The 72,089-nt window shown below is 49.6% G+C and overlaps 1 protein-coding gene and 1 long non-coding RNA gene across 2 annotated transcripts; one reads left to right on the forward strand and one right to left on the reverse strand.

Moving 5' to 3' along the window:
* Positions 1–702: 702 nt before the first annotated feature.
* Positions 703–5,063, forward strand: LOC137309124 (uncharacterized). Its single transcript, XR_010959757.1, has 2 exons — positions 703–1,127; positions 4,413–5,063. It is a non-coding gene; the product is annotated as an uncharacterized lncRNA (long non-coding RNA).
* LOC137309122 (E3 ubiquitin/ISG15 ligase TRIM25-like) lies at positions 2,273–30,215 on the reverse strand. Its single transcript, XM_067977414.1, has 6 exons — positions 29,582–30,215; positions 26,605–26,700; positions 25,360–25,590; positions 18,288–18,310; positions 17,126–17,334; positions 2,273–5,531 (listed from the first exon to the last, which is right to left on the reverse strand). The coding sequence occupies exons 1-6, from the start codon at positions 30,140–30,142 to the stop codon at positions 5,008–5,010; spliced, it is 1,644 nt and encodes a 547-aa protein (XP_067833515.1). The 5' UTR covers positions 30,143–30,215; the 3' UTR covers positions 2,273–5,007.
* Between the last annotated feature and the right edge of the window lie 41,874 nt (positions 30,216–72,089).

A 72,089-nucleotide genomic window follows, 5' to 3' on the forward strand; every position in this document is an offset into this window, starting at 1 on the left:
CCCCCCCCATTCCCACACGGACTCTGTCCCCCCCCCCATTCCCACACGGACTCTGTCCCCCCCCCCATTCCCACACGGACTCTGTCCCCCCCCCCCCATTCCCACACGGACTCTGTCCCCCCCCCCCCATTCCCACACGGACTCTGTCCCCCCCCCCCATTCCCACACGGACTCTGTCCCCCCCCCATTCCCACACGGACTCTGTCCCCCCCCCCCATTCCCACACGGACTCTGTCCCCCCCCCCCCCCATTCCCACACGGACTCTGTCCCCCCCCCCCCCCCATTCCCACACGGACTCTGTCCCCCCCCCCCCCATTCCCACACGGACTCTGTCCCCCCCCCCCCCCCATTCCCACACGGACTCTGTCCCCCCCCCCCCCCCATTCCCACACGGACTCTGTCCCCCCCCCCCCCCCATTCCCACACGGACTCTGTCCCCCCCCATTCCCACACGGACTCTGTCCCCCCCCCATTCCCACACGGACTCTGCCCCCCCCCATTCCCACACGGACTCTGTCCCCCCCCCCCATTCCCACACGGACTCTGTCCCCCCCCCATTCCCACACGGACTCTGTCCCCCCCCCCCCCATTCCCACACGGACTCTGTCCCCCCCCCCCCCCATTCCCACACGGACTCTGTCCCCCCCCCATTCCCACACGGACTCTGTCCCCCCCCCCCCACACGGACTCGGGCCCGGCGCCTGCGCACTGTGCGTGTGTTGAGCGCGAGGGGCGGATTGAGCGGGAAATGAGAGTCGGAGAATCTGAAGGAGGGAAAATGGCGGAGTCACCGAGTGAATTCCCCGGGACCCGGGGTTTCTGCATCAGCCGATTAATCGCAGTCTGAGAGCTGCTGGATGTCCAGGTCAGACATTGAAATCCTCGCCGCCCGGCTCCCAGTGACTCAACACCTGATCGCAGCCTTTGGGAAGGAAGGTTTGGGGAGCAGTGAGCACTCGGTCTGGGCCCTCTCTCTCTCTCAATCAAATAGACCCAAATACAATTTAACTCAAAGAGGAACAAGAGCAGCCTGCGATCTCACTGAGTAACGGCTCCATTGGAGAGACACTGAGGAACTGACTCTTCACCGCCTCAGGACGGCCCAAAGCGCTTTACACACAATGAGGTGGGTTTGAAGTGTAGTCACTGTTGGAATGGAGGGAATGAGGCAGCTCATTGATGCACAGCAAGATCCCACAAACAGCAATGTGATAAATGACCAGATAATCTGTTTTTTCGTGATGTTAGTTGAGGGATAAATATTGGCCCCAGGACACTGGGGAGAACTCCCCTCCTCCTCTTCCAATATTGGCGGTTGGGTCGCGGAGGGTGAGGGTCCCGGGGAGGCAGCAGCCCAGATTATTTCTGTGGGTCCCTCCTGCTCCTCCATGACACACAAACATAATTGGCCACTTCCCTTTTCCGGGCCTCTGGTCCCATCGCCCGTGGAGCTGGTCGGAGTGAGAACAGCGCAGGCTCCGGCCTAAAGTGGCCATCGGGGGCCTATTTACCCCAATTTCCATATTAACAGGGGCTGATCGTCTGAAACAGGCGGTGATTTGGACACCCGGCGGGAGGCCCCTTTCAAAATGGCACCGGCTCCATCGCCGGGGTTACCGGGGCGGGAGAGGCGACTGACCCCCATTCTCAGACCGGGAGGGGAGTGAGAATCGACCCCCAGGTCTAACTTCACAATCCCCTCTTTTGAATTTGGACTTGGGTGTACAGGGCACAATTTCAAAATTTGCAGATGGCACAAAACTTGGAAGGACAATAAACAGTGCCCCACGGGCAGTGTGGGAACCAGGCCACACGTTCCCCTCCCCGCATCCCCTCCCCCTCTCCCACTCTCTTCTCCCTCCCCTGCCCCTCCGCCACTTCCCCCCTCACTTGCTGGCAAAAACACGCTTACTTTTCCCTCTCTCTCTTTCCCATGGTTTGAACAAGTCGATATTACAGCATCTGATGTTTACAACAGCTTCTCACAGACTTTCAAGGCCTTGCATCTGTCTTACCTTTAACCTTCGAGACAATCTGCTGAATGAGACTTTTCCAATGTGGCCAACCTTCCCAGCATGCTGCCTTGAACAGTCAGTTTAACCGTTCCTTTCTTGAATTAATACTTTTAACCAAACTCAGCTCCTTTAGCAGGTAATTAATAACTGGTGTTGAAAGTCCAAAATCCTTCAGTCGCCCCTCAAGTGAGTGTGAGGTCGAACAACTCACTTTAACCCATTCATTGAATCTGAATTGCACTCACCACAGATCAGGTTAAACATTGTTACAAGAAGTTTAATCACCGTGACATTTACACAAAAGTTCTTTCAAATACGACAAATGAGAAAGAAAAGTGTTAAATCATAACAAGCTGTATAATAATAAAAAGCAGAGACATGATTTTCACCCAAGGATGCTGTCCCACATTATGGACGACCTCCCTCCATTCATGATCCCCAGGGGTCGAGGTCCCCTTTTCAATGTCAGCATTATGTTGTTTTGAATGCACTGTCAGTCTATCAATATTAGGGGTTTTAAACTGCAGAAGTCATCTAAGAAAGTGGTTTCCCTCATTACTTCTCAGTCTTAATCTTCAACAATGTCCCTCCCCCCCCTCCTTTGTGGGATCCTGGGGCCTTATCTAAGGTCCTCATCCTGTGAGCATCACAGACCGATCTCCAGCCATTTGCTCTTCTAATCTAAGTTTCATTTGGTTAATATCACACATCATGATACAGTCAAAGAAAATCATAATACATTGTACAGAAAACTACAGAAACTAGGCTCCCCCCAAATACTACCATATTATCAAGAAATCGTGGACTTAAAAGATCCTCCAGCTCTCCTTTTTACCATTATCCATCTTGTGTATAATTCTGGCTCAGTATTATTTCTCCCTGGCCCTCAGTTTCCCAATTTCATCGTTAACTCAAAGGAACCCAACCCTGAATTTTGGAAATCCAAATTCTATGTCCGTCTTTACTTTAATTTCAATCCCTCTGATAGGTACCAGTGTGTTTAACACTATCCTGATTGTTTCATTAACTAGTCGGTTTCTCTATGGAGCGTGTGTCAGTGCCTTGATTACCAAGTGTAAATCAGTGGTGATCCAGTATCTGTCCTCACTCTCCTGAGCACATTAACCATTTCATGTAGTGGTGTTGTCAACGTGACTGAGCATGTCTGAGACCCGTCCTTCAGGGCATCTCCATCATGCATTCCACAGACTAGTTGCCTCACGTGCAAAATATCACATTTACACACACAGCAGTTTCCCAAAATCACACCGAACGTGACATCAAATACAAGCCATTCCTGTGCTTTCAGGCTATCTGATCAACAGACTGGGGGGTGTCTGGAGGTCTTTGCTTATCTCCCCCTGCATGGTCCCGATCTCTCGGGTAGAGCCCAGGTTATAAAATATTCTTCTCACTGTTCAGTATAAGCAAGGACACAACCATCTCCAAGTGAAAGCTATCAATTAACGATTGTTAACTCCCCTTTCCTGACTTTCACTGGATTGTGTATTGATTCCTGATTGATGCCCTTTGGGGGTTGTTCCCAGGTGATCTTTGTTTCTCACCGGTCACTCACACATCGTTTTCCTGACCCTTTGATTTTGGTTATCACAAAATGTCCCATTATCACCCATGACCACCTGGGACGCTGATTGTAGACCCCAATTGGTGGGGCAATTTTCCTGTTTATATCTCACACACTCAGTCACCTCCTCGTGTCGAATTAAGTTAAACATCCCATAATATTCCCATTGGTTGTGAACCCTGGAGGAACCTGACTGTCCAATAAACTAAAAATCACCACCCCATAAAACACAGATTAAAAGTTCCCAGTCTGGTCCAATGAATCAATACATTTACTTAGTTTCAGACAGATGTGTTACCCCCCTGGGCAGTCCCAGAAGCTCTCAGCGATGTCCAGGAGACCCCGGGGGTGAAATTAGTCTCTGGTGTTAGTGCAACACGGGCGATAGTGAATGGACAGCCCATTTTACACCCGCACCATTTTCTTTCCCACTGAAGTCAGTGTAACTCGGGCTGTCGATTCACCATCGCTGTTTGGAGCGACCGTCAAAGAACAATTTCAAACCCCAGACTCAGATTTTCACAGCAGCACTTTAAAGGGACCGTGCCCTGTCACTACCATTCACTACTGAGATTCATACAGTCGTGCCCTGTCACTACCATTCACCACTGAGATTCATGCAGTCGTGCCCTGTCACTACCATTCACTGCTGAGATTAATACAGTCGTGCCCTGTCACTATTCTGATTCACGACTGTGATTAATACCACTACAATTCTGCAACTAAAGTGGTAAAATTCTACAACTGAAGGAGACAATTAATTGGAACGCTACGAATTACAAGCAAACTCACCAAAAGCAGCTATTTTTAGCTTTAGTGACCGACCCTCACAAAGAAAATCACAAAGACCCCGGATCCTTAAAAGCAGCAAAGCACTGAGCTCCTGACATCATCAGAGGGGCGGAGCCGGGAGTGACATCATCAGAGGGGCGGAGCCGGGAGTGACATCATCAGAGGGGCAGACCCGAGAGTGACATCATCAGAGGGGGCAGAGCCGGAAGTGACATCATCAGAGGGGCGGAGCCAGGAATGACTTCATCAGAGTGGCAGACCTGGAACTGACATCGTCAGAAGGGCGGACCCGGAAATGGCATCACCAGAGAGGCGCTCGCGGAAGTGACAACATCAGAGGGGCAGACCTGGAATTGACATCATCGTAGGGGCAGACCTGGAAGTGACATCATCACAGGGGCAGACCTGGAATTGACATCATCGTAGGGGCAGTCCCGGAAGTGACATCATCATAGGGGCAGTCCTGGAAGTGAGATCAACAGAGGGGTGGTCTGGGACCTGACATCATCAGAAGGGCAGACCTGGAAGTGACATCATTGGCAGGGAGCACCCGGAAATGACATCATCAGAGGGGCAGACCTGGAAGTGACATCACCGAATCGCCAGTATCAGGATTAATTTAACAGTTTTAGGGATGTTTTTTCCCAACAATAAAATGCCGGAAACACGGGTTCAGTGAATGTGGTTTGAAATGTGTGTAAATGTGTCAGTGAGTCAGTGACCCGGTGAAATGACACAGTCCTGGCCTCGGAGTCCAACTGAACTCGGATCCGGCTCTTAGACGGGATCGGTGGGAGGCGAGTGAAGTGGGAATTGTGACCGGCTCTCAGAGAATCAATATAGTAACATAAACTCCAGGATTTACTGCTGACCCCGAGAAGAGACTTTCTCCCCTCTCTCTCTGCGCTCCCACACACAATCCCTATTCTCCACTCTTTCCCATCAGTCTCCACATCCCAGGAATGGGATCCTGAGGAGAAACTCTGGGAGCAGAGGACTTGGGGCCAGTCTTTAAACCTCTCTGGGTGAGGTGGGTAGGGCTGTTTCTGTTTAGTCTGTGTTACTGATCTCAGATCATCCGACAGAACCAAGTTCCAGTTTGCTGTCTTTGGATCCAGGCTCATCGCTGACCTTTGCCCTAGGGAGGAGAGAAGAGATTGGTCAGACAGGGTTATTCCACTCCCATCAATGATTGACAGCTGCAGGGTGGGAGTGTCAGTATTTCCCAGACACTGTCAGCCCCATATTACCTCTTAGACTGTGTTCATCCCCTGTTAAATAAATGGCCTTTGATCAGAATCCCTGTTAAATAGCAGTGTGTGGGTCCCAGTGCTGGACACTCAGTGCAAACACTGCAGTGGAGACACACAGTAGCAGTCAGTTTAATCACACAAGCCCCTGGCACTGTGCACACGTTCTCCCAGACACAATGGAGGGGATTCACCGGCACACAACACATCCCACAGACTCACAGTTACAGCCCCACAATCTCAGCACTGGCTGTACTGGGAACACACAGCTCACAGGAGTGTGCCCTGGGCTCTCTCCCTCCTGTTACTGTTCCATCCTGAATACAGGAGTGTACCCTGGGCCCTCTCCCTCCTGTTACTGTTCCATCCTGAATACAGGAGTGTGCCCTGGGCCCTCTCCCTCCTGTTACTGTCCCATCCTGAATACAGGAGTGTGTCCCGGGCTCTCTCCCTCCTGTTACTAGTGTCGATGAAAACATAAAATTACAAAGCGATATTGATAGATTAGGTGAATGGGCAAAACTGTGGCAAATGGAATTCAATGCAGACAAATGTGAGGTCATCCACTTTGGATCAAAAAAGGATAGAACAGGGTACTTTCTAAATGGTAAAAAGTTCAAAACAGTGGATGTCCAAAGGGACTTCAGGTTTCATGTGCATCGATCATTGAAGTGTCATGAACAGGTGCAGAAAATAATCAGTAAGGCTAATGGAATGCTGGCCTTTATATCGAGAGGACGAGAGTACAAGGGGGCAGAAGTTATGTTGCAGCTATACAAAACCCTGGTTAGACCGCACCTGGAGTACTGTGAGCAGTTCTGGGCACCGCACCTTCAGAAGGACATATTGGCCTTGGAGGGAGTGCAGCATAGGTTTACTAGAATGATACCCGGACTGCAAGGGTTAAGTTACGAGGAGGGATTACACAAATTGGGGTTGTATTCTCCAGAGTTTCGAAGGTTAAGAGGTGATCTGATTGAAGTTTATAAGATATTAAGGGGAACAGATAGGGTGGATAGAGAGAAACTATTTCCGCTGGTTTGGGATTCTAGGAGTAGGGGGCACAGTCTAAAAATTAGAGCCAGACCTTTCAGGAGTGAGATTAGAAAACATCTCTACACACAAAGGGTGGTTGAAATTTGGAACTCTCTTCCACAAACGGCAATTGATACCAGCTCAATTGCTAAATTTAAATCTGAGATAGATAGCTTTTTGGCAACCAAAGGTATTAAGGGATATGGGCCAAAGGCAGGTATATGGAGTTAGATCACAGATCAGCCATGCTCTTATCAAACGGCGGAGCAGGCACGAGGGGCTGAATGGCCTACTCCTGTTCCTGTGTTCCTATGTTCCTATGTATTGTTCCATCCTGAATACAGGAGTGTGTCCTGGGATCTCTCCCTCCTGTTACTGTTCCATCCTGAATACAGGAGTGTGCCCTGGGATCTCTCCCTCCTGTTACTGTTCCATCCTGAATACAGGAGTGTGCCCTGGGCCCTCTCCCTCCTGTTACTGTTCCATCCTGAATACAGGAGTGTGCCCTGGGCTCTCTCCCTCCTGTTACTGTTCCATCCTGCTCACAGCTCTGATTAAAGCCTCCATTAGTTTCCACACAGCAGTGAGGATTCAGTTGTGAATTGAGATGAATCTGATGTCCCTTCTGTACATTAAACTGTTGCTCCCTGTTCACTCTGAATTCACCAACACTCCCTCTGGCCCTGGGTCTCAGACTTGGACAAATTCCGAGCTGTGAGGAGGGAACACGTGCACGAACTCGACCCTCGAATCCCTCACACTGAACCCCGACTGAAGAAACATCACTGAGAAAGAAAGGGTTAAATAGAACCATAAAGGGTTAAATAGAAATTATGAACAGTGTGATCCCCTGTGATATTCCCGCTCTCCCCCTGATCCCTGTCGACTGCTCGATGACAATCCCTGGGACAGGGGCTGCCCCTGTGGACCTGATTCTGCCCCCTCCCCAGAGCACAGAGACTGACAGCCCTGTGAGGGACAGTGTCCCTTTAAGAGACACTCTGATTGACAGTGTGTAACCCCGCCCCTACCTGACCCATGGGGGGTGAAGCTTTGGCCCATTCCAGTGAGGAATGTTTAAAGCAGGTGTCACTGGCGACTGAGGATTAATCTCAGGCTCCTGATCCACACACACTGGGACCTGATATTAAAGTTCGGGGATATTCTAAGCTGTCTGAACACAACTAACCCGACCTGCTAACTGGCCATAACTTTCCAAACATCTGTAGATACAGGGGTGGTGCCAGAGGACTGGAGAATCACAAATGTTACACCCTTGTTCAAAAGAGGGTGTAAGGATAAACCCAGCAACTATAGGCCAATCAGTTTAACCTCAGTGGTGGGGAAACTTTTAGAACCGATAATCCGGGACAGAATTAACAGTCACTTGGTCAAGTGTGAATTGAATAGGGAAAGCCAGCACGGATTTGTCAAAGGCAAATCATGTTTAACTAACCTGATAGAGTTTTTTGATGAGGTAACAGAGAGGGTAGATGAGGGTAATGCAGTTGATGTGATGTACATGGACTTCCAAAAGGCGTTTGATAAAGTGCCGCATGGTAGGCTTATCATCAAGATTGCGGCCCATGGAATAAAGGGGGCAGTGGCAACATGGATACAGAATTGGCTCAGTGACAGGAAACAGAGAGTAGTGGTGAACGGTTGTTTTTCGGACTGGAGGGTGGTGTGCAGTGGTGTTCCCCAGGGGTTGGTGCTGGGACCACTACTTTTCTTGATATATCTTCTTCTTTGGCAGTCCCTCAGGGTCGAGGATGACTTGCTTCCACTCCGGGAGGGTGGGTTCTGCGGTGGCTGAATAGTCCAATCCTGGAGCCGCAGACTCTGCCACAGGTGGGGCAGGTAGTGTTTGATAAGGTGGCTGGGTGAGACGCTCTGGATTCTGTGCGCTCTTTTTGCTGCTTACGCTTGGCCTCCGCGTGCTCCACTCGGTGACGCTCGAGGTAATTGGCGCCTTCGTGGATGCTTCTTCTCAAGTTTGGGCGATTTAGGGAAAGCGATTCCCACGTGTCGGTGGGGATGTTGCATTTTTTTAGGGAGGCTTTGAGAGTGTCCGTCTCGCGTTTCCTCTGCCCTCCTAGTGATCGCCTGCCATTGCGGAGCTCGGAGTAGAGCACTTGTTTAGGGAATCTTGTGTCGGGCATGCGGACAATGTGGCCCGCCCATCGCAGCTGGTTGAGCGTGACCAGTGCCTCGATACTGGGGATATTAGCCTGGGAGAGAACGCTCACGTTGGTGCGCCTATCCCGCCAGTGGATTTGCAGGATTTTGCGGAGACAACGTTGGTGATATCTCTCCAGCGATTTGAGGTGTCTGCTGTACATTGTCCATGTTTCTGATGTGTACAGGAGGGCGGAGACCATGGCTGCTCTGTAGACCATGAGCTTGGTGCTGGATTTGAGGTCTCGGTCTTCGAACACTCTGTTCCTCAGGCGTCCGAAAGCTACACTGGCGCATTGGAGTCAATGTTGAATTTTATCGTCGATGTCTGCTCGCACCGAGAGGAGGCTCCCGAGGTATGGGAAATGATCCATGCTGTCCAGAGGCTCACCGTGGATCTTGATGGTCGGGGGGCAGTGTTGTGTGGCAGGAGCGGGCTGGGAGAGGACCTTTGTTTTTGGGATGATTAGCCCGAGTCCCATTCTCTCATACACCTCGGTGAATGTGTCGACGATGGTTTGTAGCTCGGCCTCTGAGTGTGCGCACACGCTGGCATCGTCTGCGTACTGCAGCTCGATGACAGAAGTTAGGGTGGTCTTGGTTCTGGCCTGGAGGCGTCGAAGGTTGAACAGTTTCCCACTTGTCCTGTAGGTTAGCTCCACTCCGGCGGGGAGCTTCATGGTGATGGGGTGGAGTGTTGCAGCGAGGAAGATGGAGAAGAGCGTTGGTGCGATGACGCAGCCCTGCTTGACCCCAGTTTGCACTCGTATTGGGTCTGTGGTGGATCCGTTGGTGAGGATCACGGCTCGCATGTCATCGTGGAGCAGGTGGAGAATGGTGATGAATTTCTGGGGGCAGCCGAATTTGAGGAGGATGCTCCACAATTCCTCACGGTTGACAGAGTCGAAGGCCTTTGCGAGATCGAAGAAGGCCATGTACAGAGGTTGATGCTGCTCCCTGCACTTTTCCTGGATTTGTCGCGCGCTAAAGATCATGTCCATTGTGCCTCTTGACGGGCGGAAGCCGCATTGAGACTCAGGGAGGAGCTCTTCGGCCACTGGAAGGAGGCGGTTGAGGAGGATTCTCGCGATGACCTTTCCCATGGTGGACATTAGGGAAATCCCTCTGTAATTACCGCAGTCGGACCTATCTCCTTTCTTGAAGATGGTCACAATTACAGTGTCTCTGAGATCTCCCAGCATGCTCTCTTCCTTCCAGACAAGGGTGATAAGGTCGTGTATTCGTGTCAAGAGTGCCTCTCCGCCGTGTTTTCGTACTTCAGCGGGGATTCCATCAGCACCGGGGGCCTTGTTGTTTTTCAGCTGTCGAATGGCTTTTTTGACCTCACGGCGGGCTGGGGTTGTGCTGAGATGGTGGCGGGCTGGGGTTGTGCTGAGATGGTGGCGGGCTGGGGTTGTGCTGAGATGGTGGCGGGCTGGGGTTGTGCTGAGATGGTGGCGGGCTGGGGTTGTGCTGAGATGGTGGCGGGCTGGGGTTGTGCTGAGATGGTGGCGGGCTGGGGTTGTGCTGAGATGGTGGCGGGTCGCGTGTTGCGGGACGGTGTCGAGGGTACTTGCGTCGAGGACTGGGTCTTGGTTGAGGAGGTCCTCGAAGTGCTCTCTCCAGCGGGCGTTGACTGCCTCTCTGTCTTTGATGAGCGCCTCTCCATGTTTGGCTCTCAGTGGGGTAGGTCCCTGGGTACTCGGACCGTGGATGGCTTTAATTGCGCTGAAGAAGCCGCGCACGTCGTGGTTGTCGGCGAGTTGCTGAGTCTCCTGCGCTCTTTCCACCCACCATCTGTTCTTTAGGTCACAGGTTCTTTGTTGCACCTCGGCCTTCAGTTGCCTGGAGGCTTGTTTCCTCTCACTCGAATTTTTGTGGAGCTGCCAATTCAGGAACGCCTTGCATTTACGGTCTAGGAGATCCTGGATCTCCTGATCATTCTCGTCGAACCAGTCTTGGTGTTTCCTGGTCGAGAGACCGAGCGTCTCCTTGCAGGTGCCGACTATGGTGGCTTTTAGGGCGGACCAGACGCTGTGGGCACTCTGCGACTCTGGATCATTGGTCGTCGCCAGATTGGTTGTAAGGCGACGGCTGAGTCGGTCTTTCTTCTCAGGGTCTTTGAGTCCAGCGACATTAAGTCTCCTGCGGCAGAGGTTTTTCTGCCGCTGCCGGTTTGGGGCCAGGTTGATGGAGATGGTGGAGTGGATTAGTCGGTGGTCAGTCCAGCAGTCGTCAGCTCCAGGCATGGCGCGGGTGATGCGGACATCTTTGCGGTCCCTCGCTCGGACGATGATGTGGTCTATTAGGTGCCAGTGCTTAGAGCTACTTTCCTTGATATATATTCATGACTTGGGTGTCGAGGGGACAATTTCAAAATTTGCAGATGACACAAAACTTGGAAGGGTAGTAAACAGTGAGGAGGATAGTGACAGACTTCAAGAGGTGTTGACAGGCAGGTGGCCTGGGCGGACACGTGGCATGAAATTTAACGCAGAAAAATGCAAAGTGATACATTTTAGTAGGAAGAATGAGGAGAGGCAATATAAACTAGTGGGCACAACTCTAAAAGGGGTACAGGAACAGAGAGATCCTGGGCTTTATACATCGAGGCTGAGTGTACAAAAGCAAGGAAGTCATGATGAACCTTTATAATTCACTGGTTCAGCCACAACTGGAGTATTGTGTCCAGTTCTGGGAACCGCACTTTAGGAAAGGTGTAAAGGCCTTACAAAGGGTGCAGAAAAGATTTACTAAAATGATTCCAGGGATGAGGGACTTTAGTTCCGTGGATAGACTGGAGAAGCTGGGGTTGTTCTCCTTGGAACAGAGATGGTTGCGAGGAGATTTGATAGAGGTATTCAAAATCATGAAGGGTCCAGACAGAGTAGATAGAGAGAAACTGTTCCCATTGGCAGAAGGGTCAAGAATGAGAGAACATAGATTTAAGGTGATTGGCAAAGGAACCAAAGGTGATATGAGGAAAAACATTTTTACACAGCGAGTGGTTAGGATCTGGAATGCACTGCCCGAGGGGGTGGTGGAGGCAGATTCAATCATGGTCTTCAAAAGGGAACTGGATAACTACTTGAAAGGAAAAAATCTGCAGTGGTACAGGGAAAGGGCGGGGGAACGGGACTAGCTGGATTGCTTTTGCATAGAGCAGGCGTGGACTCGATGGGCCGAATGGCCTCCTTCTGTGCTGTAACCTTTCTATGATTCTATGCTGCAGTCCCCTATAGAATCATGGAATCTTACAGCACAGAAGGAGGCCATTCGGCCCATCGTGCCTGTGCCGGCTCTTTGACCCACTTCCCCGCTCTTTCCCCATAACCCTGCAAATTTTTCCTTTTCAAGTATTTATCCGATTCCCTTTTGAAAGTTATTATTGAATCTGCTTCCACCGCCCTTTCAGGCAGCGCATTCCAGATCAGAACAACTCACTGTAAAAAAAATTCTCCAAATCTCCCCTCTGGTTCTTTTGCTGTTTACCTTAAATCTGTGTCCTCTGGTTACCGACCCTCCTGCCATTGGAAACAGTTTCTCCCTCTCTCCTCTGTGAAAATCACTCAAAATTTTGAACTCCTCTGTTAAATCTGCAAAATTTTGAACTCCGCTATTAAATCTGCCCTTAACCTTCTCTGCACTCAGGATAAATGAGCAGATAATGGATCGCAAGTTGGCAACAAAACAGAACACAGAGAGTAGGGATTAAGGGTAGTTACTCAGACTGGCAAAAGGTGGGAAGTGGTGTTCCCCAGGGATCGGTGCTGGGACCACTGTTGTTCACAATTTACATTCATGATTTGTATTCGGGAATCGGAAGTACAATTTCAAAATTTGCGGACGACACCAAACTGGGGGGTGTGGTTAATACAAAGAAAGAATGTGTCAAAATACAAGAGGACATTAATAAACTTACAGAGTCCGCTGTAATTGGCAAATGAATTGTAATATAGATAAGTGTGAGGTGGTGCATTTTGGTAGGAAGAATAAAGAGGCCACAAACTGCTTGTTCAATAAGAGTCTAAATGGGGTCGAGGAGCAAAGGGATCTGGGGGTACAGACACACAAATCACTAAAAGTAGCGACACAGGTTAATCAGGCCATAAAAAGGCAAATCAAGCACTGGGGTTCATTTCTAGATGGGTAGAATTGAAAAGCAAAGAAGTTATGTTAAACTTATATAGAATCTTGGTTAGACCACACTTGGAGTATTGTGAACAGTTCTGGTCTCCATATTATAAATAGTGTATAGAGGCCTTGGAGAGGGTGCAAAAAAAGATTCACAAGGATGATATCAGAACTGAGAGGATAAACTTATCAGGAAAGGCTGAACAGGCTGGGATTCTTTCCTCAAGAAAAGAGAAGGCTGAGGGGTGACCTGATCGAGGTTTTTAAGATAATGAAAGGGTTTGATAGGGGAGACGTAGAGAAAATGTTTCCACTTGTGGGGGAGTCCAAAACTAGAGGTCATAAATACAAAATAGTCGCTAATAAATCCAATTGGGAATTCAGGAGAAACCTCTTTACCCAGAGAGTGGTGAGAATGTGGAATTCACCACCACAAGGAGCAGTTCAGGCAAATAGCACAGATGTATTGAAGGGAAAGCTCGATAAACACATGATGGAGAAAGGAATAGAAGGGTATCCTGATAGGGTGAGATGAAGTAGGGAGAGGGGAGGCCCGTGTGGAGCATAAACTCCGGCATGGACCAGTTGGGCCGAATGGCCTGTTTCTGTGCTGTAGACTTGATGTAACTCGATGTAAAGAGAACAATCCCAGTTTCTCTAATCTCTCCACATAACTGAGGTCCCTCATCCCTGTAACATTCCAGGACATCTCCTCTGCACCCTCTCCAAGGCCTCGACATCAATAGAATTACATAGAATGTACAGCACAGAAACAGGCCATTCGGCCCAACTGGTCCATGCTGGTGTTAATGCTCCACACGAGCCTCTTCCCTCCGACTTGATTTAACCCTTTCAGTGTATCCTTCTATTCCTTTCCCCCTCATGTCTTTATCTAACTTCCCCTTATATGTATTTGTGTGTTCGCCTCAACTACTCCTTGTGGTAGCGAGTTCCACATTCTCACCACTCTCTCAGTAAAGAAGATTCTCCTGAGTTCCCTATTGGATTTATTAGTGACTATCTTATATTTATGACCCTAGTTTTGGTCTCCCCACAAGTGGAAACATCTTCTCTACGTCTACCCTATCGAACCCTTTCATAATGTGAAAGACCTCTATCAGGTCACCCCTCAGCCTTATAGAATCATAGAATCATAGAAGATTACAACATGGAAACAGGCCCTTCGGCCCAACATGTCCATGTCGCCCAGTTTATACCACTAAGCTAGTCCCAATTGCCTGCACTTGGCCCATATCCCTCTATACCCATCTTACCCATGTAACTGTCCAAATGCTTTTTAAAAGACAAAATTGTACCCGCCTCTACTACTGCCTCTGGCAGCTCGTTCCAGACACTCACCACCCTTTGAGTGAAAAAATTGCCCCTCTGGACCTTTTTGATCTCTCCCCTCTCACCTTAAATCTATGCCCCGTCGTTATAGACTCCCCTACCTTTGGGAAAAGATTTTGACTATCCACCTTATCTATGCCCCTCATTATTTTATAGACTTCTATAAGATCACCCCTTAACCTCCTACTCTCCAGGGAAAAAAGTCTCAGTCTATCCAACCTCTCCCTATAAGTCAAACCATCAAGTCCCGGTAGCATCTTAGTAAATCTTTTCTGCACTCTTTCTAGTTTAATAATATCCTTTCTATAATAGGGTGACCAGAACTGTACACAGTATTCCAAGTGTGGCCTTACTAATGTCTTGTACAACTTCAACAAGACATCCCAACTCCTGTATTCAATGTTCTGACCAATGAAACCAAGCATGCTGAATGCCTTCTTCACCACCCTATACACCTGTGACTCCACTTTCAAGGAGCTATGAACCTGTACTCCTAGATCTCTTTGTTCTATAACTCTCCCCAACGCCCTACCATTAACGGAGTAGGTCCTGGCCCGATTCGATCTACCAAAATGCATCACCTCACATTTATCTAAATTAAACTCCATCTGCCATTCATCGGCCCACTGGCCCAATTTATCAAGATCCCGTTGCAATCCTAGATAACCTTCTTCACTGTCCACAATGCCACCAATCTTGGTGTCATCTGCAAACTTACTAACCATGCCTCCTAAATTCTCATCCAAATCATTAATATAAATAACAAATAACAGCAGACCCAGCACCGATCCCTGAGGCACACCGCTGGTCACAGGCCTCCAATTTGAAAAACAACCCTCTACAACCACCCTCTGTCTTCTGTCGTCAATCCAATTTTGTATCCAATTGACTACCTCACCTTGGATCCCGTGAGATCTAACCTTATGTAACAACCTACCATGCGGTACCTTGTCAAAGTCTTTGCTGAAGTCCATGTAGACCACGTCCACTGCACAGCCCTCATCTATCTTCTTGGTTACCCCTTCAAAAAACTCAATCAAATTTGTGAGACATGATTTTCCTCTCACAAAACCATGCTGACTGTTCCTAATCAGTCCCTGCCTCTCCAAATGCCTGTAGATCCTGTCCCTCAGAATACCCTCTAACAACTTACCCACTACAGATGTCAGGCTCACCGGTCTGTAGTTCCCAGGCTTTTCCCTGCCGCCCTTCTTAAACAAAGGCACAACATTTGCTACCCTCCAATCTTCAGGCACCTCACCTGTAGCTGTCGATGATTCAAATATCTCTGCTCGGGGACCCGCAATTTCCTCCCTAACCTCCCATAACGTCCTGGGATACATTTCGTCAGGTCCCGGAGATTTATCTACCTTGATGCGCGTTAAGACTTCCAGCACCTCCCTCTCTGTAATATGTACACTCCTCAAGACATAACTATTTATTTCCCCAAGTTCCCTAACATCCATGCCTTTCTCAACCGTAAATACCGATGCGAAATATTCATTCAGGATCTCACCCATCTCTTGTGGTTCCGCACATAGATGACCTTGTTGATCCTTAAGAGGCCTACTCTCTCCCTAGTTACTCTTTTGCCCTTTATGTATTTGTAGAAGCTCTTTGGATTCACCTTTGCCTTATCTGCCAAAGCAATCTCATGTCCCCTTTTTGCCCTCCTGATTGAGAGAAAAGAGCCCCAGCCGGTTCAACCTTTCCTGATATTTATAACCTCTCAGTTCTGTCATCATCCTTGTGAATCTTTTTTGCACATTATCCGGTGCCTCTACATCCTTTTTATAATATGGAGACCAGAACTGTGCACCGTACTCCAAGTGTGGTCTATCCAAGGTATATGGAGACCAGAACAGTGCACAGTATAGAATCATAGAAAAGTTATGGCACAGAAGGAGGCCATTCGGCCCATCGTGTCCGCGCCGACCGAAAATGAGCCACCCAGCCTAATCCCACTTTCCAGCACTTGGCCCATAGACTTGTCGTTACGACACTTCAGGTGCACATCCTGGTACTTTTTAAATGAGTTGAGGGTTTCTGCCTCTACCACCCTCTCAGGCAGTGAGTTCCAGACCCCCACCGCCCATTGGGTGAAATGTTTTTCCTCAGTTCCTGTCTAATCCTTCTACCAGTTTAATCTATGTCCCCTGGTTATTGACCTCTCTGCTAATGGAAACAGGTCCTTCCTATCCACTCTATCAAGCCTTCTCATAATTTTGTACACCTCAGCCTCCTCTGTTCCAAAGAGAACAACCCCAGCCTGTCCAATCTTTCCTCATAGCTAAAATTCTCCAGTCCTGGCAACATCCTCGTAAATCTCCTCTGTACCCTCTCCAGTGCAATTACATCCTCCCTGTGGTGTGGTGACCAGAATTGTGCACAGTACTCCAAGTGAGGTCTAACCAAGGTATATGGAGGCCAGAACTGTGCACAGTGCTCCAAGTGTGGTCTAACCAAGGTATATGGAGACCAGAACTGTGCACAGTGCTCCAAGTGTGGTCTAACCAAGGTATATGGAGACCAGAACTGTGTACAGTGCTCCAAATGAGGTCTAACCAAGGTTTGATACAAGTTTAACATAACTTCCCCACTTCTCCATTCAGATGTCCTCAGTACACACCGCCTTCCTCCTCTTTCAGTCCAATCAGTATATTGATCGTAATCGCCTTGGAAATCTTATTTTAATGATTCAATAACAGTTTCTTCATGTCTCAGACAAGCCCAGCCAACGGCAATCATCTCTAACCTGAGGGCTTTAATCTAAGTGCCTCCTCACCTCTTGAAATTCTTAACCTTGACATCTCTCCTAAAGTGTGGTGCCCAGAATTGGAGAAAAGCTGCACGTTTTTCCTTATCATTCCCAATATGTCTGAGTGGTACTTTTCCGATCCATTCAGTCTCTTCTGGATAAGTTGAGATATTTTGGACAGGTTCAGGGTGAGCGCTGGAACATCTGGGACTGTGACTCTCTGAGTCTCAGTCACTCTGTAATGAAAGAGGAGAGAACGTTTTTATCAGTGGGGACATTTCAGATCAGAAACCCAAAGGGGAACGAGTGATCAGTGCGACAACCTGCACCCCTTCTAATGCTCGTACTGACACCCCGCAGCAACCCATCCTGAGAATGGCAGAATCCCGGGATTTGCAGTCTCCCTGCATTCACACTGATCTCCACACAAGCAGTGGGATCCTGGTTTGCTGCCACTTCAGCTCAGTTTGTGATTTTCAAAGCCGTCTGTGTTCAGTCCAGTTTCTCTGTACTGGAGTCCTTATTTTTCCATTATTAATAATTATTATTATCCCGAGGGTCTCCAGTCTGTGCTCCCCCCTCTCTGCAGGAACACACTCACTGCGATCATGTGAAGTGAGGAGAGGAGAAGGAACAGCCTCCCAGGGACCTGGGATCGGTGGGATTCCCTCACAGAGTGTCCAGTCACATTGACATTACTGGGACATTTCAGCACACACTCATTTCTCTGTTAGTGGATAGAATGAGCCAATCACAAGACATTTTACTGTCACTCTGACACTGGGACCTGCCCCTCTCCTCATTTCTCCATGGGCTGGTTGATAGAACAAGCCAATCACACAGCACTTCCTGACCCAATGGAATAAAGCTGTCACTGACACACATGGAGCCTTTAGGAAGCCTCGGTTAGATACAGGTCACTGCAGGTTTCTCTCACTCTCAATTCCTGTCTAACAGGTTCCTGAGAAGCTCTACACACCGATGGAACAGCCCATCTCACTCCCATTTCCCACAGGCTGCCTGAGCCAAGAACCCCTCAAACCACAGTTAAACATCACTCAATATTCGCCCCATTTGAAAGCCCCTGATCTGGGGAGGTTTCCAAGCGGTGATTCTACTTTCACTCCTCCCAGATACAGGTGAAGGTTCCCTATCAGCAGCAGGTACTGTATGACTGAGAGGAACTTACCTGGAAAGGAGCTGCTTCGAGTTCTGTGAATAAAGAGAGGAGATCAAATCAGTCAATAGAATCATAGAATCACACAGAACAGGAGGAGGCCATTCGGCCCATCGTGCCTGTGCTGGCTCTTTGAAAGAGCTATCCAATTAGTCCCAATCCCCTGATCTTTCTCCCATAGTCCTGTAAATTTTTCCCCTTCAAGTATTTATCCAATTCCTTTTTGAAAGTTATTATTGAATCTGCTTCCACCGCCCTTTCAGGCAGCGCATTCCAGATCAGAACAACTCGTTCCGTAAAAACAATTCTCCTCATCTCCCCTCTGGTTCTTTTGCCAATTACCTTAAATCTGTGCCCTCTGGTTACCGACCCTCCTGCCAGTGGAAACAGTTTCTCCCTATCCACTCTATCAAAACCCCTCGTAATTTTGAACATCTCTATTAAATCTCCTCTTAACCTTCTCTACTCTGAGGAAAACAACCCCAGCTTCTCCAGTCTCTCCACGTCACTGAAGTCCCTCATCCCTGGTATCATTCTAGTAAATCTCTTCTGCACCCTCTAAGGCCTTGACATCATTCCTAAAGTGTGGTGCCCAGAATTGGCCACAATACTCCAACTGGGGCATAACCAGAGATTTATAAAGCTTCAGCATAACTTCCTCACTTTTGTACTCTATGCCTCTATTGATAAAGCCAAGGATCCTGTGTGCTTTTTTAACAGTCTTATTAACTTGTCCTGATCACATTCAAAGATTTGTGTACATACACCCCCAGGTCTCTCTGTTCCTGCACCCCCTTTAAAATTGTACCATTTAGTTTATGTTGCCTCTCCTCATTTTTCACACCAAAATGCATCACTTCACACTTCTCTGTGTTAAATTGCATCTGCCATGTTTCTGCCCATTTCACCAGTCTGTCCATGTCCTCCTGAAGTCTGCTACTATCCTCCTCACTGTTTACTACATTTCCAAGTTTTGTGTCATCTGCAGACTTTGAAATTATGCCCTGTATACCCAAGTCCAGGTCATTAATATATATCAAAAAGAGCAGTGGTCCTAACACTGACCCCTGGGGAACACCACTGTAAACTTCCCTCCAGTCTGAAAAACAACCGTTCACCACTACTCTCTGCTTTCTGTCTCTGAGCATATCTCGTGTCCACGCTGCCACTGTCCCTTTAATCCCATGGGCTTCAATTTTGCGAACAAGTTTTCATCGAAGAATTCAATCAAGTTAGTCAGACTCAATTTACCTTTAACAAAGCATAGAATTAAAGAATCATAGAAATTTACAGCACAGAAGGAGGCCATTCGGCCCATCGTATCTGTGACAGCCGAAAAAGAGTTATCCAGCTTAATCCCACTTCCCAGCACTTGGTCCGTAGCCCTGTAGGTTACAGCACATCAAGTGCACATCCAAGTACTTTCTAAATGAGTTGAGGGTTTCTGCCTCTACCACCCTCTCAGGCAGTGAGTTCCAGACCCCCACCACCCTCTGGGTGAAAAGATTTCTCCACAACTCACCTCTAATCCTTCTACCAATCACTTTAAATCTATGCCCCCTGGTTATTGACTGCCCTGCTAAGGGAAAAAGGTCGTCTCTATCCACTCTATCTAGGCTCCTCATCATTTTATACACCTCAATTAAATCTCCCCTCAGCCTCCTCCGTTCCAAAGAAAACAACCCCAGACTATCCAATCTTTCCTCATAGCTAAAATTCTTCAGTCCTGGCAACATCCTTGTAAATCTCCTCTGCACTCTCTCCAGTGCAATCACATCTTTCCTGTAATGTGGTGACCAGAACTGTACACAGTACTCTAGCTGTGGCCTAACTAGTGTTTTATACAGTTCTAGCATAACCTCCCTGCTCTTCTATTCTATGCCTCGGCTAACAAAGGAAAGTATCCCGTATGCCTTCTTAACCACCTTATCTACCTGTCCTCCAATCTTCAGGGATCTGTGGACATGCCTCTGTTCCTCTACACCTCTCAGAATCCTCCCATTTATTTTGTATTCACTTGCCTTGTTTGACCTTCCCAAATGCATTACCTCACACTTAGAATCGTAGAATCATAGAAGTTTACAACATGGAAACAGGCCCTTCGGCCCAACATGTCCATGTCGCCCAGTTTATACCACTAAGCTAGTCCCAATTGCTTGCACTTCGCCCATATCCCTCTATACCCATCTTACCCATGTAACTGTCCAAATGCTTTTTAAAAGACAAAATTGTACCCGCCTCTACTACTGCCTCTGGCAGCTCGTTCCAGACACTCACCACCCTTTGAGTGAAAATATTGCCCCTCTGGACCCTTTTGTATCTCTCCCCTTTCACTTTAAATCTATGCCCCCTCGTTATAGACTCCCCTACCCTTGGGAAAAGATTTTGACTATCTACCTTATCTATGCCCCTCATTATTTTATAGACTTCTATAAGATCACCTCTGAACCTCCTACTCTCCAGGGAAAAAAGTCTCAGTCTATCCAATCTCTCCCTATAAGTCAAACCATCAAGTCCCGGTAGCATCCTAGTAAATCTTTTCTGCACTCTTTCTAGTTTAATAATATCCTTTCTATAATAGGGTGACCAGAACTGTACACAGTATTCCAAGTGTGGCCTAACTAATGTCTTGTACAACTTCAACAAGACATCCCAACTCCTGTATTCAATGTTCTGACCAGTGAAACCAAGCATGCTGAATGCCTTCTTCACCACCCTATCCACCTGTGACTCCACTTTCAAGGAGCTATGAACCTGTACTCCTAGATCTCTTTGTTCTATAACTCTCCCCAATGCCCTACCATTAACGGAGTAGGTCCTTGCCCGATTCGATCTACCAAAATGCATCACCTCACATTTATCTAAATTAAATTCCATCTGCCATTCATCGGCCCACTGGCCCAATTTATCAAGATCCCGTTGCAATCCTAGATAACCTTCTTCACTTCCCCAGATTGAATTCCATTTGCCACTTTTCTGCCCACCTGACCAGTCCACTGATGTCTTCCTGCAGTCTGCAGCTTTCCTCCTCACTATCAACCACACGGCCAATTTTTGTATCATCTGTAAACTTCTTAATCATGCCCCCTACATTTAAGTCTAAATCATTGATATATACCACAAAAAGCAAGGGACCTAGTGCTGAGCCATGTGGAACCCCACTGGAAACAGCCTTCCAGTCATAAAAACACCCATCGACCATTACCCTTTGTTTCCTGCCACTGAGCCAATTTTGGATCCAACTTGCCACTCTCCCTTGGATCCCATGGGCTTTTACTTTTTTGACCAGTCTGCCATGTGGGACCTTGTCAAAAGCCTTGCTAAAATCCATGTAGACTACATCAAACGCGCTACCCTCATCGACCCTCCTTGTTACCGCCTCAAAAAATTCAATCAAGTTAGTTGGACACGAACGTCACTTAACAAATCCACGCTGACTGTCCTTTCTAAGTGACGATTAATACTGTCCCTCAGAATTTTTTCCAATAATTTGCCCACGACCAAGGTTAGGCCGACTGGCCTGTAATTACTCGGTCTATCCCTTTCTCCCTTCTTAAACAACAGTACAACATTAGCAGTCCTCCAGTCCTCTGGCACCACGCCTGTAGCCAGAGAGGATTGGAAAATGCTGGTCAGAGCCTCTGCTATTTCCTCCTGTACTTCTCTTAACAGCCTGGGATACATTTCATCCGGGCTTGGCGATTTATCTACTTTCAAAGATGCAAAACCCCTTAATATTTCCTCTCTCACTACATTGATCCCCTCCAATATTTCACACTCCTCCTCCTTAACTACAATGTCTGCATCAACCCTCTCTTTCGTGAAGGCAGACGCAAATATTCATTAAGAACCATACCCACGTCTTCCGCCTCTACACACAGGTTACCTTTTTGGTCTCTAATAGGCCCTACTCTTTCCTTAGTTATCCTCTTGCTCTTTATGTATTTATAAAACATCTTTGGGCTTTCCTTGATTTTACTCACCAGTATTTTTTCCTGCCCCCTTTTTGCTTTCCTAATTTCCTTTTTAATTTCACCCCTGCACTTTCTACAATCCTTCAGGCTTTCTGCAGTATTGAGCTCTCCGTATCTGACATAAGCTTCCCTTTTTTGCCTTATCCTATCCTGTATGCTCCATGATATCCAGGAGGCTCTAGATTTGGGAGTCCCACCCTTTTTCTTTGTGGGAACATATTTGCTCTGAACCCTCACTATCTCCTCCTTGAATGCCTCCCACTGCTCTGACACTGATTTACCTTCAAGTAGCTGTTTCCAGTCCACTTTTGTCAAATCACATCTCAACTTAGTAAAACTGGCCTTTCCCCAATTGAGAACTTTTACTCCTGGTCTATCTTTGTCCTTTTCCATAACCACACGAAATCTAATTGAATTATGATCACTACCACAAAAATGCTCTCCCACTGATACTCCTTCCACCTGCCCAGCTTCATTCCCTAAAACCAAATCCAGAACTGCCCCCTCTCTTCTTGGGCTTGCTATGTACTGGCTAAAAAAGTTCTCCTGCATGCAATTTAAAAATTCTACCCTCTATGCCTTTTACACTGTTTCTATCCCAGTTAATATTAGGGTAGTTGAAATCCCCGACTATTACTACCCTATTGTTTTTGCACTTCTCAGAAATTTGCCGATGTATTTGCTGTTCTATCTCCCTCTGTCTGTTTGGGGGTCTATTGTACACTCCCAGCAGTGTGATTGCCTTTCTTTTGTTTTTCAGTTCCACCATAAGGCCTCATTTGATGATCCTTCTAACATATCATCCCTCCTCACAGCTGTAATTGTTTCTTTAACCAATATTGCGACCCCCCCCTCCCTTTTTATCCCCCTCTCTATCTCATCTGAAAACTCTGTAACCAGGAATGTTGAGCTGCCATTCCTGCCCTTCTTTGAGCCATGTTTCAGTAATAGTTATGATATCATACTTCCACATGTCTATCTGTGCCCTCAGCTCATCTGCCTTATTCACTCGACTCCTTGCATTGAAGTATGCACCATTAAGCACTGCCAAACTCCTTTGTTGTCTGTTTTCTAGCCTTTGTTTCTTCTGCCTTCCAAACTTGCTCACTAATTTTCTGCTTTCCATTTCCAGCTTTGCTTCCCTCCCTTCTGAATCTACGCTCAGGTTCCCATCCCGCTGCCAAGCTAATGTTGGCTGTTGTTTATTATCCCATGTTCTTCCAAGTGACAATTAATTTTGTCTCAGATTATTGTCTCTAGAAATTTCCCCACCATCGACGTTAGGCTGATTGGCCTGTAGTTGCCGGGTTTATCCCTCTCCCCTTTTTGGAACAGAGGTGTAACATTTGCAATCCTCCAGTCCTCTGGCAAAATTCCCATATCCAAGGAGGATTGGAATATTGTGGCCAGAGCCTCCACGATTTCCATCCTTACTTCCCTCAGCAATCTAGGATGCATCCCACCCGGACTTCTCTACTTTGGGCACTGCCAGCCGTTTTAGTGGTTTTTTATCCTCTCCAGTTTCTCTACCCCTCCTCCTTTACTGTAAGATTGGCAGCATCCTCTTCTTTAGTGAAGACAGATGCAAAGTATTCATTTAGTACCTCAGCGATGCCCTCTGCCTCCACAAGAAGATTTCCACTGACTGTCCTTTTACTCTTTATAAGATTCTAAAAGACTTCATGTTACCCGCTAATCTTTTCTCATACATTAGGGGTGATTTTAACCCCCAAGAACGGGTGGGTTGGGGTTGCGTGGGAGGTGAAAATAGTTGTTTCTTGGGTCGCAACTGCAACCTGGCTTCACTTCTGGGTTTAATGTGGGCGGTAAAAGTCCAGGCTTCCCACTGCGAAGGCAAAGTCTGAAAATGTTGCGGTTGCGACCCAAAAGATAACTATTTTCAACTCCCACCCGCCCCCAACCCACCCATTCTTGGGGATTAAAATCACCCCCATTATCTTTGCCCCTTTCATTTCCTTTTCCAGTTCTCCTCTGCACTCTCTGTATTCTGTTTGATTCTCTACTGTGATTACTGTCTATTATGAACCTGACATTTATCATAAGCCTCCTTTTTCTGTTTCATTTTAATCTCTATTTCTTCAATCATCCAGGGAGCTCTAGCTTTGGATGTCCTTCCTTTCCCCCTCACAGGAATGTGTCCAGTCTGGACCTGAACTATCTCCTCTTTGAAGGCCTCCCATTGCTCATTTACTGCTTTACCTGACAATCTTTGATTCCAATCCACCTGGGCCAGATCCCTTTTCAACTCACAGAAATTAACCCTCCTCCAGTTGAGTATTTTTACATTTGATTGTTTCTTGTCCTTTTCCATTACTTTTCTAAACCTGATGATATTGTGATCACTGTTTCCCAAATGCTCCCCCACTGAAACATGCTCCACTTGCCCCACTTCATTTCCCAGAACTAGATCCAGCACTGCTTCCTTCCTCGTTGGACTGGAAACATATTGAAGAAAGTTCTCCTGAACACATTCGGGGAATTCCTCCCCCTCTTTGCTCTTCACACTGTTTTTTCCCAGTGTATATTCGGATAATTGAACTCCCCCATTATCACTATTCGATTGTTAAAACAACAAACAAATCAAAACCCAATGAAACCAAACCGTGAATTTGGGATTGAGAGTAAAGAGTTCAGTGTATAACAGTAGGTGGGGCCAGTCACAGGAATGGGGAATAATCCAACATTTCACTGCACTCCATCCTGGGGCAGCACCAACACTCCTGGGGCAGGGCTGAGGGGGCAGCACCAACACTCCTGGGGCAGGGCTGAGGGGGCAGCACCAACACTCCCGGGGCAGGGCTGAGGGGGCAGCTCCAACACTCCTGGGGCAGGGCTGAGGGGGCAGCACCAACACTCCTGGGGCAGGGCTGAGGGGGCAGCACCAACGCTCCCAGGGCAGGGCTGAGGGGGCAGCACCAACACTCCCGGGGCAGGGCTGAGGGGGCAGCACCAACACTCCTCGGGCAGGGCTGAGGGGGCAGCACCATTGCTGGGCCCCACCAACAATCTTCAAACAATTCAGTCCTCTCACCAGCCTCACAGAAACGCCCCATTCCCCAGACATGACCCTGTTTATATTGAAGATGTACCTGAATAAAGGAGAGAGGGTCCCTCTGTAGCAGACTCTGGTATTCTCCATCTATTAATGTCAACTGTTCCATCCTCTTGTTTAATGCTTCAGAACAGCTTCTAATCTGTGAGAGAGCTCGGAGCCCCTCCTCATCGATCAGTTTCAGTGCGTATTCTTCATCTTCTTCCAGCTGTCTCCTCCAGTCAGAGTAGCTCTTCGATAGCTTTCCTTTCAGCTCATTGATTCGTGTCTGAAACCCAAACCAACTCTCATTACAAACGGCCCTTCCACACAGCTCTTACCCTGAGCACACGGCACTTTCCAGGGACGGGACAGTTTGTTTCGATCACTACTCGATCACCCGTTAAAGATAGACGAGCAGTGGGGGGTGTCTACTGGGAGAGAAAACAGAGTTTAACGAGTGTTGCCTTGAGCCTTGAGTTTAAAAGAAAGAGCACTGTATTTAGACTGTGTATGGCATTGCCACCTGGTCCATCCACACCTGGAGTGATGGGTCCAGTTTTGGTGCCCACACCTGGTGAAGGAGATCAAGACTCTGGAGAGGACGGTGGCCAGAATGACACGTAGTCTGATGGATTTAATTCTGAGGATCGGCTCTGTTAGCGTGGATTTTGGACTGTTGAATTAAAGGCAACGATGAAGTGACTTAGGGGTACATGACAGTGGTATTTACCCTAAAACCACATTGAAATGCGCTTTGTGTAGATTAGACTAACCTTAATTAAAGGCTTAAATAAACGCTTGACTACTAATAAAATGGACACTTAATTAAACAAAATGGATTCTATTAACAAAGGGACACTATTAAATAAAATGGATTCTGTGACTGTGGGAAAGACAGTTGAAAGTGTTGAGTTTGTACATTCCAGAACTGGCTTGCAGTCTGAGAATACAATGGACATTTCATCCACGCTAACAGCTCCAAGAGGGAGGGTCATTTAGAGAAAGGCCGAGAGGGACAGGATTGAGGTTTTTAAAATGATGGAGGGATTATCGGACTCACTGGTTGGGTGAGGTATTGAGATGGATCGGGATGGTAGGACCAGAGGGTCTGTGTATAAAATCAATAGGCACAGAGTTAGGTTAGACACCAGAGTCCTCGATCTCTGGAACAGACTCCCTGAACATGTGGGGGGTTTGGAGTCACTCCCACCCTTTAAAAGGGAGCTGGGGAGGAATTTCCCAGAGTTTGTCCTGAATTGGCTGCAGATTCCAGAGTAAATCCAGTCCCACTTTTCCCTACCTTTATTTCAGCTTCTGATCTCTCCAAGTCTCGCTGTTTGCTGGAACAATTCTGCTGGACTCCCCGAAGCCTCTCGATTTCTCTCTCCAATTCTTCCTGTAAAGGCAATTGGAAAGTTTTCAAAAGGGATTCAAACTGGGATTTAAAGGGGAAATGATTCCGTTCCAGGAGTGACCCCACTGGGTGTGGATAGAAAGTGGTTTGGGGGATTCTCAGTGTCTGAGCCCTGAGCAGAAATATTCCCTTCTGTGGCTCTCAGTAAAGAGGCGCTCCCTGCCCTGTATAAACTGAGTGACCACACACACCGGCTTCTTTTCACACTGACACACCGTGTGCTGCATTTTCACACGGACTCAGCTCCTCCATTTCCAGGAATCAGCCGAGGGGAAAGGGAGACAGACTCAGTCACACCAGCATTTCTCAAAGGTCAAGGGTGGTTCCAAGAACTCCAGGGAACCTTGGATGTCAGGGGATATACGAGAATGGATTAGGAAAAAAAGGAGGGCTTTTGGCAGATACAAAAGGCTAAAGACGGAGGAAGCCCTCGAGGAGTACAAAAAGTGCAGGGGGATACTTAAAAAAGAAATTAGGAGATCAAGGAGGGGCCATGAAATGACACTGGCGAGCAAAATAAAGGAAAATCCTAAGATGTTTTATAAGTATATTAAGGGTAAGAGGATGACTAGGGAAAAAATAGGGCCCATTAGGGACAAAAATGGCAATCTGTGTGTGGAGCCGGCAGATGTAGGAGGGGTTCTAAATGAATTTTTTGCATCTGTTTTCACTATGGAGAAGGACGATGTAGACATAGAAATACGGCAGGGGGACTGTGATATACTCGAACATATTAACATCGAGCGGGAGGAGGTATTGGCGGTTTTAGCAGGCCTAAAAATGGATAAATCCCCAGGCCCGGACGAAATGTATCCCAGGCTACTGTGTGAGGCAAAGGAGGAGATTGCAGGGGCTCTGACACATATATTCAGAACCTCTCTGGCCACAGGGGATGTGCCAGAGGACTGGAGAACCGCTAATGTAATACCATTATTCAAGAAGGGGAGTAGGGAAAAACCGGGGAACTACAGGCCAGTGAGCCTAACATCAGTGGTAGGAAAATTATTGGAAAAAATTCTGAAGGACAAAATTAGTCTCCACTTGGAGAAGCAAGGATTAATCAGGGATAGTCAACATGGCTTTGTCAAGGGAAGATCATGTCTGACTAATTTGATTGAATTTTTTGAGGGGGTGACTAGGCGTGTGGATGAGGGTAACGCAGTGGATGTGGTATACATGGATTTCAGTAAGGCCTTCGATAAAGTCCCCCACAGGAGACTGGTCAAGAAGGTACGAGCCCATGGAATCCAGGGTGCCTTGGCACTTTGGATACAAAACTGGCTTAGTGGCAGAAGGCAGAGGGTGATGGTCGAAGGTTGTTTTTGTGACTGGAAGCCTGTGGCCAGTGGGGTACCACAGGGATCGGTGCTGGGTCCCTTGCTGTTTGTGGTCTACATTAATGACTTGGATATGAATGTAAAAGGTATGATCAGTAAGTTCGCTGATGATACAAAAATTGGTAGGGTGGTAAATAGCGAGGAGGATAGCCTCAGTCTGCAGGACGATATAGATGGGTTGGTCAGATGGGCGGAACAGTGGCAAATGGAATTTAACCCGGAAAAGTGCGAGGTGATGCACTTTGGAGGGACTAACAAGGCAAGGGAATACACAATGAATGGGAGGACCCTAGGCAAGACAGAGGGTCAGAGGGATCTTGGTGTGCAAGTTCACAGATCCCTGAAGGCGGCGGAACAGGTAGATAAGGTGGTAAAGAAGGCATATGGGATACTTGCCTTTATTAGCCGAGGCATAGAATATAAGAGCAAGGAGGTTATGATGGAGCTGTATAAAACACTGGTTAGGCCACAGCTGGAGTACTGTGTGCAGTTCTGGTCGCCGCACTACAGGAAGGATGTGATCGCTTTGGAGAGGGTGCAGAGGAGATTCACCAGGATGTTACCAGGGCTGGAGCGTTTCAGCTGTGAAGAGAGACTGGGAAGATTGGGTTTGTTTTCCTTGGAGCAGAGGAGGCTGAGGGGGGACATGATTGAGGTGTACAAAATTATGAGGGGCACAGATAGGATGGATACTGAGGAGCTTTTTCCCTTCGTTGAGGGTACTATAACAAGGGGACATAGATTCAAGGTAAAAGGCGGGAGGTTTAGAGGGGATTTGAGAAAGAACTTTTTCACCCAGAGGGTGGTTGGAGTCTGGAACTCACTGCCTGAAAGGGTTGTGGAGGCAGGAACCCTCACAACATTCAAGAAGCATTTGGATGAGCACTTGAAATGCCATAGCATACAAAGCTACGGACCAAATGCTGGAATATGGGATTAGAGTAGACAGGGCTGATGGCCGGCGCGGACACGATGGGCCGAAGGGCCTCTATCCGTGCTGTATAACTCTATGACTCTATGACTCTAATTCCCTCTTGTTGTGAGAAACAGTTTCTCCCCCCCAGCCCCTGAGTCACTCCCTGTGGGTGTCCCTCACTCCCCACACCGGTGATGGTCCTCTCCCTGATGGTCAGATGGAGAATACCCCAGTGTTACACAGGGCTCCAACATGCTCTGCTCTACAGCCCTATACCATGGAGTGCCAGTTCTCACAGGTGCCCAAACAGTGAATTACTGAGCTCCACAATGCCCTCACCAGGTGGGGCTGAGTGTGGGTGAGGGGCAGTCACCCTGGGTCACTCGCACACCCCTCCCACTGCCCACCCTGTTCTCTCAGACAGACTGTAAGAGAAAGGTGAGGGAGCAAATCTGACTGACAAAAAACAAATAGCCGTAAACCCAGACCCAGGGCAGCAAGAATACACTGGGCTAAATCAGCACTGTCTGCAATCAGTTCGAATTAATGTTCATCATTAACAGGAAAACTCTCCCTCACTGTATTTAATATCAGGAATTGTGTCACTCACCTTAATTGCAGCTTGTGCCTGATCGAGGCTCAGCAGTGTGTGGAATTTATGTTTCCCTGTTATTGTACAGGAAACACACACGCTCTCTGCATCATCTTTACAGTAGTATTCAAAGACCTTCTTATGGTCAAGGCACTGTCTCTCTGTAAGGTCAGCCGTAGGCTCGATTAGGGTGTGATCTTTCAAGGCCTCTTTCCGTAAATGTGGTTTTAAATGACGGGAGCAAAAGGAAGCTTCACATTTCAGACACGTCTTCACAGCCAGGGTTGGAATCTCATCACAGTACTCACACATGACACCGGCTGAATCAGCAGGAGGCTGTGAGCGATTGTATTTCTCCACGATATTACACAGCGTGAAGTTTCTCTCCAGACTGGGCCTGGGGTTGAATTTCCGGCGACACTGAGGGCACTCAAACCCTTCTGGGCCTGCTGTCTGGGCCCAAACTCCCTCAATACATTTCAAACAGAAACTGTGCACACAGGGTAATATCACCGGGTCCTGGTACACCTGGAGACACACAGCACAGGTTAATTCATCCTCGAAAGCTCCGGGCTCCATTCCTGCAGCACCTGAAAGAGTTTTCACACAGCACAGAGAGAGAGAGAGAGAGGAACCAGAGCAGGAAGTGAAATTCTCATAAACACTCGGTGCAAGGAGTGACAAAGTTAGTTTAAGTTTCATGACTCACTTTGGTTGAAGATTAACCCTTTCAGGCCTGCAGTAGCAGCTCAGAAACAAAAATCAGAAAAACAAGATTGCAATTTTACAATCTGAAGCCAGAATACAGCAAGCTGGGCTCAGTAAACACAAACCGAAAACTAATCAGCTCAGACCAGACCCTAAACGGTTTAACAAATGATTTAAAACTGATATAAAGAGGAACAATAACCTTCACAAATCCCCCAGAGAGGAAAGGGAAGGAGCTCTCTGGGAGGAATAGAAAAATATACAGAAAAAGTTAAAATGTTCATCGGTGGGAAAGTAAGCTGTGAGGAGGACACAGGAATTGTGCAAAGGGATATGAACAGGTTAAGTGAGTGGGCGAGAAGGTGGCAGATGGAGTATAATGTGGGGAAATGTGAGGTTATTCACTTTTGTGGGAAGAATAGAAAAACAGAATATTGCTTAAATGGTGAGAAACTATTAACTGTTGGTGTTCAGAGAGATCTGGGTGTCCTCGTACAAGAAACACAAAAGTTAGCACACAGGAACAGCAGGCAATTAGGAAGGCAAATGGAATGTTGGCCTTTATTGCAAGGGGGTGGAGTACAAGAGTAAGGAAGTCTTACTACAATTATACAGGGCTTTGGTGAGACCTCACCTGGAGTACTGTGTTCAGTTTTGGTCTCCTTATCTACGGAAGGATATACTTGCCTTAGAGGTTCACTAGATTAATTCCTGGAATGAGAGGGTTGTACTCTGAGGAGAGATTGAGTAGAATGGGCCGATACACTCTGGAGTTTAGAAGAGAGGTGATCTCATTGAAACATATTAGATTCTGAGGGGGCTTGAGAGGGTAGATGCTGAGAGGCTGTTTCCCCTGGCTGGAGAGTCTAGAACGAGGGGGCAAAGTCTCAGGATAAGGGGTCGGCCATTTAAGACTGTGATGAGGAGGAATTTCTTCACTCAGAGGGTTGTGAATCTTTGGAATTCTCTACCCCAGAGGGCTGTGGATGCTCAGTCGTTGAGTATATTCAAGGCTGAGATAGTCAGATTTTTGGGTTCCAGGAGAATCAACGGATCTGGGGATCGGGGGGGGAAAGTGGAGTTGAGGTCGAAGATTAGCCGTGATTTTATTGAATTGCGGAGCAGGCTCGAGGGGCCCTATGGCCTACTCCTGCTCCTATTTCTGATGTTCTTATCGGTGGGGCAAAGACTGATGAAGAAAAGCAAAGCAGCAGAGGCTACAAGTCTTAGTAAACTCAACACGAAACATGTTCGACCAACACAGAGCTGCAAACCAACAAAGACAAAAGAATGTTGGACAACAAATCCAAAACAGGAGAATACAGTCAGAGGAAGTCATGGTCAAACAGTACAGGGCTCTGGTCAGACCCACCCCGAGCACTGTGTCCAGTTCTGGTCAGACCCACTCCAGTACTGTGTCCAGTTCTGGTCAGACCCACCCCGAGCACTGTGTCCAGTTCTGGTCAGAACCACCCCGAGCACTGTGTCCAGTTCTGGTCAGACCCACCCCGAGCACTGTGTCCAGTTCTGGTCAGACCCACCCCGAGCACTGTGTCCAGTTCTGGTCAGACCCACCCCGAGCACTGTGTCCAGTTCTGGTCAGACCCACCCCGAGTACTGTGTCCAGTTCTGGTCAGACCAACCCCGAGCACTGTGTCCAGTTCTGGTCAGACCCACTCGAGTACTGTGTCCAGTTCTGGTCAGACCCACTCGAGTACTGTGTCCAGTTCTGGTCAGACCCACCCCGAGCACTGTGTCCAGTTCTGGTCAGACCCACCCCGAGCACTGTGTCCAGTTCTGGTCAGACCCACCCCGAGCACTGTGTCCAGTTCTGGTCAGACCCACTCGAGTACTGTGTCCAGTTCTGGTCAGACCCACCTCGAGTACTGTGTCCAGTTCTGGTCAGACCCACCCCGAGCACTGTGTCCAGTTCTGGTCAGACCCATTCCAGTACTGTGTCCAGTTCTGGTCAGACCCATTCCAGTACTGTGTCCAGTTCTGGTCAGACCCACCCCGAGCACTGTGTCCAGTTCTGGTCAGACCCACCCCGAGCACTGTGTCCAGTTCTGGTCAGACCCACCTCGAGCACTGTGTCCAGTTCTGGTCAGACCCACCCCGAGCACTGTGTCCAGTTCTGGTCAGACCCACCCCGGGCACTGTGTCCAGTTCTGGTCAGACCCACTCCAGTACTGTGTCCAGTTCTGGTCAGACCCACCCCGAGTACTGTGTCCAGTTCTGGTCAGACCCACCTCCAGTACTGTGTCCAATTCTGGTTATGGGAACATAGGAGCAGGAGGAGGCCATTCATCCCCTCCAGCCTGTTCCGCCATTCAATTAGATCATGGCTGATCTGTATCTTAACTCCATCTAACCCTTAATCCCCTCACCCAACAAAAATCTATCAATCTCAGTTTTCAAATTTTCAATTGACCCCCAGCCTCAACAGCTTTTTGGGGGAGAAAGTTCCAGATTTCCACTCCCCTTTGTGTGAAGAAACGCTTCCTGACATCACCCCTGAACGGCCGAGCTCTAATTTTTAGATTATTCCCCCTTGTTCTGGACTCCCCCCACCAGAGGAAATAATTTCTCTCTATCTACCCTATCAAATCCTTTAATCATTTTAAATACTTCAATTAGATCACCCCTTAATCTTCGAGACTCAGGGAATATAAGCCTAGTGTGTGCAGCCTGGCCTCATAATTTAACCTTTCCAGCCCCGATATAAGAACATAAGAACGAGGAGCAGGAGTCGGCCATACGGCCCCTCGAGCCTGCTCCGCCATTCAATCAGATCATGGCTGATCTTTTACCTCAACTCCACTTTCCCGCCCTAATAAGAACATTCTGGTGAATCTGTGCTGCACCCCCTCCAGGGCCAATATATCCTTCCTGAGGTGCGGTGCCCAGAACTGAACCCAGTCTCCAGATGTGGTCTGACCAGAGCTCTGTACAGCTGGAACATCACTTCCTCCCCTTTGTATTCCAGCCCCCGAGATAAAGGTGAACATCCCATTCGCCTTTTTAATTATTTTTTGTACCTGTCCACTGGCGTTTAGTGATTTCTGTACTTGGACCCCTAAATCTCTGCTCCTCCACAGTTCCCGGCTTCTCACCATTTAGAAAATACTCTGATCGATCTTTCTTCGGTCCAAAGTGAATGACCTCACACTTCCCCACATTGAACTCCATCTGCCCCAGTTTTGCCCACTCACTGAATCGACCAATGTCCCTTTGCAACTTTCTGCTCCCATCTACACTATTTACTGTGTCACCTAACTTAGTGTCGTCAGCAAACTGAGATACACGGCTCTCTATTCCTTCATCCAAGTCACTGATAAATATAAATTTAACCCTGACTGATTCTTTGTCCTGCCCCAGTTTAATGAGACCGAGACCATGTGGAGCCCACGGTCAACACATCAGACCAGTTCCACTTTACCCACTAAACCATGGGCAGGGGGGCTTCAATAACTGATTGCTCGGTCTCTGAAAGGAACCAGGAATGCTCACTAATATTTCACCTTCAATTCCTTTAGTGTGAGTGTGTGTACACTGTTTCTCCGTTTTTAGATTAAAGACATTTCGACAAAATGGCATCTGTACTTTGAATAAAACAAATTGCTGGCAATAAACAGCAGAACTGACTCAGGATCCCACCCAAAACGTTGCCCCTCAGATGCTGCCTGACCGGTGCAGAGCTCAGTTGGTAACATGTTCTATTCTGGGACTAGAGAGTTGTGTGACTTGCTGGGGCTCGGGAGTTTGAGCTCATGATCCAAGCTGCCACTCCAGGGCAGTGCGGAGGGAGTGCTGCTTTGTCTGGATTCCCGGGCCTTTTCCTTCACGCCTCGTGAGAGGAGGTGAGAAGGCCCCAAACAGCAGGTGAGTGCCTTTATCGCAGGGCTTGTGGGCCCGGAGGAGCAGGAGTGCTTCCCCCAGGCCCAACAAGCTTCCCTGGGGCAACCCCTCCACCCCACGATCTCCGACCCCCTACACACAATCACCAATCTGCCCCTGCAATCTCCGACTCCCTCACGATCTCCGACCTCCCCCCCCCCCAACGATCTCCAACCACCCCCCCACCCATGATCTCCGACCTGCCCCTACAATCTCCACCCCCCCACGATCTCCGACCCCACCACGATCTCCGACCCCCCCACGATCTCCGACCCCACCACGATCTCCGACCCCACCACGATCTCCGATCCCCCCCCCATGATCTCCGACCCCCCCACGATCTCCGACCCCCCCCCACGATTTCTGAACCCCCACAGTGATCTCCTCCCTCCCCCACCACGATTTCCAACCTGCCCCTACAATCTCCCAACCCCCCCGCCCGAGGAACTCCAACCCCACCATGTTCTCTGACCCCCCGCACGATCTCCAACCTGACCCATGATCTCTGACCCCCCCACACCATCTCCAACGCCCCCACGACCTCCGACCCCCCGTGATCTCTAACCCCACCACGATCTCCGTCCCCTCATTATCTCCAAACCCTCCCTATGATGACACCCGATCCCCCAGATGACTCCGGACCTCCGGTGAACCCGACGACTCCCGACCCCAACCCCCGATGACCCCCCAATGACTACCGACCCCCCCCCACCGGTGACCCCCAACCCCGAACACCCGCCCCCCTCCACCGTCTAACACTTACCTGCTCGCATCATCTCCCTTGCTCTTCTCCCGTCCGACTGAGACCAGCCTGTCAATCCGGACGGCCTCTCGGGCGGAAAACTGTCAAAATCAATACTAAAAGACGTCCTGACGTCAAAATCGTAAGGACATCTGGGAAACCCGGACTCGGGGAATTCGCCCCCCGCCAACTTCCCAGTGAAAATTTAGGCCGTCGTCTTCGATCCCCGCCACAAACTCCGATCCCTCGCTGCTGATTCCACCCATCCCCCCACCTCCCTGGCCGCTGTCTCCGGCCGAAACAGACGCAGCTCTCCCCCTCCCCCTCCCCCTCCTCGCCCCCCTCCCCCTCCCCCTCCCCCTCCCCTCCGCGTCCCCCCCTCCGCCGCCTGTCTGGGGTCACAGGGTCAGGTCACTCAATCTCCCAGAGTGCAATGCGGCCCGAGCTGTCGATGGGTCCCGTTCAACCGACTCCTGGAATCGGGGAACCCAGGACCGGAACTGACCCAGGACACGCCCCGAACTCCCTTCCTAACCCCCTCAACACCTTCCCCTTCCCCCTCAACCCCTTCCCCTCCCCCTCAACCCCTCCCCCTCCGCTCAACACCTTCCCCTCCCCCCTCAACCCCTTCCCCTCCCTCTCACCCCTTCCCCTCCCCCCTGAACCCCCTTCATAACCCCCTCAACCCCTTCCCCTCCCCCTCAACCCCTTTCCCGCCCCGTCAATCCCTTCCCCTCCCCCTGAGCCCTCTCCCTCCCCCCTCAACCCCTTCCCCTCCCCTCCCCCTCCCCCTGAACCCCTCCCCCTCCCCCTGAACCCCTCCCCCTCCCCCTGAACCCCTTCCCCCAGACACACAGTCAGGACCCAGATCAGGAGACCAGGACACTTTCTGCAGCAGCTTTTATTGTTGTCCAGAGTAAAGCATCAAATCCTTTCCTGGATCTTATGACACTTTCCAGAGCTGTAAACTCAGATTCTTTGATGTCAGCACGTTGCAGTTACAGAGAAATCTGTGCACAGGAAAATCATACAAATAAAATAAAACCGTCTCATTCCCCCCGTCGCTGGGAATTACACAGTGAGAGATATATTCATCAACACAAACCGCGATTCATACAAAAACTACATGGAACATTGTGGGATTGCAAGAAAATAACTTCATCTTAATACAAAAGAATCGATAACCGCACTAACACTCTCCACTCACTGCTCAGGATTATTCCCCCATCGCTCTGATGTGCTCCAGGATTACACACAATGGTCACTAAAGCCCAGGTTGTAGGCCGCTCGAAGCCGGCCCACAGATTTCCTCAGGTCACGATGTACCGACAGCAATCCCTCGTAGTGAGTGAGTGAGGAGTGAGTGAGTGGAATGGATGGAGTGAGTGAGGGAGAGAGGGTGTGATTGACTGAGGGAAAGAGTGAAGGAGGATGTGACTGAGTGATGGAGTGAGTGGGGGAGGGAGGGAGTGAGGGAAGGAGTGAGTGAGGAGTGAGTGACTGAGTGTGGAGTGAGGGAGGGAGTGAAGGAGTGAATGACAGTGAGTGAGTGAGGGAGTGAGTAGGAAGGGAGCGAGGTGAGGGATTGAGTGAGTGAGTGAGTGGAGGAGGGAGTAAGTGAGGGAGTGAGTAGGGAGGGTATGAGGGAAGGAGTGAGTGAGGGGCGAGGGAGGGAGCGACGAGCAAGGGCCGCAACAGAGCGGGGAACGGCCTTCTCTGAGCTCCATAAATTTTCTGCCGCGTTTCCTACATTCCAACAGTGACCACACTTCAAAAGTACTTCATTGGCTGTAAAGCTCTTTGGGACGTCCTGAGGTGGTGAAAGGCGCTATATAAATGCAAGTCTTTCTTTCTTTCTTTCTTCTTTCCCAAAGCTGGCCATCCGAGGCCAGGCTGGCGATTGGAGAATGAATATTAGCAGCTCCCTCCCTCCCTCCCTCCCTCCCTCCGGCGGGGGGTCTGAAAGTACAGTCCCCACTGACTGCCCATTCCTTCAGGGCTCGGAGATACAGTCGGGCTCGGTTGGTGGGTGGGTGGGCTCAGGCCTGGGTTACAGTTTGCCTTTCCCGGGCCGGAGGGCGGGGACCGTGTTTAACGGGGACGCAGTAAACGCAGTGAAACAATATTCTTTATTAAAAAGTTATTGAAACAGGCGTTATCAATTTTAGAAAAGTGTTATTGAACCATGGCAACAGGACGTCTTGTGAATTAAATGTATCGACACAACCTACTGCTGGATTATAATTTTATTTTTGTGGTTTAGCAGAAATGATATTGAAATGTATTCCCTGTATCCAGAAGATGTTCCTGCTCCTGGTCTGTTGAATACACAGATAGGAGTTTACACTGAATGTTTCATGGTCTTTCAGATATAAATTGGGGCCAACACCTCTTGTGCTGAGATCTGACAGATTGTTACCCTGGCAACAGAGGAAATCACTCACTGAAAATAACTGAAATGGAAGTAACAAAACCAACATCACGTGTTCTGAGTTTAGTTGAGACTAATTGATATCTCCCCGCAGTCTACAACTTTCCTCCTTTCCAAATTTAACATAATTTCTCTGATTTTGAATTCTATCCCTCTGGTAATGAACCCCGGTGCTTGGTTTGATTCTATGTATTTTGGCAGTAATTTCAATGGTCCCTGTTAACAGTTACAGATTTAGATGGTTTAAGACAATCAGGTTTTCAGAGCAAATTGGGCTTATTTCTGACAATGTGACTATTGGGGCAGAAAAGTGGCAAATGGAATTCAATCCAGAGAAGTGTGAGGTAATGCATTTGGGGAGGGCAAACAAGGCAAGGGAATACAAAATAAATGGGAGGATACTGAGAGGTGTGGAGGAACAAAGGGACCTTGGAGTGCATGTCCACAGATCCCTGAAGGTAGCAGGACAGGCAGATAAGGTGGTTAAGAAGGCATATGGAATATTTTCCTTTATTAGCCGAGGCAGAGTAAAAGGACTAGGCAGGTAGAGCAGGAGTCCCCTGGGGCCATCTCCCTCTCAAACAGATATTCTGCTTTGGATGCTGTTGGGGGAGATGGCTTATCAGGGGAAAGCAGCAAGAGCCAGGTTCGGGGCACCACGAGTGGCTCTGCTGCACAGGAGGGGAGGAAGAAGAGTGGCAGGGCTATAGTGATAGGGGATTCCATTGTAAGGGGAACAGATAGGCGTTTCTGCGGCCGCAAACGTGACTCCAGGATGGTATGTTGCCTCCCTGGTGATAGGGTCAAGGATGTCACGGAGCGGCTGCAGGGCATTCTGGAGGGGGAGGGTGAACAGCCAGTAGTCGTGGTCCATATTGGTACCAACGACATAGGTAAAAAAAGGGATGAGGTCCTGCAAGGTGAATTTAAGCAGTTAGGAGATAAATTAAAAAGCAGGACTTCAAAGGTAGTGATCTCAGGATTACTACCGGTGCCACGTGCTAGTGAGTATAGGAACAGGAGAATAGACAGGATGAATGTGTGGCTGCAGGGATGGTGTAGGAGGGAGGGATTTAGATTCCTGGGACATTGGGACCGGTTCTGGGGAAGGTGGGACCTGTACAAGCGTGACGGGTTACACCCGAGCAGGACCGGGACAAATATCCTCGCGGGGGTGTTTGCTAGTGCTGTTGGGGAAGGTTTAAACTAGAGTGGCAGGGGGATGGGAACCTGAGCGGGGAGTCAGAAGGGAATAAAGTTGAGAGCAGCAAGAGAGGGAAAGACCCAGGGGAAATCTGCAATACAAATAGTACAAACAGTTGTTCAAGAACAAGTGAAAGGGAAAAGCATAGAGCAGCGGAAAGAAAGTGTACTTTAGGCACTTTAGATACTTTAGGCACGACAGATAAAATGAAAACTAGAAGGCGTAAGGCGATTAACCCAGTATCAAAGCTGTGGCAGGGGGTTGGGAACCTGAGCAGGGAGACAGAGGAAAGCATATCAGGAAGGGATAGAAGGTATGGAGTAAAAGGTAAAGTGTTAAAAAAGGAAAAAGCAGGAACTAAGTGTCACAAAACATATTTGAAAGTTCTTTATCTGAATGCACGTAGCATTCGTAACAAAATGGACGAGTTAACGGCACAAATAACTAGGTATGGGTATGATCTTGTGGCCATTACAGAAACATGGCTGCAGGGTGACAACGACTGGGAATTAAATATGCCAGGGTATTTAACAATCAGGAAGGACAGGCAGGAAGGAAGGGGAGGTGGGGTGGCTATGTTAATAAGGGAAGGAATCACTGTAATACAGACAAAAGATATTGGGACAAAGGATCAGGATAATGAAACAGTTTGGGTAGAGATAAGGAATAATAAGGGGCAAAAAACACTCGTGGGCGTAGTATATAGGCCTCCTAATAGTTGCAACTCTGCTGGAAGAAGTATTAATCAGGAAATAGTCGGGGCATGTAATAAGGGAACAGCTATAATTATGGGGGATTTTAACTATCATATTAACTGGACAAATCAAATTGGGCAGGGCAGCCTTGAGGAAGAGTTTATTGAGTGTATTAGGGATGGATTTCTTGAGCAGTATGTAACTGAACCAACAAGGGGGCAAGCAACCTTGGACCTGGTCCTGTGTAATGAGCCAGGATTAATTAATAATGTCCTAGTTAAGGATCCCCTTGGAATGAGTGACCATAACATGGTTACATTCCATATCCAATTAGAGGGTGAGAAGGTTGGTTCTCAAACAAGCGTACTGAGCTTGAATAAAGGAGACTATGATGGTATGAGAGCGGAATTGATTAAAGTGGACTGGGAAAATAGATTAAAGGGTAAGACGGTACATGAACAGTGGTGTTCATTTCAGGAGTTATTTTACAACTTTCAAAACAAATATATTCCACTGAGGAAAAAAGGGTGTAAAAGAAATGACAGCCATCCGTGGCTAAGTAAAGAAATTAAGGATTGTATCCGACTAAAAACAAGGACATATAAGGTAGCCAAACTTAGTGGGAGGATAGAAGATTGGGAAGTCTTCAAAAGACAGCAAAAAGTAACAAAAGGATTGATTAAGAAAGGGAAGATAGATTATGAAAATAAATTAGCAAAAAATATAAAAACAGATAGCAAGAGTTTCTACAGTTATATAAAAAGAAAAAGGGTGGCTAAGGCAAACGTAGGTCCTTTAGAGGATGAGACCGGGAAATTAATGGTGGGAAACATGGAGATGGCAAAAATGCTGAACAAATATTTTGTTTCAGTCTTTACGGTAGAGGACACTAAGAATATGCCAACACTGGACAAACAGGGGGCTCTAGAGGGGAGGAGCTAAATATGATTAAAATCACTAAGGAATTGGTACTCAGTAAATTAATGGGACTCAAGGCAAATAAATCCCCTGGACCTGATGGCTTACATCCTAGGGTCTTGAGGGAAGTGGCAGTGGGGATTGTGGATGCTTTGGTAATAATTTTCCAAAATTCTCTGGACTCGGCAAAGGTCCCGGCAGATTGGAAAACTGCCAATGTAACACTCTTATTTAAAAAGGGTAGTAGGCAGAAGGCTGGAAATTATAGACCAGTTAGCTTAACATCTGTGGTGGGTAAAATTTTGGAGTCTATTATTAAGGAGACAGTAGCGGAACATTTGGATAAACATAATTTAATAGGACAAAGTCAGCATGGCTTTATGAAGGGGAAGTCATGTCTGACAAATTTGCTTGAGTTCTTTGAGGATATAACGTACAGGGTGGATAAAGGGGAACCAGTGGACGTAGTGTATTTGGACTTCCAGAAGGCATTCGACAAGGTGCCACATAAAAGATTATTGCTCAAGATAAAGAATCACTGGATTGGGGGTAATATTCTGGCATGGGTGGAGGATTGGTTATCTAACAGGAAGCAGAGAGTTGGGATAAATGGTACATTCTCGGACTGGCAACCTGTCGCCAGTGGTGTTCCGCAGGGGTCGGTGCTGGGTCCCCAACTCTTTACAATCTATATTAACGATTTGGAGAAGGGGACCGAGCGTAACATATCAAAGTTTGCAGATGATACAAAGATGGGAGGGAAAGTAGAGAGTGAGGAGGACATAAAAAACCTACAAGGGGATATAGAAAGGCTGGGTGAGTGGGCGGAGATTTGGCAGATGCAATACAATATTGGAAAATGTGAGGTTATGCACTTTGGCAGGAAAAATCGGAGAGCAAGTTATTATCTTAATGGCGAGAAACTGGAAAGTAGTGCAGTACAAAGGGATCTGGGGGTCCTAGTGCAAGAAAATCAAAAGGTTAGTATGCAGGTGCAGCAGGTGATCAAGAAGGCCAATGGAATGTTGGCTTTTATTGCTGGGGGATAGAATATAAAAACAGGGAGGTATTGCTGCAGTTATATAAGGTATTGGTGAGACCGCACCTGGAATACTGCATACAGTTTTGGTGTCCATACTTAAGAAAAGACATACTTGCTCTCGAGGCAGTACAAAGAAGGTTCACTCGGTTAATCCCAGGGATGAGGGGGTGGACATATGAGGAAAGGTTGAGTAGATTGGGACTCTACTCATTGGAGTTCAGAAGAATGAGAGGCGATCTTATTGAAACATATAAGATTGTGAAGGGGCTTGATCGGGTGGATGCGGTTAGGATGTTCCCAAGGATGGGTGAAACTAGAACTAGGGGGCATAATCTTAGAATAAGGGGCTGCTCTTTCAAAACTGAGCTGAGGAGAAACTTCTTCACTCAGAGGGTAGTAGGTCTGTGGAATTTGCTGCCCCAGGAAGCTGTGGAAGCTACATCATTAAATAAATTAAAAACAGAAATAGACAGTTTCCTAGAAGTAAAGGGAATTCGGGGTTTACGGGGAGCGGGCAGGAGATTGGACATGAATTTAGATTTGAGGTTCGGATCAGATCAGCCATGATCTTATTGAATGGCGGAGCAGGCTCGAGGGGCTGATTGGCCGACTTCTGCTCCTATTTCTTATGTTCTGATGTTCTTATGAGGCATAGAATATAAGAGCAGGGAGATTATACAGGAATTGTATAAAATACTAGTTAGGCCACAGCTTGAGTACTGCGCACAGTTCTGGTCACCACATTACAGGAAAGATAGAATCATAGAATCATAGAATCATAGAAGTTACAACATGGAAACAGGCCCTTCGGCCCAACATGTCCATGTCGCCCAGTTTATACCACTAAGCTAGTCCCAATTGCCTGCACTTGGCCCATATCCCTCGATACCCATCTTCCCCATGTAACTGTCCAAATGCTTTTTAAAAGACAAAATTGTACCCGCCTCTACTACTGCCTCTGGCAGCTCGTTCCAGACACTCACCACCCTTTGAGTGAAAAAATTGCCCCTCTGGATCCTTTTGTATCTCTCCCCTCTCACCTTAAATCTATGTCCCCTCGTTATAGACTCCCCTACCTTTGGGAAAAGATTTTGACTATCGACCTTATCTATGCCCCTCATTATTTTATAGACTTCTATATGATCACCCCTTAACCTCCTACTCTCCAGGGAAAAAAGTCCCAGTCTGTCTAACCTCTCCCTGTAAGTCAAACCATCAAGTCCCGGTAGCATCCTAGTAAATCTTTTCTGCACTCTTTCTAGTTTAATAATATCCTTTCTATAATAGGGTGACCAGAACTGTACACAGTACTCCAAGTGTGGCCTCACCAATGCCCTGTACAACTTCAACAAGACATCCCAACTCCTGCATTCAATGTTCTGACCAATGAAACCAAGCATGCTGAATGCCTTCTTCACCACCCTATCCACCTGTGACTCCACTTTCAAGGAGCTATGAACCTGTACTCCTAGATCTCTTTGTTCTATAACTCTCCCCAACGCCCTACCATTAACGGAGTAGGTCCTGGCCCGATTCGATCTACCAAAATGCATCACCTCACATTTATCTAAATTAAACTCCATCTGCCATTCATCGGCCCACTGGCCCAATTTATCAAGATCCCGTTGCAATCCTAGATAACCTTCTTCACTGTCCACAATGCCACCAATCTTGGTGTCATCTGCAAACTTACTAACCATGCCTCCTAAATTCTCATCCAAATCATTAATATAAATAACAAATAACAGCGGACCCAGCACCGATCCCTGAGGCACACCACTGGACACAGGCATCCAGTTTGAAAAACAACCCTCGACAACCACCCTCTGTCTTCTGTCGTCAAGCCAATTTTGTATCCAATTGGCTACCTCACCTTGGATCCCATGAGATTTAACCTTATGTAACAACCTACCATGCGGTACCTTGTCAAATGCTTTGCTGAAGTCCATGTAGACCACGTCTACTGCACAGCCCTCATCTATCTTCTTGGTTACCCCTTCAAAAAACTCAATCAAATTCGTGAGACATGATTTTCCTCTCACAAAACCATGCTGACTGTTCCTAATTAGTCCCTGCCTCTCCAAATGCCTGTAGATCCTGTCCCTCAGAATACCCTCTAACAACTTACCCACTACAGATGTCAGGCTCACTGGTCTGTAGTTCCCAGGCTTTTCCCTGCCGCCCTTCTTAAACAAAGGCACAACATTTGCTACCCTCCAATCTTCAGGCACCTCACCTGTAGCGGTGGATGATTCAAATATCTCTGCTAGGGGACCCGCAATTTCCCGCAATTTCCTCCCTAACTGATTGCACTGGAGAGGGTACAGAGGAGATTGATGAGGATGTTGCCAGGACTGGAGAATTTTGGCTGTGAGGAAAGATTGGATAGGCTGGCGTTGTTTTCCTTGGAACAGAGGAGGCTGAGGGGTGATTTAATTGAGGTCTACCAAATTATGAGGGGCCGAGATAGATAGGATAGGAAGGCATTCGGCATGCTTGGTTTCATTGGTCAGAACATTGAATGCAGGAGTTGGGATGTCTTGTTGAAGTTGTACAGGACATTGGTAAGGCCACACTTGGAATACTGTGTACAGTTCTGGTCACCCTATTATAGAAAGGATATTATTAAACTAGAAAGAGTGCAGAAAAGATTTACTAGGATGCTACCGGGACTTGATGGTTTGACTTATAGGGAGAGGTTAGATAGACTGGGACTTTTTTCCCTCGCGAGTAGGAGGTTAAGGGGTGATCTTATTGAAGTCTATAAAATAATGAGGGGCATAGATAAGGTAGATAGTCAAAATCTTTTCCCAAAGGTAGGGGAGTCTATAACGAGGGGACATAGATTTAAGGTGAGAGGGGAGAGATACAAAAGGGTCCAGAGGGGCAATTTTTTCACTCAAAGGGTGGTGAGTGTCTGGAACGAGCTGCCAGAGGCAGTAGTAGAGGCGGGTACAATTTTGTCTTTTAAAAAGCATTTGGACAGTTACATGGGTAAGATGGGTATAGAGGGATATGGGCCAAGTGCAGGCAATTGGGACTAGCTTAGTGGTATAAACTGGGCGACATGGACATGTTGGGCCGAAGGGCCTGTTTCCATGTTGTAACTTCTATGATTCTATGATTCTATATCAATTTCATCCTTTATTAACTGAGCTACCCCACCACCTTTACCTTTCTTCCTATCCTTCTGAAATGTTAAATAACCCTGAATATTTAGCTCCCAACCTTGGTCACCTTGCAACCACGTCTCTGTAATGGCCACGAGATCATACCCATTTGTTTCTATTTGTGCCGTCAATTCATCTATCTTATTACGAATGCTGCATGCGTTCAGATAAAGAACCTTTAATTTTGTCTTTTTACCATTCTTTCCTACCCCGGCCCCATTTGCTCGTGCACTCTTATGTTTGTACACTCTGTCCCTTCCTGACATACTGTGTTTATCATTACCTCCATCACTTTCCTGTGCTACTTCCTTGTCTTTTCTCTATCAATCTAAACTTCGCCCACCTGAGCCCTCCCCCCCTCTATTTAGTTTAAAGCCTTCTCTACCGCCCTAGTTATTCGGTTTGCCAGAACACTGGTCCCAGCATGGTTCAGGTGAAGCCCGTCCCAGTGGAACAGCTCCCTCTTTCCCCAGTACTGGTGCCAGTGCCCCAAGAATCAAAACCCACTTCTCCCACACCAATCTTTGAGCCACGCATTCATCTCTCTGATCTGATTTACCCTGTGCCAATTTGCTCGTGGCTCAGGTAATAATCCGGAGATTATTACCTTTGTGGTTCTGCTTTTTAATTTAGTCCCTTGCTGCTCAAACTCCCTCAGCAGAACCTCTTTCTTAGTCCTACCTTTATTGTTGGTACCTACGTGGACCACGACAACTGGATCCTCCCCCTCCCACTCCAAGTTTCTCTCCAGCCCTGAGGAGATGTCCTTAACCTTGGCACCGGGTCGGCAACACAGCCTTCAGGACTCTCGCTCTTGGCTGCAGAGAACAGTGTCTATCCCTCTAACTATACTGTCGCCTACTACAACCACATTCCTTTTTACTCCCCCCACTTGAATGGCCCCCTGAACCACGGTGCTGTGGCCAGTTTGCTCATCCTCCCTGCAGTCCCTGCACTCGTCCACAAGAGCTGCAAGAACCTCATATCTATTGGACAAGTGCAGAGGCTGAGGCTCCTGCAGTGCGACCTCCTGGATCCCCGTACCTGCCTCACTCGCAGTCACACCCTCCTGTCTCTGACCATGTGCCAATTCGACAGTATTTAGTCGAAGGGGCGTGACTGCCTCCTGAATCAAAGTGTCCGGGTAACTTTCTCCCTCCCTGATGCCTCGCAATGTCTGCAGCTCGGACTCCACCTGTGATGTTTGGAGGGTGATGTTTGGGGGGTGATGTTTGGGGGGTGATGTTTGGGGGGACGGTGATGTTTGGGGGGTGATGTTTGGAGGGTGATGTTTGGGGGGTGATGTTTGGGGGGTGATGTTTGGGGGGACGGTGATGTTTGGGGGGACGGTGATGTTTGGGGGGTGATGTTTGGGGGGACGGTGATGTTTGGGGGGACGGTGATGTTTGGGGGGTGATGTTTGGGGGGTGATGTTTGGGGGGGTGATGTTTGGGGGACGGTGATGTTTGGGGGGTGATGTTTGGGGGGTGATGTTTGGGGGGGTGATGTTTGGGGGGTGATGTTTGGGGGGTGATGTTTGGGGGGTGATGTTTGGGGGGAGATGTTTGGGGGACGGTGATTTTTGGGGGGTGATGTTTGGGGGGTGATGTTTGGGGGGGTGATGTTTGGGGGGGTGATGTTTGGGGGGTGATGTTTGGGGGGTGATGTTTGGGGGGTGATGTTTGGGGGGTGATGTTTGGGGGACGGTGATTTTTGGGGGGTGATGTTTGGGGGGTGATGTTTGGGGGGTGATGTTTGGGGAGTGATGTTTGGGGGGGTGATGTTTGGGGGGTGATGTTTGGGGGGTGATGTTTGGGGGGTGATGTTTGGGGGGTGATGTTTGGGGGGACGGTGATGTTTGGGGGGGTGATGTTTGGGGGGTGATGTTTGGGGGGCGATGTTTGGGGGGCGATGTTTGGGGGGTGATGTTTGGGGGGCGATGTTTGGGGGGTGATGTTTGGGGGGTGATGTTTGGGGGGTGATGTTTGGGGGTGATGTTTGGGGGACGGTGATGTTTGGGGGGGTGATGTTTGGGGGGTGTTGTTTGGGGGGTGATGTTTGGGGGGTGATGTTTGGGGGGTGATGTTTGGGGGGTGATGTTTGGGGGGGTGATGTTTGGGGGGTGATGTTTGGGGGGTGATGTTTGGGGGGACGGTGATGTTTGGGGGGTGATGTTTGGGGGGTGATGTTTGGGGGGTGATGTTTGGGGGGTGATGTTTGGGGGGTGATGTTTGGGGGGGTGATGTTTGGGGGGTGATGTTTGGGGAGTGATGTTTGGGGGGTGATGTTTGGGGGGGTGATGTTTGGGGGGTGATGTTTGGGGGGTGATGTTTGGGGGGTGATGTTTGGGGGGGTGATGTTTGGGGAGTGATGTTTGGGGGGTGATGTTTGGGGGGTGATGTTTGGGGGGTGATGTTTGGGGAGTGATGTTTGGGGGGTGATGTTTGGGGGGTGATGTTTGGGGGGTGATGTTTGGGGGGGTGATGTTTGGGGGGTGATGTTTGGGGGGTGATGTTTGGGGGGGTGATGTTTGGGGGGTGATGTTTGGGGGGGTGATGTTTGGGGGGTGATGTTTGGGGGGTGATGTTTGGGGGGTGATGTTTGGGGGGGTGATGTTTGGGGGGGTGATGTTTGGGGGGTGATGTTTGGGGAGTGATGTTTGGGGGGTGATGTTTGGGGGGTGATGTTTGGGGGGTGATGTTTGGGGAGTGATGTTTGGGGGGTGATGTTTGGGGGGTGATGTTTGGGGGGTGATGTTTGGGGGGTGATGTTTGGGGGGGTGATGTTTGGGGGGTGATGTTTGGGGGATGATGTTTGGGGGACGGTGATGTTTGGGGGGTGATGTTTGGGGGGTGATGTTTGGGGGGTGATGTTTGGGGGGGTGATGTTTGGGGGGTGATGTTTGGGGGGTGATGTTAGGGGGGGTGATGTTTGGGGGACGGTGATGTTTGGGGGGTGATGTTTGGGGGGGTGATGTTTGGGGGGTGATGTTTGAGGGGGTGATGTTTGGGGGGTGATGTTTGGGGGACGGTGATGTTTGGGGGGTGATGTTTGGGGGGCGGTGATGTTTGGGGGGTGATGTTTGGGGGGTGATGTTTGGGGGGTGGTGATGTTTGGGGGGTGATGTTTGGGGGACGGTGATGTTTGGGGGGTGATGTTTGGGGGGTGATGTTTGGGGGGTGGTGATGTTTGGGGGGTGATGTTTGGGGGACGGTGATGTTTGGGGGGTGATGTTTGGGGGGTGATGTTTGGGGGGTGGTGATGTTTGGGGGGTGATGTTTGGGGGGTGGTGATGTTTGGGTGGTGATGTTTGGGGGGTGATGTTTGGGGGGTGGTGATGTTTGGGGGGTGATGTTTGGGGGACGGTGATGTTTGGGGGGTGATGTTTGGGGGGTGATGTTAGGGGGGGTGATGTTTGGGGGGTGATGTTTGGGGGGTGATGTTTGGGGGGTGATGTTTGGGGGGTGATGTTTGGGGGGGTGATGTTTGGGGGGTGATGTTTGGGGGGTGATGTTTGGGGGGATGGTGATGTTTGGGGGGGTGATGTTTGGGGAGTGATGTTTGGGGGGTGATGTTTGGGGGGGTGATGTTTGGGGAGTGATGTTTGGGGGGTGATGTTTGGGGGGTGATGTTTGGGGGGTGATGTTTGGGGGGTGATGTTTGGGGGGGTGATGTTTGGGGGGTGATGTTTGGGGGGTGATGTTTGGGGGGGTGATGTTTGGGGGGTGATGTTTGGTGGGTGATGTTTGGGGGACGATGTTTGGGGGGTGATGTTTGGGGGGTGATATTTGGGGGGGTGATGTTTGAGGGGTGATGTTTGGGGGGTGATGTTAGGGGGGGTGATGTTTGGGGGACGGTGATGTTTGGGGGGTGATGTTTGGGGGACGGTGATATTTGGGGGGTGATGTTTGGGGTGGTGATGTTTGGGGGGTGATGTTTGGGGGGTGATGTTTGGGGGGTGGTGATGTTTGGGGGGTGATGTTTGGGGGACGGTGATGTTTGGGGGGTGATGTTTGGGGGGTGATGTTTGGGGGGTGGTGATGTTTGGGGGGTGATGTTTGGGGGACGGTGATGTTTGGGGGGTGATGTTTGGGGGGTGATGTTTGGGGGGTGGTGATGTTTGGGGGGTGATGTTTGGGGGGTGGTGATGTTTGAGGGGTGAAGTTTGGGGGGTGATGTTTGGGGGGTGGTGATGTTTGGGGGGTGATGTTTGGGGGACGGTGATGTTTGGGGGGTGATGTTTGGGGGGTGATGTTTGGGGGGTGGTGATGTTTGGGGGGTGATGTTTGGGGGACGGTGATGTTTGGGGGGTGATGTTTGGGGGGTGATGTTTGGGGGACGGTGATGTTTGGGGGGTGATGTTTGGGGGGTGATGTTTGGGGGGGTGATGTTTGGGGGACGGTGATGTTTGGTGGGTGATGTTTGGGGGGTGATGTTTGGGGGGTGATGTTTGGGGGACGGTGATGTTTGGGGGGTGATGTTTGGGGGGGTGATGTTTGGGGGACGGTGATGTTTGGGGGGTGATGTTTGGGGGGTGATGTTTGAGGGACGGTGATGTTTGGGGGGTGATGTTTGGGGGACGGTGATGTTTGGGGGGTGATGTTTGGGGGGGTGATGTTTGGGGGACGGTGATGTTTGGGGGGTGATGTTTGGGGGGTGATGTTTGGGGGACGGTGATGTTTGGGGGGTGATGTTTGGGGGACGGTGATGTTTGGGGGGTGATGTTTGGGGGGTGATGTTTGGGGGGTGATGTTTGGGGGGTGATGTTTGGGGGGTGAGGTTTGGGGGGTGATGTTTGGGGGGTGATGTTTGGGGGGTGGTGATGTTTGGGGGGTGATGTTTGGGGTGTGGTGATGTTTGGGGGGACGATGATGTTTGGGGGACGGTGATGTTTGAGGGACGGTGATGTTTGGGGGGTGATGTTTGGGGGGTGATGTTTGGGGGGTGATGTTTGGGGGGTGATGTTTGGGGGGTGATGTTTGGGGGGACGGTGATGTTTGGGGGGTGATGTTTGGGGGGTGATGTTTGGGGGGGTGATGTTTGGGGGGTGATGTTTGGGGGTGATGTTTGGGGGGTGATGTTTGGGGGGTGATGTTTGGGGGGACGGTGATGTTTGGGGGGTGATGTATGGGGGGCGATGTTTGGGGGGTGATGTTTGGGGGGGTGATGTTTGGGGGGTGATGTTTGGGGGTGATGTTTGGGGGGTGATGTTTGGGGGACGGTGATGTTTGGGGGGTGATGTTTGGGGGGTGATGTTTGGGGGGTGATGTTTGGGGGGTGGTGATGTTTGGGGGGTGATGTTTGGGGGGTGATGTTTGGGGGGTGATGTTTGGGGGGTGATGTTTGAGGGACGGTGATGTTTGGGGGGTGATGTTTGGGGGGTGATGTTTGGGGGGTGATGTTTGGGGGGTGATGTTTGGGGTGTGATGTTTGGGGGTGATGTTTGGGGGACGGTGATGTTTGGGGGGGTGATGTTTGGGGGGTGATGTTTGGGGGGTGATGTTTGGGGGGTGATGTTTGGGGGGTGATGTTTGGGGGGGTGATGTTTGGGGGGGTGATGTTTGGGGGGTGATGTTTGGGTGGTGATGTTTGGGGGGACGGTGATGTTTGGGGGGGTGATGTTTGGGGTGTGATGTTTGGGGAGTGATGTTTGGGGGGTGATGTTTGGGGGGTGATGTTTGGGGGGTGATGTTTGGGGGGGTGATGTTTGGGGGGTGATGTTTGGGGGGTGATGTTTGGGGGGGTGATGTTTGGGGGGGTGATGTTTGGGGGGTGATGTTTGGGGGGTGATGATTGGGGGACGGTGATGTTTGGGGGTGATGTTTGGGGGGTGGTGTTTGGGGGGTGATGTTTGGGGGGGTGATGTTTGGGGGGTGATGTTTGGGGGTTGATGTTAGGGGGGTGATGTTTGGGGGACGGTGATGTTTGGGGGGTGATGTTTGGGGGGGTGATGTTTGGGGGACGGTGATGTTTGGGGGGTGATGTTTGGGGGGTGGTGATGTTTGGGGGGTGATGTTTGGGGGGTGATGTTTGGGGGGTGATGTTTGGGGGGTGATGTTTGCGGGATGATGTTTGGGGGGTGATGTTTGGGGGGGTGGTGTTTGGGGGGTGGTGATGTTTGGGGGGGTGATGTTTGGGGGGTGATGTTTGGGGGGTGGTGATGTTTGGGGGGTGATGTTTGGGGGGCGGTGATGTTTGGGGGGTGATGTTTGGGGGGTGATGTTTGGGGGGTGGTGATGTTTGGGGGGTGATGTTTGGGGGACGGTGATGTTTGGGGGGTGATGTTTGGGGGACGGTGATGTTTAGGGGGTGATGTTTGGGGGGTGATGTTTGGGGGGGTGATGTTTGGGGGACGGTGATGTTTGGGGGGTGATGTTTGGGGGGGTGATGTTTGGGGGACGGTGATGTTTGGGGGGTGATGTTTGGGGGGGTGATGTTTGGGGGGTGATGTTTGGGGGGGTGATGTTTGGGGGACGGTGATGTTTGGGGGGTGATGTTTGGGGGGTGATGTTTGAGGGACGGTGATGTTTGGGGGGTGATGTTTGAGGGACGGTGATGTTTGGGGGGTGATGTTTGGGGGACGGTGATGTTTGGGGGGTGATGTTTGGGGGGTGATGTTTGGGGGACGGTGATGTTTGGGGGGTGATGTTTGGGGGACGGTGATGTTTGGGGGGTGATGTTTGGGGGGTGATGTTTGGGGGGTGATGTTTGGGGGTGATGTTTGGGGGGTGATGTTTGGGGGGACGATGATGTTTGGGGGGTGATGTTTGGGGGGTGATGTTTGGGGGGTGGTGATGTTTGTGGGGACGATGATGTTTGGGGGGTGATGTTTGGGGGAACGGTGATGTTTGGGGGGTGATGTTTGGGGGGTGATGTTTGGGGGGTGATGTTTGGGGGGACGGTGATGTTTGGGGGGTGATGTTTGGGGGGTGATGTTTGGGGGGTGATGTTTGGGGGGTGATGTTTGAGGGACGGTGATGTTTGGGGGGTGATGTTTTGGGGGTGATGTTTGGGGGGTGATGTTTGGGGGGTGATGTTTGGGGGGGTGATGTTTGGGGGGTGATGTTTGGGGGGTGATGTTTGGGGGGTTGATGTTTGGGGGGTGATGTTTGGGGGGTGATGTTTGGGGGGTGATGTTTGGGGGGTGATGTTTGGGGGGTGATATTTGGGGGGTGATGTTTGGGGGTGATGTTTGGGGGGTGATGTTTGGGGGGGTGATGTTTGGGGGGGTGATGTTTGGGGGGACGGTGATGTTTGGGGGGTGATGTTTGGGGGGTGATGTTTGGGGGACGGTGATGTTTGGGGGGGTGATGTTTGGGGGGTGATGTTTGGGGGGTGATGTTTGGGGGACGGTGATGTTTGGGGGGTGATGTTTGGGGGGTGATGTTTGGGGGTGATGTTTGGGGGGTGATGTTTGGGGGACGGTGATGTTTGGGGGGTGATGTTTGGGGGGGTGATGTTTGGGGGCTGGTGATGTTTGGGGGGACGATGATGTTTGGGGGGTGATGTTTGGGGGGTGATGTTTGGGGGGTGATGTTTGGGGGGTGGTGATGTTTGGGGGGACGATGATGTTTGGGGGGTGATGTTTGGGGGGACGGTGATGTTTGGGGGGTGATGTTTGGGGGGTGGTGATGTTTGGGGGGACGATGATGTTTGGGGGGTGATGTTTGGGGGGTGATGTTTGGGGGGACAGTGATGTTTGGGGGGTGATGTTTGGGGGGTGATGTTTGGGGGTGATGTTTGGGGGGGTGATGTTTGGGGGGTGATGTTTGAGGGACGGTGATGTTTGGGGGGTGATATTTGGGGGGTGATGTTTGGGGGGGTGATGTTTGGGGGGTGATGTTTGGGGGGGTGATGTTTGGGGGGTGATGTTTGGGGGGTGATGTTTGGGGGGTGTTGATGTTTGGGGGGACGATGATGTTTGGGGGGTGATGTTTGGGGGGACGGTGATGTTTGGGGGGTGATGTTTGGGGGGTGGTGATGTTTGGGGGGACGATGATGTTTGGGGGGTGATGTTTGGGGGGTGATGTTTGGGGGGACGGTGATGTTTGGGGGGTGATGTTTGGGGGGTGATGTTTGGGGGTGATGTTTGGGGGGGTGATGTTTGGGGGGTGATGTTTGAGGGACGGTGATGTTTGGGGGGTGATGTTTGGGGGGTGATGTTTGGGCGGGTGATGTTTGGGGGGTGATGTTTGGGGGGTGATGTTTGGGGGGTGATGTTTGGGGGGTGATGTTTGAGGGACGGTGATGTTTGGGGGGTGATGTTTGGGGGGTGATGTTTGGGGGTGTGATGTTTGGGGGGGTGATGTTTGGGGGGTGATGTTTGGGGGGTGATGTTTGGGGGGGTGATGTTTGGGGGGTGATGTTTGGGGGGTGATGTTTGGGGGGGTGATGTTTGGGGGGGTGATGTTTGGGGGGGTGATGTTTGGGGGGTGATGTTTGGGGGGTGATGTTTGGGGGGGTGATGTTTGGGGGGTGATGTTTGGGGGGTGATGTTTGGGGGGGTGATGTTTGGGGGGTGATGTTTGGGGGGGTGATGTTTGGGGGGGTGATGTTTGGGGGTTGATGTTTGGGGGGTGATGTTTGGGGGGTGATGTTTGGGGGGGTGATGTTTGGGGGGTGATGTTTGGGGGGTGATGTTTGGGGGGGTGATGTTTGGGGGGGTGATGTTTGGGGGGTGATGTTTGGGGGGTGATGTTTGGGGGGGTGATGTTTGGGGGGGTGATGTTTGGGGGGTGATGTTTGGGGGGTGATGTTTGGGGGGTGGTGATGTTTGGGGGGACGATGATGTTTGGGGGGTGATGTTTGGGGGGACGGTGATGTTTTGGGGGTGATGTTTGGGGGGTGGTGATGTTTGGGGGGACGATGATGTTTGGGGGGTGATGTTTGGGGGGTGATGTTTGGGGGGACGGTGATGTTTGGGGGGTGATGTTTGGGGGGTGATGTTTGGGGGTGATGTTTGGGGGGGTGATGTTTGGGGGGTGATGTTTGAGGGACGGTGATGTTTGGGGGGTGATGTTTGGGGGGTGATGTTTGGGGCGGTGATGTTTGGGGGGTGATGTTTGGGGGGTGATGTTTGGGGGGTGATGTTTGAGGGACGGTGATGTTTGGGGGGTGATGTTTGGGGGATGATGTTTGGGGGGGTGATGTTTGGGGGGTGATGTTTGGGGGGTGATGTTTGGGGGGGTGATGTTTGGGGGGTGATGTTTGGGGGGGTGATGTTTGGGGGGTGATGTTTGGGGGGGTGATGTTTGGGGGGTGATGTTTGGGGGGTGATGTTTGGGGGGGTGATGTTTGGGGGGTGATGTTTGGGGGGGTGATGTTTGGGGGGGTGATGTTTGGGGGGTGATGTTTGGGGGGTGATGTTTGGGGGGTGATGTTTGGGGGGGTGATGTTTGGGGGGTGATGTTTGGGGGGGTGATGTTTGGGGGGTGATGTTTGGGGGGGTGATGTTTGGGGGGTGATGTTTGGGGGGTGATGTTTGGGGGGGTGATGTTTGGGGGGTGATGTTTGGGGGGGTGATGTTTGGGAGGTGATGTTTGGGGGGTGATGTTTGGGGGGTGATGTTTGGGGGGTGATGTTTGGGGGGGTGATGTTTGGGGGTGAATTCTGCGGATTATTTATAGACGGACCCGGTGATTGGATTGACAGGGTCACACTGTGACCTTTACTGCAACCAATGGAGGAGAAATGAGCTCATTCCCTCCGTTAATCAACTCTCCAACCAGCAGCTGAAAGGCAGCGACTCCGACAGGGGAGTGGCTCTAATTGGACAGCTCCTTCAAAGAGCCGGCACAGGCACAATGGGCCGAGTGGCCTCCTCCTGTCCAGTCTGATTCTATGAGTCTAGACTGATGGACTATTGTCATTATTTTCCTTTATTGAAATGAAAGACCGGGGACGAAGCTTCTCTCTCTGTATTGGTTGACTTGTTGCTAAGCTGCACGATGTCATAACAGAGCTGTGATATTGGGATCGTTCCGTTATTGAGAAACCGAGACCCACAATACCCGACAGGAGTGAGATTGAAAAGAGAAGATGAGATAAATCAGGAAGTAGGTGATTCTACGCTTGGGTTTAGAAGCCTGAAGATTGTGGGATCAGCCCATCGCTGTTTCCCTGATATCTGGGGGTGTCCTTGTCTGAAATTCTCCGCCCCGACACAATGCCCAATGTCTAACTCTGCGACCCTCCCTGCTATTAGTTGGAACATTGGAGCAGGAGGAGGCCATTCAGCCCCTCGAGCCTGTTCCGCCATTCAATTAGATCACGTCTGATCTGTATCTTAATCCCATTTACCCTCCTTTGCTCCGTGTCCCTCGATACCCTCACCCAACAAAAATCCATCGATCTCAGTCCTGAAAGCTCCAATTGACCCCCAGCATCCACAGCCTTCTGGGGGAGAGAGTTCCAGATTCCCACTCCCCTTTGTGTGAAGAAATGTTTCCTGACATCACCCCTGAACGGCCGAGCTCTAATTTGAAGATTATTCCCCCTTGTTCTGGACTCTCCCACCAGAGCAAATAGTTCCTCTCTATCGACCCGATCGAATCCTTTTATCATTTTAAACACCTCGATTAGATCAGCCCTCAATCTCCAATCACAGTGTGAGCCCAAAGTAATAATTTTCTCGATATCCAATTGCCTCCAGTTGTTCTGTTTCTATTAAATCTGAAAGAGATTCTATTCCCAACCAGCGGTGTCTCAAATCCATCTCTTCACCTTTCACTGAACCTTTTCTATTCTGTGACCGCCTCCCGAGGGGATCAAACCCGTCTGATTGGAGAACAGAAACATGTCGGGCCCAGCGAGGAAATATTATCCTGTGCCCGGTTCCTGCACTCTCAGTCCGTGACCGACCGACACACTCACTCACTGATCGTCACACTCACTCACCATCACACTCACTCACCGATCGTCACACTCACTCACCGACCGTCACACTCACTCACCGATCGCCACACTCACTCACCGATCGTCACACTCACTCACCGATCGTCACACTCACCGATCGTCACACTCACCGATCGTCACACTCACTCACCGACCGACACACTCACTCACCGATCGTCACACTCACTCACCATCACTCACTCACTCACTCACCGATCGTCACACTCACTCACCGACCGACACACTCACTCACCGACCGACACACTCACTCACCGACTGTCACACTCACTCACCGATCGTCACACTCACTCACTGATCACCACACTCACCGATCGTCACACTCACTCACCGACCGACACACTCACTCACCGATCGTCACACTCACTCACCGATCGTCACACTCACTCACCTTCACTCACTCACTGATCGTCACACTCACTCACCATCACACTCACTCACCGATCGTCACACTCACTCACCGACCGACACACTCACTCACCGATCGTCACACTCACTCACCTTCACTCACTCACTGATCGTCACACTCACTCACCATCACACTCACTCACCGATCGTCACACTCACTCACCGACCGACACACTCACTGATCGACCGACACACTCACCGACCGTCACACTCACTCACCGACCGTCACACTCACTCACCGACCGTCACACTCACTCACCATCACACTCACTCACTGATCGTCACACTCACTCACCATCACACTCACTCACCGATCGTCACACTCACTCACCATCACACTCACTCACCGACCGACACACTCACTCACCATCACACTTACTCACCGACCGACACACTCACTCACCGATCGTCACACTCACTCACCGTCACACTCACTGATCGACCGACACACTCACTCACCGATCGTCACACTCACTCACCGACCATCACACTCACTCACCATCACACTCACTCACTGATCGTCACACTCACTCACCATCACACTCACTCACCGATCGTCACACTCACTCACCATCACACTCACTCACCGATCGTCACACTCACTCACCGACTGACACACTCACTCACCGATCGTCACACTCACTCACCGTCACACTCACTGATCGACCGACACACTCACTCACCGATCGTCACACTCACTCACCGACCATCACACTCACTCACCGACCGTCACACTCACTCACCGATCGTCACACTGACTCACCGACTGCCACACTCACTCACCGACCGTCACACTCACTCACCGTCACACTCACTCACCATCACACTCACTCACCGATCGTCACACTCACTCACCATCACACTCACTCACCGATCGTCACACTCACTCACCGTCACACTCACTCACCGTCACACTCACTCACCGATTGTCACACTCACTCACCGTCACACTCACTCACCGTCACACTCACTCACCGATTGTCACACTCACTCACCGACCGTCACACTCACTCACCGATCGACACACTCACCGACCGTCACAGTCACTCACCGACCGTCACACTCACTCACCGACCGTCACACTCACCGATCGTCACACTCACCGACCGTCACACTCACTCACCGATCATCACACTCACTCACCGACCGACACACTCACTCACTCACCGACCGTCACACTCACTCACCGACCATCACACTCACCGATCGTCACACTCACCGACCGTCACACTCACTCACCGATCATCACACTCACTCACCGACCGACACACTCACTCACTCACTGATCGTCACACTCACTCACCGACCATCACACTCACCGATCGTCACACTCACCGATCGTCACACTCACTCACCGACCGACACACTTACTCACTCACCGATCGTCACACTCACTCACCGATCGTCACACTCACCCACCGACCGTCACACTCACCGATTGTCACACTCACTGATCGTCACACTCACTCACCGACCGACACACTCACTCACTCACCGATCGTCACACTCACCGATCGTCACACTCACTCACCGACCGACACACTCACTCACTCACCGATCGTCACACTCACTCACTGATCGTCACACTCACCGATTGTCACACTCACTGATCGTCACACTCACTCACCGACCGACACACTCACTCACCGACCGTCATACTCACCGATCGTCACACTCACCGATCGTCACACTCACTCACCGACCGACACACTCACTCACTCACCGATCGTCACACTCACTCACCGATCGTCACACTCACTCACCGACCGTCACACTCACCCTCCGATTGACACGATCGCCACACTCACTCACCGACCGTCACACTCACCCTCCGATTGACACGATCGCCACACTCACTCACCAACCGTCACACTCACCCTCCGATTGACACGATCGCCACACTCACTCACCAACCGCCACACTCACTCACTGATCGTTGCACTCACTCTCCGATCGACACACCCAACATCACTAAAACAGATTATCTGGTTATTATTAACCATTGTTTCAGGACCCAGTTACTGCAAGTCTCTGGAGTGGGATTTGACCCCCTGACCTTCTGACTCAGAGGTGAGAGTTCTACCCACTGAGCCACACCTGACACAAGGAGCTGGTTGACGGTCGGTGGACGTGTGAGAGCTGCGATAAAGATTAACGAGCTCTCGGAGACTGAAGTCACGTCCAGTAATTGGCAGAAATCTGTGGGAGAAAGTCCAGAGTCTGTGTTGTACTAACTCCTGCTCCCCTCGTAACATTGAATCTACCGTTTGAACAATGTCGAGAGGGCAGGTTGTGATGGTTTAAGTGACAGAATAATCCGATTTTCTGCTCAGAAATGTGTCTTTTTTCTTATTGCGATTTCAGTGTTTTGCCGGAAATAATAAGAATCTGGAAATAGTCAGCTGGAGAAATCTTTGTTGTAACTGGGTCCTGAAGCAAGGCCGGGATAATTCACTCTGACAGATGGCAGCGTTGGGATGTAATTTGTCTCCACACGGCGTGAGGTGAATCTGGGAATCCTCCCGCCTCCGACTGATTCCTCATTCTCCTGTTTCTCTGTCCCCTCACCCCTCACAACACCGCCTGGACATTCGATGGAGACACGCCCGGATTTCAGGCCCAAAATGGGCCCCTAAACATCCAATATGGCGGGCAGGGCACGCTTATTACACGCCGGAAGTGCGCCGGCCGCCATATTGGAAAAGGCAAAAAAGAGGCGTCCAGGATTGTGCCTGAAATGAACGTTGGGTCTTTTGTTTATGTAAGTTGGGGTCCTGATGCCCATTTTAGGCCCCCTTTGTAAAATCGGGCTGCCCTGAGACAGCCGGTGCTGGGGGGCCCCAACATTTTGGGTCTGTAAAAGTCCGAATGCCTGTTTCAGGGCGGCTCGGAATGAGCGTGTGCAGAACACCCGCCATGTTGGACCCTGAGGCGCCCGTTTTATGTCTATAAATCAGGCAGAGCTCGATCCAGTTCCTCGGCCCCAGTGTTTGAGCAACAGGTTCAGAGCGAGAAGATGGTCGATCGAAGCCTCTTAATAAAGCAGCAGGAACCCATTACTGCAAACTGTTTCAAGGCCCCCATTACTGCAAACTGTTTCGAGGCCCCCATTACTGCAAACTGTTTCAAGGCCCCCATTACTGCAAACTGTTTCAAGGCCCCCATTACTGCAAACTGTTTCAAGGCCCCCATTACTGCGAAGTGTTTCAAGGCCCCCATTACTGCAAACTGTTTCGAGGCCCCCATTACTGCGAAGTGTTTCGAGGCCCCCATTACTGCAAACTGTTTCAAGGCCCCCATTACTGCAAACTGTTTCGAGGCCCCCATTACTGCGAAGTGTTTTGAGTCCTCCATTACTGGACACTGTTTCTGGGCCCCCCTCTCTCTGTCTCTCACTCTGTCTCTGTCTCTCTCTCTCTGTCTCTCTCTCACTCTGTCTCTGTCTCTCTGTCTCTCTCTCTCTGTCTCTCTCTCTCTCTCACTCTGTCTCTGTCTCTCTCTCTCTCGGGCTCCGTCGATCTTTAAACACGAAGCTCGAGCTCCATGAATCATTTATCACTGGTTTGTCCATTATGTGGAGTTCATGTGCGACACCAGTGGGTGATTAAAGGGCCTGATCCGATTCCTGACTGTGGTTTGACCAGGACTCGAGTTTCTCAACGACTAATGGGATGTTGGCCTTTATCTCGGGGGCTGGAATACAAAGGGGAGGAAGTGATGTTCCAGCTGTACAGAGCTCTGGTCAGACCACATCTGGAGACTGGGTTCAGTTCTGGGCACCGCCCCTCAGGAAGGATATATTGGCCCTGGAGGGGGAGCAGCACAGATTCACCAGAATGATACTGGGGATTAATGGGTTAAATTATAAGGACAGGTTGCATCGACTAGACTTGTATTCCCTCGAGTTTAGAAGATTAAGGGGTGATCTAAAGAAAGAAAGAAAGACTTGCATTTCTATCACACCTTTCACCACCTCAGGACGTCCCAAAGAGCTTTCCAGCCAATGAAGTACTTTTGAAGTGTAGTCACTGTTGTAATGTAGGAAACACGGCAAAAGGCTGTGGATGCTGGGGGTCAATTGGAGCTTTCAAGACTGAGATCGATAGATTTTTGTTGGGTGAGGGTATCGAGGGAGACGGAGCAAAGGCGAGTAAATGGGATTGAGGTACAGATCAGACGTGATCTGATTGAATGGGGGATTTCTGTTCAGGGTCTCTGGAACTCCCAGACTGAACGCTCTGTCCTACACTTGCGGAGTCCGACACTGACCCGTCCCGGTTTGGATGGAAACCTCGTGTCTCTTGTATGATGTGGAGTGACGTGACATTCTGACCCTGCTTAAAAACAACTCAATATAAAGGGAGCTGTACTGTGGGGCGAGAAACTAATGGAAAGCTGAATATGTTACACGGGGTAAATAGTGAGTCACTGGGAGCTAAACACGAGGCCTGGTCTGTAACACATCCTGTGGAACGCAACTCTCCATGGAGATCGATTGGTTTTTAGATCTTGTTTTCAGTCCCGATGGGCTGTTTACAGTGAGGACGGGGCATTAACAAAAGGCCCTGAACCTTCTCCCACCACAACAGCCCAAAGCAGAGTATCAGTGTCCAGGAGTGGAAGGTTCTGGAAGGTCCTGGAGAGGAGAGGGTTAAATCTCGCTGTCTTCATTCATGAATAAAAATGTTCAGCAAATCTGCTTCTCTTCAGAGACAAAAGACAGACCTGAATTTATCCAGCAGATTATCACCTCCCTCGGAACATCCCAGAATACTCACACGCACTGAGTTACTCTGAAGTGCCGTTAAACACGGGCAAACGCGGCAGCCATTTTGTGCACAGCAAGCTCCCACAAACAGCACTGAGATAATGAGCAGATGAGCTGGTGTTACCGGCACTGAGCTCAGCCCAGCACTGGGTCGGTGCGAAGCTTCAGGCTGCCTTTTCTAACTCACTGCCGCTCGCTCTCCACTTGTTCCCATTTATTCCCCACACCATTTATCCCTCCCGTTAATGGACTTGCTCATGGTCACTCACCCAGATCAGTTACAGTTTGTGGCTGTGTTTTTCAGCCCTTCTCACCTGCTCCTATCCCTCTGTCTCTGTCGAATGTGATTATAGACGATCATTAGTGACTCCTGTTCCCTCCCTCAGTCTCGGGGATCAGTGCAACCTGAGGGATCAACTGTGAGCACAACACTCGAGTGAGGGAGAGGGATCGACCAGAACCAGGGGTACAGAATTAACCCTTCAGTAACCCCACCCCTCCCGATCTCTGTAACCTCCACCAGCCCCACACCCCTCCCTATCTCTGTAACCTCCTGCAGCCCCACACCCCTCCCTATCTCTGTAACCCCCTCCAGTCCCACACCCCTCCCTATCTCTGTAACCCCCTCCAGCCCTACACCCCTCCCTATCTCTGTAACCCCCTCCAGCCCCACACCCCTCCCTATCTCTGTAACCCCCTCCAGCCCTACACCCCTCCCTATCTCTGTAACCCCCTCCAGCCCTACACCCCTCCCTGTCTCTGTAACCCCCTCCAGCCCCACACCCCTCCCTATCTCTGTAACCCCCTCCAGCCCTACACCCCTCCCTGTCTCTGTAACCCCCTCCAGCCCTACACCCCTCCCTATCTCTGTAACCCCCTCCAGCCCTACACCCCTCCCTATCTCTGTAACCTCCTCCAGCCCTACAACCCTCCCTGTCTCTGTAACCCCCTCCAGCCCTACACCCCTCCCTATCTCTGTAACCTCCTCCAGCCCTACACCCCTCCCTGCCTCTGTAACCCCCTCCAGCCCTACACCCCTCCCTATCTCTGTAACCCCCTCCAGCCCGACACCCCTCCCTGTCTCTGTAACCCCCTCCAGCCCTACACCCCTCCCTATCTCTGTAACCCCCTCCAGCCCTACACCCCTCCCTATCTCTGTAACCTCCTCCAGCCCTACACCCCTCCCTATCTCTGTAACCCCCTCCAGCCCTGCACCCCTCCCTATCTCTGTAACCCCCTCCAGCCCTGCACCCCTCCCTATCTCTGTAACCTCCTCCAGCCCTACATCCCACCCTATCTCTGTAACCCCCTCCAGCCCTACACCCCTCCCTATCTCTGTAAACCCCTCCAGCCCTACACCCCTCCCTATCTCTGTAACCCCCTCCAGCCCTACACCCCTCCCTATCTCTGTAACCCCCTCCAGCCCTACACCTCTCCCTATCTCTGTAACCTCCTCCAGCCCGACACCCCTCCCTATCTCTGTAACCTCCTCCAGCCCTACACCCCTCCCTATCTCTGTAACCTCCTCCAGCCTGACACCCCTCCCTATCTCTGTAACCCCCCCCCACCAGACCTACACCCCTCCCTACCTCTGTAACCCCCTCCAGCCCCACACCCCTCCCTATCTCTGGAACCTCCTCCAGCCCGACACCCCTCCCTATCTCTGTAACCCCCTCCAGCCCTACACCCCTCCCCATCTCTGTAACCCCCTCCAGCCCTACACCCCTCCCCATCTCTGTAACCCCCTCCAGCCCTACACCCCTCCCTATCTCTGTAACCCCCCCAAGCCCTACACCCCTCCCTATCTCTGTAACCCCCTCCAGCCCGACACCTCTCCCCATCTCTGTAACCCCCTCCAGCCCTACACCCCTCCCTATCTCTGTAACCCCCCCAAGCCCTACACCCCTCCCTCTCTCTGTAACCCCCTCCAGCCCTACACCCCTCCCTCTCTCTGTAACCCCCTCCAGCCCTACACCCCTCCCCATCTCTGTAACCCCCTCCAGCCCTACACCCCTCCCCATCTCTGTAACCCCCTCCAGCCCTACACCCCTCCCTATCTCTGTCACCTCCTCCAGCCCTACACCCCTCCCTATCTCTGTAACCTCCTCCAGCCCTACACCCCTCCCTAACTCTGTAACCCCCTCCAGCCCCACACCCCTCCCTATCTCTGTAACCCCCTCCAGCCCGACACCCCTCCCTCTCTCTGTAACCCCCTCCAGCCCTACACCCAATTCCTCTAATTCTGGCCTCTTGTCCATCCCCCATTCCCTTCGCCCCACCATTGGCGGCCGTGCCTTTGGCTGTCTCGACCCTGAGCTCTGGAATTCCCTCCCTAACCCTCTCCGCCTCTCCCCCTCTCTCTTCCTCTTTTAAGACACTCCTTAAAACCCACCTCTTTGACCAAGCTTTTGGTCTCCTGTCCTAATATCTCCTTATGTGTCTCGGTGTTAATTTTTGTCTGATTTACTCTCCTGTGAAGCGCCTTGGGCCGTTTTACTCGGTTAAAGCCGCTGTATAAATGCCAGTTGTTGTTTTGCTTTCACTGGGACTCAGTCAGTTCGATGGAAATCCGAGAAAGACAATCTGTCCCCACAGGTCATCATTCGCCCATCACTGGCCAATGAACACAGACCCTTTAATGAGCATCTGCGAGAGACCAGAAGGAAAGAAAAGGCTTGATAACGGGAGCAGAGACAGGCAGCAGGTTACACGGGCACCTCCTCTCACTCCTCACACACCCAGGCAGCCTGTCGCCCACAGCTTGAATTATTCATTGCAGCCCAATCAAAGATTGATCAATAAACCCAGGATCAAGGTGCTGTGGTGAAGACTGAGAATGAGAGGGAGCGAGAGGCAGCGACTGTGGAGAAAGTGACTTGTGTCACATTCACTCTCGGCTCTGGGAACCTCCCAAACAGAAAGCACCTCCTCACCCCCAGCCCTCCCGTCTTGTGAAGGGTCTCGGGGGGAATAGCATTTACTTTCCTGCAGCTCCTCCCCCGTTCCCTCTCTCTCCCCTCTCTTTGTCTCTCTCTCTCCTTCACTGAAAGATCCCTTGAGGGGAAACGAGGAGAGTTCAGGACCTCATGACAGAGCGATCGGCAGAACAGCAGCAGGAGATCGGACTGTTTCAGAACTCAGGGCCCACGGACACCTGACCAGTGAGGGTAAGTCTCTCCTCTCTCTCCCCTCTCTGTCCTCTCTCTCCCCTGTCTCTCTCTCTCTCTCCACCCTTCTCTCCCTCCTGTGAATTTGTGGAATCTGATGGTGGGACTGTCCCAGTCAGACAGCATCGTCACAACTCCCCGTTACACCAATGGGAGTGTTGGAAAGTAGAAAGACTTGTATTTATTTCGAGCCTTTCACAACTTCAGGACGGCCCAAAGTGCTTTACAGTCAATGAAGTATTTTTGAAGTGTGGTCACTGTTGTAATGTAGGAAACACGGCAGCCAATTTACGCACAGCAAGATCCCATAAACAGAAATGAGATAATGACCAGATCATCCATTTTAGTGATGACACGAGGGAGAACTCCCCTGCACTTCTTCGAATGGAGCCATGGGATCGTCTGGATCCGTCTGAGAAGGCAGATGGTGCCTCGGTTTAACATCTTATCAAAATGTTGGCACCTCCAACACCTCTCTCAGTATTGACCCTCCGACAGTGCAGCACTCCCTCAGTACTGACCCTCCGACAGTGCAGCACTCCCTCAGTACTGACCCTCCGACAGTGCAGCACTCCCTCAGCAGTAGCACTGGGAGTATCGGCCTGGATTATGTTCTGAAGTCCCTGGAAGTGAGACTTGAGCCCATGACCTTCTGACTCAGAGGTGAGAGAGCTGCCCACTGAGACACGGCTGACACTGAGTTTATCCCCTATTGGGTATTAGAATATCAAACCACAGCACATCACTAAACACAGTGTGTGATTCTGTCTGATATTAATTAAATTATGGGTAGGGGGGAAAAGATGGATTGACAGAGAAAGTTCCTCCCAACTCACTCTCTTTGATTCAGCCTCTTATTGTTTCAACAGAGAAATCGAGACAGAGAGAGGGAGAGGTGTTGGAAATAATATTGACCAAAGGCCAGAACTCAACCTGTGAATCGAAGGGTTTGCATCGACCGGGGGTTTTTGGGTTTTTCGGGGTTTAGGGTTTGAAGGTTGTTTGGGGGTTTTGGGTTTTTTTGGGTTTCTTACGTTGATCCCCCAACCCCAAAACCTGCGCCTCTCGAACCATGAATAGAATAAACGCTCGTCATCTCAATCACCATTCTCTAGATCAAAGAACCAGTCCGAATATCGAGGCACAGCCGAGGAGGTCAACAGAATGAATCGAAACCCGAGGATTGAGACCAGAACATGGTGTCTGGTCAATCACACAAACTCCGCCCAACTTTCAAAAAGGAATCGGATAAATACTTGTAAAGGAAAAAATCACAGGGGAAAGAGGAGGGGAGTGGGACTGGTGGGAAAGCTCTTTCAAAGAGCCAGCACAGGCACGATGGGACGAATGGCCTCCTTCTGTGCTGTCCGATTATGTTATTACTCGCAAGAGAATTCTCCTGCCTATTTCTGATGGGGCTTTGTGTAGAATTGTATTCACTAACCACACACGGTCAATATTTAACCTGCAGGAAAGTCTCTGTGAAAAAGAATCATTGAGTGAGATTATTTCCTTCTCGGGGATTTAAGGGGACAGATTCCCAGGAAGACGAGACTTCCAGTTACAAATGTTGTGAGCAGTTGTGGAAGTGAATTCCCCGCCCGGATTTTACACCCGGATTTCAGTGGCTCCGATAATGATTTCTCTCTGAGTGCCCGGTGTCACTCGGTGCCTGTAAATCGGGACCACATCAATCCTCAATTCTTATTTCCTGCCTGTCGATGAGATGGGGGTTTGGAAATGGAGATGGGGGTTTGGAAATGGAGATGGGGGTTTGGAAATGGAGATGGGGGTTTGGAATTGGAGATGGGGGTTTGGAAATGGAGATGGGGGTTTGGAAATGGAGATGGGGGTTTGGAAATGGAGATGGGGGTTTGGAAATGGAGATGGGGGTTTGGAAATGGAGATGGGGGTTTGGAAATGGAGATGGGGGTTTGGAAATGGAGATGGGGGTTTGGAAATAGAGATGGGGGTTTGGAAATGGAGATGGGGGTTTGGAAATAGAGATGGGGGTTTGGAAATGGAGATGGGGGTTTGGAAATGGAGATGGAGGTTTGGAAATGGAGATGGGGGTTTGGAAATGGAGATGGGGGTTTGGAAATGGAGATGGGGGTTTGGAAATGGAGATGGGGGTTTGGAAATGGAGATGGGGGTTTGGAAATGGAGATGGGGGTTTGGAAATGGAGATGGAGGTTTGGAAATGGAGATGGGGGTTTGGAAATGGAGATGGGGGTTTGGAAATGGAGATGGGGGTTTGGAAATGGAGATGGAGGTTTGGAAATGGAGATGGGGGTTTGGAAATGGAGATGGGGGTTTGGAAATGGAGATGGGGGGTTGGAAATGGAGATGGGGGTTTGGAAATGGAGATGGGGGTTTGGAAATGGAGATGGGGGTTTGGAAATGGAGATGGGGGTTTGGAAATGGAGATGGGGGTTTGGAAATGGAGATGGGGGTTTGGAAATGGAGATGGGGGTTTGGAAATGGAGATGGGGGTTTGGAAATGGAGATGGAGGTTTGGAAATGGAGATGGGGGTTTGGAAATGGAGATGGGGGTTTGATCCACAAACTGTAAATGAGATTTGGGGGGAAGTACAAACAGCAAACGCTGCCTGTATTCAGAGCCTGGGCAGTGAGAGGGGAATTAAACCCTGCTCTGTGCCCCTCAGCGAGTCTGTCTCTCCTTTCACTGCCGCTGGTTCTGTTCAGCGATTGTGTCCGTGTCTGTCCTTCTCCTGGGAAATCTCACAGTCACTGCCGACCTCCAGATACTTTCTTCTTGCGAGTCTCCTTGCTGACACCTTGAAAGGACTGAGAGCGACTAATCTAATCTGTCCAGACTGGGTGAGATCAGGAGCGGCCGATAGCAGTGTCAGTGATGGATTAAGGACGGCCAGTTCCTGGGGTGGTGTCCCCTGATCTTCAGGGAGTCAAACTCCCGAATCCCACCCCATGGGAACGGGCTGTGACGATTCGAGGCTCAAATCTGTGCCTTGTGGAGAAATGAGGCTTCGTGAAATGAGTGGGAGAGGTTTGCGGTTCCATTAGTTCCTGTTTTACACCCGTCACCTGCCATTTCAGCAGGGAGTGTTGGACAGTCCAGGAAATAGGAACAGGAGGAGGCCATTCAGCCCATCGAGCCTGTTCCCCCATTCATAGGAACAGGAGGAGGCCATTCAGTCCCTCCAGCCTGTTCCACCATTCAATTAGATCATGGCTGATCTGTATCGTAACTCCATTTACCCGCCTTGGTTCCATTACCCTCAATACCCTTGCCTGAAAAAAATGTATTGATCTCAGTTTTGAAATTTTCAATTGACCCCCAGCCTCAACAGCTTTTTGGGGGAGAGAGTTCCAGATTTCCACTCCCCTTTGTGTGAAGAAATGCTTCCTGACATCACCCCTGAACGGCCCAGCTCTAATTTTAAGATTATTCCCCCTTGTTCTGGACTCTCCCACCAGAGGAAATAGTTTCTCTCCATCTCCCCTATCCGATCCTTTAATCCTTTGAATCCCCTCGATTCGATCAGCTCCTGGTCTTGTTTTATCCCCTGTCCCTGGCCTCTTCATGTACTGACCGTGCCTGAGTTATTTCCTGGAACACCAGGTGTTCATTCACGCATTTTCTTTCCTTATTCTGTTCCATTTCCCTCAGACTATGAGAAGAGGGGAAGGTTTGTTCATTGATCCCGAGACCAATGAATGGGATTTACGAGTGGAATCATCCGGCTGTTCGGATTCTAAATTAGGAATGGAATCTTCGGGAAAATGTGATTCATTAATTCAATATTTTGCGAAGTCTGGATTAAATCAAAACATAGAAATCATTAAACTATCATTCCCTCCCCCCCCAATGTTTGAGATCGAGGTCCATATATAAGGGGAAGGATGAATGAAAGATCCAAACAGGAGGGGCCCGATTGTCAGTCGTGGCTCAGTGGGTAGAACTCTCACCTCTTGGTCAGAAGGTCATGGGGTCAAGTCCCACTCCAGAGACTCGAGGACAAAATCCAGGCCAACGCTCCCAGTGCAGTACTGAGGGAGTGTTGCAGTGTCGGAGGGTCAGTACTGAGGGAGTGCTGCACTGTCGGAGGGTCAGCACTGAGGGAGTGCTGCACTGTCGGAGGGTCAGTACTGAGGGAGCGCTGCACTGTCGGAGGGTCAGTACTGAGGGAGTACTGCACTGTCGGAGGGTCAGTACTGAGGGAGTGCTGCACTGTCGGAGGGTCAGTACTGAGGGAGTGCTGCACCGTCGGAGGGGCAGTACTGAGGGAGTGTTGCAGTGTCGGAGGGGCAGTACTGAGGGAGTGCTGCACTGTTGGAGGGTCAGTACTGAGGGAGTGTTGCAGTGTCGGAGGGGCAGTACTGAGGGAGTGCTGCACTGTCGGAGGGGCAGTACTGAGGGAGTGCTGCACTGTCAGAGGGGCAGTACTGAGGGAGTGCGCACTGTCAGAGGGTCAGTACTGAGGGAGTGCTGCACTGTCAGAGGGGCAGTACTGAGGGAGTGCGCACTGTCGGAGGGTCAGTACTGAAGGAGTGCTGCATTGTTGGAGGGTCAGTAGTGAGGGAGTGAGTGCTGCTCTATCGGAGGATATAAAAGATTCTATGGTTAATACTTGAAGAAGAGCAGGGGAGTTCTCCCCGGTGACCTGGAAAATATTTATCCCTCAACCAAGATCAATAAAAGACGGAATGTCCTTTCATTTATCTCATTGCTGTTTGTGGGATCTTGCTGTGCGCAAATTGTCTGCTGCGTTTCCAAAATCACAACAGTGACCACACTTCAAACAGTACTTCATTAGGTGTAAAGTGATTTGGGACATCCTGAGGTGGTTTATGGCGCTATATAAATACAAATTCTCTCTTTCTTCTTTGCTACAATTCCTTCCTGTCTCCCTTTGAATGTTCAGTACAGTTTCTGCCTTTCATTAATGTTTAAACATTATTAATTATTCTTTGAATATGTTGAACTGAAGAACCATTAACCTTTTAGCAGTGAGACAAACATCAATTCTCTGGCGACACAGCGTTGAATGTTCTGTGTGTTTTGTTGCTGAGATTCATTGTGAGTGACCCACAGTTTCTGTCTCCAGACTCCCAAAGTACAGAACCTTGTGCTGAGAGGGAGCTGGTTCATTAGGAACGGTTAATGACCAAGTATTGGAGGAAAGGGGAGGGAGCAGCAGCCCATCCCCCACTCCCACTGGTTGGGGAGACTGTGGACATACTCTGCCTGCCCCTCACTCTTGGTCAATATAAACCTGCTGTGTGTGAGTGGATAATATCAAATATGCTCCAATAATCAGCGTTAGATGCCCCTTACAGTGCGGTCCCTCGATGGTCAATTATTCCTGTTATAATGAACACTCGGTGCATTGAGAGTGGGTCAGGAGACCGAGAGGTGATTACAGAACATTGGACAGCTCAGCATTTCCATTGGTTTAAGTTCCCCGTTTCAGCAAATCATTCCAGGCGTTAATAGTTGGGGCAATTTGGGATTTCTCTCTGGGAATGAGGCGGTGGGAAGGTCATTAAACACCGTGAGAGTATTTATCCTTTGTGTGATGAAACATACAATTTTACTGAATCAGGAGAAGTTCTGATTGGATTTCGATCGAGACCAAATTTTGTTCGGGTTCAATTTCAAATTTTGCTCCCAGAATTCCTTCACCAAAGGTCTGATTTCAAAGCAACCTGAGCAGCCTATCAGGAGGTAGAATTCATGTTTGACGGCTCAATGTGTTCACAACATTTCTGTGGACACAACTTATTGCTCGATACAAACAGCACTCACAGAATCTGTATGATCATTGGATCAAAACTCATTCTGTTGTCCATCTTTGTGGTATTGGTTGCAATGATCTTCATGGCCGTGTTCCCTGGGCGAGGGGTGAGAGAGGATCACTCCCTCCAGACAGTGTTCCCTGGGCTAGGGGTGAGAGAGTATCACTCCCTACAGACAGTGTTCCCTGGGCTCTAGGGGTGAGAGAGTATCACTCCCTCCAGACAGTGTTCCCTGGGCTAGGGGTGAGAGAGTATCACTCCCTCCCGACAGTGTTCCCTGGGCTCTCTGGGTGAGAGAGTATCACTCCCTCCAGACAGTGTTCCCTGGGCTCTCGGGGTGAGAGAGTATCACTCCCTCCAGACAGTGTTCCCTGGGCTAGGGGTGAGAGAGTATCACTCCCTCCAGACAGTGTTCCCTGGGCTCCAGGGGTGAGAGAGTATCACTCCCTCCAGACAGTGTTCCCTGGGCTAGGGGTGAGAGAGTATCACTCCCTCCAGACAGTGTTCCCTGGGCTAGGGGTGAGAGAGTATCACTCCCTCCAGACAGTGTTCCCTGGGCTAGGGGTGAGAGAGTATCACTCCCTCCAGACAGTGATCCCTGGGCTAGGGGTGAGAGAGTATCACTCCCTCCAGACAGTGTTCCCTGGGCTAGGGGTGAGAGAGTGTCACTCCCTCCAGACAGTGTTCCCTGGGCTAGGGGTGAGAGAGTATCACTCCCTCCAGACAGTGATCCCTGGGCTAGGGGTGAGAGAGTATTACTCCCTCCAGACAGTGTTCCCTGGGCTCGGGGTGAGAGAGTATCACTCCCTCCAGACAGTGTTCCCTGGGCGAGGGGTGAGAGAGTCACTCCCTCCAGACAGTGATCCCTGGGCTCTGCAGGACTTGTACTTCGGTTTGTTTCTTTGTGATAACGATGAGCCCTGAATAATCTCACCGCTTGTGACAGTTTAAACGATGCAGCTGATTTAGTGATTCTCCTCCAACCAGAACCTCCAGTGCTGAGTTATAGATCAGGGTCAGTGAGGTTCAATTGTGCTTTAAACCCCCTCTGTGGGCCGTGGGAAATAAAAGGAGTTTTATGGCACAGTCACTGTAACTGGACAGCAGGAAATCACAGGAATAAGATCACAGTAAATCACAGGGATAAGATCACAGTAAATCACAGGAATAAGATCACAGTAAATCACAGGAATAAGATCACAGTAAATCACAGGAATAAGATAACAGTAAATCACAGGAATTAGATCACAGTAAATAACAGGGATAAGATCAGAGTAAATCACAGGAATAAGATCACAGTAAATCACAGGAATAAGATCACAGTAAATCACAGGGATAAGATCACAGTAAATCACAGGAATAAGATCACAGTAAATCACAGGAATAAGATCACATTAAATCACAGGAATAAGATCACAGTAAATCTCAGGAATAAGATCACAGTAAATCACAGGAATAAGATCACAGTAAATCACAGGAATATGATCACAGTAAATCTCAGGAATAAGATCACAGTAAATCACAGGAATAAGATCACAGTAAATCACAGGAATAAGATCACAGTAAATCACAGGAATAAGATCACAGTAAATCACAGGAATAAGATCACAGTAAATCTCAGGAATAAGATCACAGTAAATCACAGGAATAAGATCACAGTAAATCACAGGAATAAGATCACAGTAAATCACAGGAATAAGATAACAGTAAATCACAGGAATAAGATCACAGTAAATCACAGGAATAAGATCACAGTAAATCACAGAAATAAGATCACAGTAAATCACAGGAATAAGATCAGAGTAAATCACAGGAATAAGATCAGAGTAAATCACAGGAATAAGATCACAGTAAATCACAGGGATAAGATCAGAGTAAATCACAGGAATAAGATCACAGTAAATCACAGGAATAAGATCACAGTAAATCACAGGAATAAGATCACAGTAAATCACAGGAATAAGATCACAGTAAGTCACAGGAATAAGATCACAGTAAATCACAGGAATATGATCACAGTAAATCTCAGGAATAAGATCACAGGAAATCACAGGAATAAGATCACAGTAAATCTCAGGAATAAGATCACAGTAAATCACAGGAATAAGATCACAGTAAATGACAGGAATAAGATCACAGGAAATCACAGGAATAAGATCACAGTAAATCACAGGAATAAGATCACAGTAAATCACAGGAATAAGATCACAGTAAATCACAGGAATAAGATAACAGTAAATCACAGGAATAAGATCACAGTAAATCACAGAAATAAGATCACAGTAAATCACAGGAATAAGATAACAGTAAATCACAGGAATTAGATCACAGGAAATCACAGGAATAAGATCACAGGAAATCACAGGAATAAGATCACAGTAAATCACAGGAATAAGATCACAGTAAATCACAGGAATAAGATCACAGTAAATCACAGGGATAAGATCAGAGTAAATCACAGGAATAAGATCACAGTAAATCACAGGAATAAGATCACAGTAAATCACAGGAATAAGATCACAGGAAACCACAGGAATAAGATCACAGTAAATCACAGGAATAAGATCACAGTAAATCACAGGAATAAGATCAGGGTAAATCACAGGAATAAGATCACAGTAAATCACAGGGATAAGATCAGAGTAAATCACAGGAATAAGATCACAGTAAATCACAGGAATAAG

Source organism: Heptranchias perlo, unplaced genomic scaffold (assembly GCF_035084215.1).
Source record: "Heptranchias perlo isolate sHepPer1 unplaced genomic scaffold, sHepPer1.hap1 HAP1_SCAFFOLD_148, whole genome shotgun sequence".
In the NCBI taxonomy this organism is placed as follows: domain Eukaryota; kingdom Metazoa; phylum Chordata; class Chondrichthyes; order Hexanchiformes; family Hexanchidae; genus Heptranchias; species Heptranchias perlo.

Coding starts and splice junctions, on each gene's coding strand:
- LOC137309122 (XM_067977414.1), bottom strand. CDS start 30,142: ATGGAGCCCGGAGCTTTCGAGGATGAATTAACCTGTGCTGTGTGTCTC. Junction 25,591..26,604: donor GATCAGAAGCTGAAATAAAG/GTAGGGAAAAGT, acceptor TTTGGGTTTCAG/ACACGAATCAATGAGCTGAA. Junction 17,335..18,287: donor TCGAAGCAGCTCCTTTCCAG/GTAAGTTCCTCT, acceptor CTTTCATTACAG/AGTGACTGAGACTCAGAGAG.